At 48.1% G+C, this 72089-nt stretch overlaps 3 protein-coding genes across 3 annotated transcripts in view; all 3 read right to left on the bottom strand.

Moving 5' to 3' along the window:
- LOC135829070 (uncharacterized) overlaps positions 1–19267 on the bottom strand; it is a 44412-nt gene extending 25145 nt beyond the window's left edge. Inside the window, exons 1-3 of the mRNA XM_065341476.1 lie at positions 19173–19267; positions 15023–15095; positions 13779–14183 (exon numbers count right to left, since the gene is read on the bottom strand). Coding sequence (XP_065197548.1) covers positions 13779–14183; positions 15023–15095; positions 19173–19181 — 487 coding nt within the window. The 5' untranslated portion in view covers positions 19182–19267. The remainder of the gene's footprint in view (positions 1–13778; positions 14184–15022; positions 15096–19172) is intronic.
- A 24959-nt stretch (positions 19268–44226) lies between these two features.
- On the bottom strand, positions 44227–48627 carry LOC135829069 (mucin-2-like). Its single transcript, XM_065341474.1, has one exon. The coding sequence runs from the start codon at positions 48625–48627 to the stop codon at positions 44227–44229; it is 4401 nt and encodes a 1466-aa protein (XP_065197546.1).
- A 1738-nt stretch (positions 48628–50365) lies between these two features.
- LOC135830083 (argininosuccinate synthase-like) lies at positions 50366–70515 on the bottom strand. Its single transcript, XM_065342471.1, has 18 exons — positions 70136–70515; positions 69011–69079; positions 67647–67746; positions 66506–66594; positions 66059–66115; positions 65591–65665; positions 65276–65346; positions 65093–65123; positions 63988–64047; positions 63565–63595; positions 62953–63037; positions 62550–62614; positions 61510–61583; positions 60619–60710; positions 54681–54747; positions 52113–52168; positions 51726–51791; positions 50366–50888 (listed from the first exon to the last, which is right to left on the bottom strand). Exons 1-18 carry the CDS (start codon positions 70250–70252, stop codon positions 50828–50830), a joined length of 1266 nt encoding a protein of 421 aa, XP_065198543.1. The 5' UTR covers positions 70253–70515; the 3' UTR covers positions 50366–50827.
- Positions 70516–72089: the final 1574 nt, after the last annotated feature.

Raw genomic sequence — 72089 nt, 5'->3', positions numbered from 1 at the left:
CAAGCTCCTGAACCTTCAGAAACGCTGTTCCCATTACCTTTTTCAAGGCACTCTTCACTGTACCAACCATTCGCTCATAGAAGCCTCCATGCCATGGTGCAGCTGGAGGATTGAACATCCATGGCACACTCAGTTTGTCAGATGCCGCCTTGAACGTTGTAGCGTTGTCAGACCTGATCCGAGACGGCAAACTACGTCTCGCGACAAACTTCCGAAATGCCATCAAGAATGACTCGGTACTTAAACTATCGACCACCTCCAAGTGAACTGCTCTGGTGGTGGCACACACAAACAATGCTATCCATACCTTCGGAGATGACTCACCACGGCGCACGTACAACGGACCAGCATAGTCGATGCCGGTAGTTGCGAACGGCCTCTCGTGAACAATTTGGTCTTCTGGCAGCGGCGGACAGACTTCTGAGGCAGCCTTAGCCTTGTAGCGGCGGCATGTAACACATCGCTGAGTAATGTTGCGTAGCGCTCGTCGACCACCGATAATCCAGAATTTCTGACGGATAAACGACAAGACTCCTTCTACACCTTGGTGCATCCTTTCAACATGCATTTTCTCCAACAGCAAATCGGTCAGATGATGTTTGCCTAACAGGACTGGGTGCTTGGCTCCATACGCCAACTCGCTGTGCTGAAGTCGTCCCCCGGCTCTGAGCACTCCATGCTCATCCAGAAACGGTGCAAGCTGATACACCTTCGACCCGGGCTTCACTGGTTGACCTTGTTTGATCAGCTCAAGATCTTCAGCGAAACATGCGGCTTGAACGATGCGGTACAATACGTTGTCTGCTGCAAAATAGAGTTCAGCACGAGGCTCAGTGTGCTTCCACTGCAACATCCGAGTCACCATGCCCTGTGCCCTCGACCATTTACTGAATCGGAGCCACCATTCCTTATCAGATTCTCGACTACAGGTGGTGGCTGACACTCGTACTTCTACACTGGACTCATCTGTAGCTGCGGTTGAGGATGCGGTGGGCCAGTCATTGGGCTCCGTGATCCAGGTTGGTCCGCCCCTCCAGAACGGACTACGGATCTGCTGTGCACTACTCCCACGCGACGGTAAATCTGCTGGGTTGTGAAGGCCCGGGCAATGGTTCCACACAATGCCGACCTTCTTCGATATCTCTTGGACTTGACTGACGCGGTTAGCCACAAATGTTTTCCATTTGTACGATGGATTACTGATCCAATGAACGGTAGTGAGACTGTCAGTCCAGCCATAGACTTGCGTGACGGTAACACGCAGCTCCTTCACCACAAACTCAGCGTAGCGAGCCGCTAAACATACTGCTTGTAACTCAAGGCGGGCTAACGTGGGCGGAGACACAGGTGACACTTTGGCCTTGGCAAATACCAAGTGCGACTGTCCATTGACGACTGCATACAAACAACATCCTAACGCTTTCTCACTGGCATCGGCGAAGGCATGAAGCGCAATCGGCGTGTCAAGATTGCAGCAAATCCAACGTGGTATGTCAATGCTCACCACTTCGGCCAACTCTCCCCACCATTGCGCACATGCGGCTGCGATGCCATCAGGCAACATATCATCCCAGTCGCCTCCGACTTTCCAGGCTTGCTGTAGCAGTATCTTTCCCGGCACAACTGCCGGTGCTGCTAGACCTAGCGGATCAAACACTGATGCAACACACTTGAGGAGGGATCGCCGGGTCCAAACAGACGGCCTATCGGACTCGCCTAGCGCTGCTATGCTGAGCAAGTCATCACTGGTTTTCCATTTCAGACCGAGGACTTTATCTCCGGCCTCTGGATCGCACGGGATTTCGTTGCCTCGCCACTTGCGTAACTCCATGCCAGCATCCGTAAGCACACGCACGCTGAACTCTTGCATCTCCTTGGCTTCCGAGGCATTTGACACACTAGAGACCAAATCGTCAACGTAGAAACTCGTGAGCAAGAGATCAATACGATCTCGCTCTTTGGGTGCAGACAACGCCCGTAGCTCCTTCAAGTGATGCTGAATCACCGCAGTAAGCATGTACGGCGAGCAGTTTACGCCAAATGGCAGTTTCGTTAGCCTCCAGGTTAACAGTTCATCGCTGTCGCTTCGACCGGGCCACAAGAAACGCAGGTACGGACGGTCTTCGGGATTAACCGCGACCATGAAGAAAGCCTTGCGGATGTCCGCTTGCAGCGCGCTCTTATATTCACGGAACCGTAATAGCATACCTGCGAGACTCGGCAATAGCGACGGTCCAGGGTCAACCATGTCGTTCAACGACTTGCCATCTGGAGCCGTCGCCGAGGCATTGAACACCACTCTTAACTTCGTGGTTGCAGCGTGCTCGCGGAATACACCATGATGCGGTACATAGTACCCGGCATCGCTCTCACATGGCTCCAGCTCAATTGCTCCAAGCTCGCGGTACTCCCTGATCAGCACATCATCATAGAGCGCACGCTTCCCATTCCTCTTCAGCTTTTCAAGAAGCCGCGTTGCGATGACTCTAGCTTGAGCAAAGTTATCCATTGGGCGACGCTCATTTCGCCACAAGAGACCCACTTGGTACCCGCTGCCCTGGCGACATAGCGGGAAAGATGGCAGGTGCTGATGTTGTTCTGGAGGTTCATCCAACTGCCATAGTTGTTCAATGTGGGCTGTGACACATGACACGGTCACCGGCTGACTGTTTCGACTTGGTGCAGACGCTGGACCAGATAATACATTACCTATCTCTGTGTTCCACACCGTCTCACCATTAACTTCCTTCTTGCTGTGCAGTACCGCGTTGATATAGTCTGCACCAATCAGCATATGTATTTCGTCTGATGTCCCTTGTTGAGGCTTGTCACTCAGCTCTACTCCCCAACTGTGCCACTGCGCAATGGTCTGCGGACTTGCGCACTTCAGGTCCAGCTCTAGCGTTGGTTTCACGAACGCGCGTACCCGAATGCTAGCGGAGCTACCCTGGATCGTGATGGCGTACTTATCCATGCGCTGTTGGGTTGGTTCCGCGCCGAACGGCTTCACCTCTACATTTTCCACCCCAACGTGTTCTGCATCGATTGCTGACACCAACGCTGCAGTCACGAATGACGCCTCAGCACCCGAGTCCAGGAACACGCGAACCTTCGCGTTTCGAGTTCTTCCCTCAACTCGTGCCACTCCGGTCATCAGCCGCACACTTGGCGAGTGTAGACAGCACGATCCAACATTCTTCTCCGTTACTATCTCAGTCGGTTTCTCCCGGCTGTAACCTGCTCTATCCAACACCTCATGTATTAGCAGGTGGTGTTTCCTCTGGCATTTCGTGCATCTCGAGCCTGACCGACATTCTCTGGCCATATGGCCATACTTAAGGCAGTTCCAGCAGAGTCTCCCTCGCTGCAGAAAACCCTTTCTCCCTTCCAGTGGCAGCGACTTTAGCTGCTTCTCTGCATCTGCGACCGATATCGCCATGCACTGTGCCGACGCCGTGGGCCTTGGCACGGATCGTTCTACTGGCTTCCTGGCAGTATCACCCTGTCGTCCGTGCGCGACCTGGTAAGACGCGCCGTGCTCCTGTACCTGGCACAGTGACATCCCGTAGCACTGCCGTTCGACCAGGTACGTCTTCATCTCAGGTCCGCATTGCTCCAAGATTACCTGCTTTGCCATTGCTTGCAGCACCGGGGACATTTTTCCTATATCGGCGCTATACTTGGTGTCCACCTCGCCATCTTCTGTCATAGCGAGTGTGGCCCACACCTCTACTTCTCGGCAAACACGGACAACGTATTGGTGAAACGACTCATCTGACCGCTGCTTGCCTGTCAGCAATGTCTTCCACGCTTTATCCGGAGTCTTTCCGAGCGAGGCGAGCAACTCTCGCTTCGCTTCCTCGTAATTATTGCATCCAATACATATCCTCTCCGCTTTGCTACCCGCTAGCGCGATGCGCAGTCGCAGCAGCCATTCGCTTTCTTCGAACTCGTTCTTGGAGCAGATGTCCTCGAACAGGTCAAGATAACGCTCCAATGGCTGCGTTCCATCATATGAGGGGATTTTCATCAACGGTTGACGCCCCCCGCTGTTACTGGGAGCTTCCTCTGTACCTCCCATCGCGGCTTTACTATCACCCTCATACGCATTGGCGATGCGCTCGTTAATCTCCTTTAGTGTTTTGTCAAACTCGGTGCGGAGCGCCTCCTCTCGCCGTCTGGCACTGCGCTCCTCACGCTCCTCGTACTGTTGGAGCCTCTGCTCCACATGTTCCATCAACAACTCGCCTTCTAATCCTAACCGAACTCCATTGGCGATAAAGCTGGCTTCCAAATTGTGTAGTTGCTCTGCCATGCTCGCTCCTATCCTGGCGTGGTCGCCAAATGTTATGAACCCTCTAAGATTCTCTAAATTGTCAGGATCGTACGACCACACGGCACGAGGACAACTCTTTTCCTTTACACAGTATATTTCACTTCATCTGATAATTAACAATGAACACTAATAACAGCAGCTATTTATAGCATGCAGAAACAGCGTACATGCAAAAAACATACGCATATAAAACTGGACATAACAGCGTATACAGCAAAACGCACACAGCGCATATAGCGTATGCCATGCAGCAACATCAGCGGTACGGCGGAGTCGAAATACAACATTTCAACGAATACAATGCCATAAGCGCGAAGGCCTTTCCCAATTGAGAACTGGTGGTTTGCAACACCGATTCGCGTCCTTGTTCAGTTTGCCTGGGGATTTGCCTGTTGTGTGAATCACCTATTAGTGGAGGAAGCATTTGAAGCACCCTCCTCTACCTTATACCTGCACGCTCCACTGAGCTGTAAGCGCGACCCTGAGCCAGGACAGGCACACGGCCCTGTGTACCTGATACTCGCATGCTGCATGCGGAACACAGACAGGCGCATCGGGTGGCATAATATAGGGTGTCCCAACCAGTGCAGTGTGCGCAGACGTGCATGAGCGATTTACATGTATGTACATGCCCAAAGACATCTTGAGCTTCTCAACTTGTTTGAGAAGCTCATTCACATCGCCAATATTGTTCAACAAAGGGTTTTCTTTCCCAAATCAAAATGTTGGAGCGCCATGATGACAGTTGGGGTTGCAAAAAGTCGCTCTTCTGCTTTAAACAGTTTTCGCGGAGACGGAAATGAAATCTACGCAATAAGTAAAGCAAGTTGCACATTCAAACCCACACCATTGGCACAGATTAGATTTCCTTGAACGTTTTCGTTACCAGCTCTTTAGTTATTTATTAGTCAGCTTTTTATCTTGTTAGTTGTCTACTCTTTCCAGGCAATCCGGTGCCTTGTATTTAAAGAAACACGTGGCAAGTAACCAATGAAAGACCATGAAGACTGAGGCTCTGTCACAGTCCAGTGGCTACTGCTTGTCGCCAAGTGACGACGGGCAGTGGATTCCGTTCCTGCTCGTCGTCACTTGACGACGGGCAGTGAATCCAGTTCCATCACCTTTGAGCAGGCAGGACTGCACTTTCTAGCCTTGATCTGTTTGATCGGCCGTCCCTTGGCCAAATCGGACAATCGAAAGGTCTATCGACATTAGAATTGTCTCAGCTACTTATCGGCTCAAAAACGGAAGGCGATCCGAGGTTGCAGAGCGGAGTTATGAGACTCGAACTAACTTCGCTCAGCAGAGTCAACTTCGGCGCATGCATTTTGAACTCGTTTGGGGGGTCCTTGACTCGCGGCCGATGCAGCTACAGATAGTTCACGTCATCGCAAAGGCATGGTCCTCAGCTCTCATGTAAAAAAATTGAGCGATCTGCGATACATTTTGTTGAAATGGCAAAGAATTTGAGTTGGGCGATCGCAATGCTGGCTTTGGAGTGCTGAATCGCGCTGCGGCGCTGATTCTGTGGATTCAATGATAGATTGCTGGCTATCGCTGTGTTTCTCTGGCCAAGAGCTTTCCAGAAAGCCCACGATCACCAAAATTGGCCAAAGGACACCAAAGTTACGACCAGATAAGTAACTGGGCTCGAGTATGCAGTGCATTCCTTGAAATAATTGTGGGCCTTAATATTCACTCATAAACGTAACTCCCCCTCTACTCCACTGCACATACACACAACTGGCTATCAGGTCTAGCACATCTTGGATGCGCATTGGCCTGCATCGGGCATTCTTCTTTTTTCCTGCAGTTGCAGGGTTTGTCTGCTGGGGTAGGGTTTAGCTTGCTTTTGTTGTGGCCCTTGATAATGGTGGCGACATTGGAGAGGCAGCTATAAGATCACATCAAAGGATCAAACAACAACCATTTTCTTCAGTTCTCTTCGACAGAAGGCTTCTCCTAGCGTGGCCCAGGCCAAAAATCACACCTCGGATGAGTACAAAAATGACAACTCCCAGATTTCCTCGATTGCTGGCCATGCATGCTTCATGTTTGCTTAGCTTCCCCTCCAATTGAGCTTTAAAACTTTAGAGCCCCACAAGTTGTGTGGTATGTTGCTATGCATCCTGGGAATCGTGAGTGCGCATCCGAGATGTGCTAGAGCTGATAGCCAGCTACAGTCCGTTTCAAAACGATTTGCAATCCTGGCGATCGCCTGCGGAGTTTGGCGTCTTACCGTAGGAGCACTCGAGTGCTGCCTGGAAAAACTCACTGTGAACTCGAAGAAATATTCCGTGCGAAAGCAGGAAAAATGACAACTCACTCACGTTGATACAGTCATGTACGTCTGGTTTACAACAAACGAGTTCTTCCTAGTATCGATAATGGAGTCAGAGAGGACATGTCGAAACGAAAGTGTTGTAAATGTTGACGAGGGACATGGGTCCCAATTGGTTTTGCGACCAAAACAGTTTCTTTGAGCTGCGATGCAATTTACTCACCGTGTGACGAAAACGACATCAACACGGACTCATTCCCAAGGCCATGACTTGGCAAAGCTATCCGTGTGACTTCGACGACATTTTGAGAAAAGTAGACGCTTGTGAACGCTGATATCGATAGAAGACGGCATTGACTGCTATATTCAAATAAATTGGCGATCTTGAAATACTAGAATAAATCTCAAAAAGCTACAGCGCGATGACTTCCATATTCACTCACACCATTGCAGTGTTGTGGGTGTGTTCACATGGCGTGAGCCAGTCAAGTGTCAGTCAGTTCGGCAGGAAGCGCGAGCTCCAACAACAAGTCGTTTGGTGCAGCCATCTTCTTTGTATTGTACCAGCTTGATCACCAAAACAATGAAGAAGAAATGGATAGGTTGGGATTTGAACTCACAACTTCATGGTCAGCAGACAGCATTCATAACCACAAGGCCAAAAAGGAAAGGATAAATCGTGGGTTTTGATAAAAAAATCGATACTGGCTTCCTGGGCAAATTGTAAACCATGGGAAAAGGCTGGAAACCTGGCCGAAATTCTAACTCACTAACGGTTGGTCCAATTGTTCCGAAACCTTCACAGAACAATTTGCCGTGTCCTAACAAGCCATTCTATGTACTTTGTTGTCCAAAGTTCCCTTATCTTCATACTTTTTAAGACCCAAACCTGATTGTAAATCTTTTTGAAACAGACTATAGTTGTAGAACGTCAGTATCGCCAGCCGGTGTCTTGCAATGGTATCGCATGAGTTGATTGTCAAGTAACTGGCGGTATTAAGGAGGTTTCGCTCTACGTAATTACGTATGAAAATCCGTATGTCGTACGCGCCGGGGAGCGAGGGCAACTTTCATACATAAATCTCTCTACGGATATCTGTAGGAAAGCTCTTCCCTGCGTTGGGTCCTCCGTAGGACGTTTTGAAATATTTTTCACGTGTTCCGCATTTGTTCATGGCAACGTTCAAGCCGCGCGAAACACAAGGTACATACACCCGTACACCACGTGCAAAATAAAAGGGAAAACGCGGTTTTGGTTCGTGGTGCATGCGATGGGCGCATGCAGCCAACGCGTCTCCAAAGCAACAATGCGTGTTTTAGCAGTCGTGGAGAAATCACGTAGAGCGAAACCCAACAGCTCTAATTTTTACGTATGAAAATTACGTGCAGTTCGTACGTTATTTTCATACGTAATTCAGTAGAGCGAAACCTCACCCTGGCCAGCAATCGAGGACATCTGAGAGTTGTAAATTTTGTACTCCTCCGAGGTGTGATTTTTGGCGTGCTGGGCCAAGCACAAGGAAGCCATCTGCAAAAAAACTGCAGAAAATGGTTGTTGTTTGATCCTTTGGTGTAATCTTTGTTTCTAGTCGAAGCTAGTTGCTGTTTGGAGCAGAAACGCTGAAATTGACTATTTTCTGCATGTACTCATACATGTACTCATGTACTCAGGCATGCAGTCTTACTCGTATTTTAGCTCTTTTTCTGGAATGGATGCTGCTCTGCACCCCTTGGTGAACATTTCCTGCGCTCGTGGAGCAGCTGAAAAGGACCACTGGTATGTCTAGTTCCTGGTTTGAAAGTGGAGAGTCAACTTTTGTGCCTTGAAAAAGGAGTAGAGAGCGATAAAGGTACGTCTGTGGCTTATTTTTGAGTGCTCCTCGTACATTTTTGATCGTGATAGAAATTCTCAGACCAAAGTCAGACCGAAGTCAGCACGATGATGGCCTTACAGTTTTCTTGTGGATTTTTTAGTTGTTTCATCTCGTATCTATGTCAGTATCGTGATGGTGAAGTGGAGAGGGTGATTTTCTTCCTCTAGGCTTCGTTCGGCCGACTTTGCTTCGTCCTCGTTGAAAAGTGATCCTGAAAAAAAGGTCGATTCGCAAAATTATGTTGATTTTGAATGTACGTGATGACATACGATTGCTGGCTATGTATTAGTGGACATTATAGCATAAATTGTAGTACCCCTGGTCCTTTTCTTACTATGAATCAATCCTTGGCTCTCAATCCGAATTTCTAATTCCCTGTCCTTGGACTTGTCCGGCCTCAAATGGGGAAAGCAGTAATTGCACGGGTCACACAATGCAGAGTGTACTGTTGTTTTCCCAATATCTAACTCGGGCACTGAGCCAATAAATACAATTCAAATATCTGCAACTGTATACGTGGGAGACACCAAAATGTTAGAGTGCCACTTTCCAATGAATGGACTGTAGTTTCTGTGTGTTTCCGTTGTGTATTAGCCACACATCAAAATGCATACAAATACTCAAAATATCGCCCCTGCAGCTCGGAATGCTGGATGCGAGTCGATCAGCGCTCCATTTCTATGGATAATTAATTGGTTTGCCTATTTTAAAGTGATGTGTGCAGCAAAGAGCCCATGTTTGCAGGTTTGGATTAAGGAAATGTACCGTACTGGCAATATGTTGCCGCGTAACGCAGGGGGGTGCGGCGTAACGCGCGACCGGGCTAGTGCGACAAATTTTCGTTGCGTTCGTAACGCGCGTCCGGCGGGGTGCGGCGATCTTTTCATTGCAGTTTGCACTGCAAAGGCTGAAAACTGTGAAAGCACGTGTACCGAGTGGCAAAAAAAGGACTGCGGCAATATAGAAACCTGTGTAACGGCTCCTGTGCGACTTTGCATGTAACGCCCTGCGTGCGGTAAACATGTGCCAATGTAACGCTTCATGGCCTCACTGCGACCATATATATTGCCAGTACGGTAATAGGAGTTGGAGGGGAAGCAAGTTAACCCTTTGAGCTCTAGCACAGCATCCATGGATTCCTACAGTGTTCGGGCAGAGGTGTGCGATCGCTCGACAGTCCCAGTTTGGATTTCAAAATTATCTAATTTCACTCACCAGATTTGGAATATCTCCATCTTGGTCTCTTTGGAAAGCTACAGATCTCCTCTCCCCAGATATCGCCCCTAAATACTCAACAGGTGCAACAGAATCGCCTTCATCATGTCTTTCGAGAGCTGCCCTATTGCACCTAAGCGAGATACTGTACGCACATCCACAAATTTCATCGGTTCTGAAGTTTTACTAAACCTAGAACGGTGATTCAAAGTCCTCCGGATTCCTGAAGCTCAAGCAATTCATTTGGTCTCCAGTGCGCATGCGCTATGCAATCGTGAGTCACAGGGGAAGTCCCGTTTGAGCACTACCGTGCTCACCACGCACGCAATTTGAAACAAATTGAAGCGTATCTGTGTTTGTCTCTTCGGCGCTCAGTGATTTTTCATCACGCTATATCAAACGATTCATCGTTGGAAAGCTTCTTCTCTCAGCTTTCCAATGGGCCCTCATGCTTGGCGATCGGAGAGAGGGTAATGGAGTTACGACAATTTGAACAGTGGTGTGTATGCACTGCACAAAATGGCGCCGTTGCACATGAGTAAACTCGTGCTTCGGGCTCAAAGGGTTAATGTGTGTGTGTGTGTGTGTGTGTGTGTGTGTGTGTGTGTGTGTGTGTGTGTGTGTGTGTGTGTGTGTGTGTGTGTGTGTGTGTGTGTGTGCCAGCTAGTTCGGTTGGGTGGTACACATATGCCTGATTGTGTTGGGTCTATTGCCAACAGGCTCGGCTGCTTGAAGGTGTATTGTTGTATCTGCCACCTTTGTTGGCTTCAGGGTTCATATACTTTCTATTTGAAGTATACATACCTCTTAACCATGGACTGCTTCCGGCTAGATTTTAAAAAAAATTAAAAAATTAAAAAAAATCTGATTGGTTCGCGTACCTGCTAGATTAACTCCTGTGTAATCAATGGTGCTAGTGACGCTTAGATCAGATCCACTCTGATTTAGCCACCCATAGCAAGTATTACCTTCACTGGGGGCAGGGGTGACTGCAATTGGATCCCGGGATGGATACCCTGATGCCGTCAATCCCTTTTCTGCACCTTGTCCTCACCCACTTACTGAGGTGTGGTGAGCCCACAAGTGGGATCATTTTCAAGTCCACCCAGAGTTTTGGGGATTTCAGGGGCTGTCGGCCGTTGGGCGGTTCAATAGCCAGTTGAGTCATCTTTCCAAGATTCCTTTTGAGTCTCTCTCCCCTCTCCCGGGGAGACCCACGTGACCAGTTTTGGCAGTGAGCAACAAGTACAAGTACAAGTGTGTGTGTGTGTGTGTGTGTGTGTGTGTGTGTGTGTGTGTGTGTGTGTGTGTGTGTGTGTGTGTGTGTGTGCATGTGTGTGTGTGTGTGTGTGTGTGTGTGTGTATGTGTGTTGCGAATTTATGTTACGACTATGATTTACGCATGTCGTTGTATTTGGTTCTTGTCTGGTGGAGTCCAGTGTCTGATGTCATTATATGGTCTAGGTGTACACGCGAGTATGGTGTGATGTGTGACGTTTATGGTATGTGGTGCATGCAAGAGTACGCGTTGTCAGAGTGTGAGGATGTGCTTCCGTCTGTGTGAGAGTGACTGTCAAGTGAATGCTGTACATGCGCAGTGCTAGTTTGGTCTGGGAATGAGAGTCATGTGTGATTCGTCCGTGGTCTGGTTGTCTTGGTCTTGGTCATGTGTTCTGTACGTATTAGTCCCTGATTGGTCGTCCCGATTTGTAGTCGCAATATTACTGCTTGTTCTTGTTGTTTTCTTTGATTCTTTTCCCGGGTGTCTTTTCCCGTCGTCGTTTTCTGCCTAGTCTTTTCGTCTTTCTCCTCCTGTGCCCTTTCCGTTTGTATAAGAAGTCAGAAACTCCACCAAGTTGTTTGCGCTGTTGTGTGACAGGGGCCAGGGGGAGAAGGCAATACTATTTCCACAACATTGGCGCCCAACGTGGGGCTCGAACCCACGACCCTGAGATTAAGAGTCTCATGCTCTACCGACTGAGGGCTGGGTATGAGAGTCGTGTGTGATTCGTCCGTGGTCTGGTTGTCTTGGTCTTGGTCATATGTTCTGTACGTATTGGTCCCTGATTGGTCGTCCCGATTTGTCGTCGTAATATTACTGCTTGCTCTTTTGTTGTTTTCGTTGAGTCTTTTCCCGGGAGTCTTTCCCGTCGTTCACAAAGTTTGTCTCTCTCCTCCTGCGCCCTCGTCATTTCTTGGTATAATATAAGTATTGCAGATATTATCAAGAGTATGCGTTGTTGTGTGGCGGGGGCCAGGGGGAGAAGCCTACTTCATTGGCGCCCGACGTGATGATTGGCTCGAACCCACGATTCTCCTTCACCACCAGTAGTTTGTGCTCGCCGTTACCCTGTTTTTTTCGTTTTGTCTATTCTTATTGGGCCATGCCCTTGCACGTTTTTCTTTTCTCGTTTTGGAGACAAGATATTATGGATTGGAGGGTTGTTCGTCACGCAGCCGTCAACCAGGCTTCTCACCGGCTTCTCATTGGCGATGATGCTGGTGGTCGTTCGTCAGGCGAACAAATTCCCGGTGACTCGATCCCAGTTATGGATTTCGCTGTAGTTTATTCAGTTGCCCGCCTATTTTGTTGTATATACAATATAGTATTTTCACAATCTCGGTAGTCGGTCTTTACCTTGTGTGGGCGATTCTGTTTGTGTCGAGCGTCGTAGTACTCCACCCGCCATGGGTTATGCTTTCAGTGAACGTGGTTTTTTCGAGTCAGTGAGTGTATACTTGCGGTGGTTTGTACTGGCCAGTTTTCTTGGTTACGAGGATACACTTGGTTCATAGCTAGGGAAGTCTTTCAGTGAGCGTATTTTTTTCGTTTTGGGTCGACTTGCGGGTCTCCCCAGTTTGCCGTGGTGGGCGCCCGATCATGGTGAGCCACGGCCTACCCGGTGAGCTGGGAGGATCCCTGCATTGTAATGGTCTACCTTGCGGGTGCAGCGGAGCTGTTTCCGTGTTTCGTTTTTTGATGGGTCGCTTGATAGGTTTTGGCAGGCGGGGTCCCTGCGTTTTCAAGTCCCTGGTTATTTGCGTATTGGTGACCAGTTGTTTGTGTTGTTCATACCGTCCTCACTGTTTGTTTGACATGCCTGCTGTGTTCTGCTGTTCCGTCTGTGTGATTTGTACATGTTATACACATCTTCCACATCCAAATGGGCAGGTCGTACGACGCACCACCTCGTGGAACCACACCCAAGGTTTTCCCATCTCCACGTCTGCAGCCACTTGACGTTGTCCTGTTTCCTCAGTCTGTTCTCCTGTTATTGTGTCTGCTCATCCCGTTTGTTTTTCTCCTACTCCATTTTTTTCTCGTGGTGCATATAACTGTAATAAGCATTTTCCTACTTGCTAGAGTCGAGGTCGACTCTCGCCGGAGGGGAGGGCTATGTTGCGAATTTATGTTACGAATATGATTTACGCATGCCGTTGTATTTGGTTCTTGTCTGGTGGAGTCCAGTGTCTGATGTCATATATGGTCTAGGTGTACACGCGAATATGGTGTGATGTGTGACGTTTATGGTATGTGGTGCATGCAAGAGTACGCGTTGTCAGAGTGTGAGGATGTGCTTCCGTCTGTGTGAGTGTGACTGTCAAGTGAATGCTGTACATGTGCAGTGCTAGTTTGGTCTGGGAATGAGAGTCATGTGTGATTCGTCCGTGGTCTGGTTGTCTTGGTCTTGGTCATGTGTTCTGTACGTATTAGTCCCTGATTGGTCGTCCCGATTTGTCGTCGCAATATTACTGCTTGTTCTTTTTGTTTTCTTTGGAGTCTTTTCCCGGGTGTCTTTTCCCGTCGTCGTTTTCTGTCTAGTCTTTTCGTCTTTCTCCTCCTGTGCCCTTTCCGTTTGTATAAGAAGTCAGAAACTCCACCAAGTTGTTTGCGCTGTTGTGTGACAGGGGCCAGGGGGAGAAGGCAATACTATTTCCACAACATGTGTGTGTGTGTGTGTGTGTTTGTGTGTGTGTGTGTGTGTGTGTGTGTGTGTGTGTGTGTGTGTGTGTGTGTGTGTGTGTGTGTGTGTGCGTGCATGTGTGTGTGTTTGCACACCCACATACTTACTTGGTTGTTGACACACACTCGGGAGTTTGGCCTCGCATTCGGCATTATCCCAGAATTCACCGTTGGTATTGTGTGAAGGTGCATACCACATTGATACACACAGTTGTGTGACATGGTCAGGTGGACTTGGCTGATTCTTGGCCCATTTCGAGTACGTAATCGTTTGGTTATCATCAATTGATACAAACTTCAATGGTGGGTGAACCAAATATGATCGAAAGCCAATCCAGTTTGTAGTTCGGGCGGGTTTAGTATTGAAGATACACTGAAGCTCAGCGTCGCTACGTGGAATTGCTAAATTGCTGCCCTTCCCAAGGCTCTTGCAATAGTTCGCAGCTTCCGCAAAGTTTCTACGATGGTCGTCAAACGTATAGTCTGTCTTGAGATGACCACAAGATCTCCATTCTGTGCAAAGTCAAAAGCAACTCTCAAACTGATGTAAACGAACAACTGTATTATTCTTAAAGGAAGTCTTGAGGCTTCCTACAACCCCGGTTTCAAAAAACGTTAGGCCAGCATCTATACGACATAAAATCTGTGATCACTTTGTGTCGTGACCTGGTTCAAACTATTACTAAATTATTACTATTGGGAACTATTGCATGGGCAGCATCTGGATGCTGCAATCCGTAAGATTCTCTACAACACGCAGCTATAGCTGTGTGCTCTATGCACAGAAGTTCACTCTAAGTCAAACACTCATTGCAAACATATCCAGAATAATAATTATTACTTCCAATAACTCTGTCTCACTTCCAAACTTGTCCCAACTGGGCACAGAACAATAACTAATTCAAAAGGCAATTAAAAACAACAATATCACGCCAGCCTAAAGAAACATGATAAACTGCCGGCTGGTTCAATTCAAATGTAGCGATATGTGTACCTGAAGTAGCTGAGTACAACTTATGTATAGCATTCTAGCAGCTACCTGAAGCGTACATCATACATGCGCGTAGCCAAAGAATGCCGACAAAAGTAGCATAGGGTCAAATACAACTTAAATTCAAACATAACCAATCGCTTCACGACACTTTGCGCATAACATTTCCGAAATTGTGCGTTTGTTATCCAATCGGTTAGACATTTTTATGAGAAAATTGCGCGAGTTGCCTGAGCAATATTCCGTAGAAATTTGTCAAAAAGATCAAACCACGTTTGAATTGCATAAAAGGTTTGAATTATTCGAAAAAGTCTAGAAGTCTGTACTTTTGAAATGCATTCTAGTCATTGGGTGTACTTACCAGCATCACATGTTGTAGAAAGCATTAGTGTTAGCACCAGTAGCATCACTGCAGGGTGCAAGTACGCCGACCACTGTACATCACAATAACACAGCGAATGAAAACATCATTTGTGATATCAATTATCCCACACCGATCATGGATCTGTATGCTTGAAAGTAGGGGTGTAGTCACGTAGCAGGGTACCGATGCCAACCGTAACAAGAGCGGGTATTCGGGTAGCAGTTTGCTCATAAGAACCCGATCGGGTAGTCGGAGTGCGCTGTTTTCCAACGGTGAATCAAAATCACAGCCACGTGCTTACTGTACGTACACCTTCTATTTAGCGCAAGTGCACACTCACTGTACAAAAAAAATTCACGGTTCGCGTGAGACTCGGCCGGAAACCGAGTTTTCCGCATCCGTAGGAACCCCACCACCCTTCAAGGATCAAGGCGCAGATGCAGCTCCTAAAGCGGTGGGAGGTGAGTAGACCAGCTCACCAGCAAGTGGTCAAAGACCGAAAATCCCATTCACTGCATCCATGTTCTCCTCGTGCCAGGCCACGAGCTCCCAATTAAGGAGGCTGGCGACAGTTCCATTTTGGCCAATACCGAATACACTCCCGGCTACTAACACATCAACAAATCATGTAAACATCCCCTATTTGAGTGTATAACGTCCCAATCCTTGAAAAAGGCCAATAAACTGGCAAAATGTGTACACTTGGTGCATTCGTGCATGCTGTGCAGGTCATTTTTTGTAAGATACTGATAGTTCCCGGTTATAAGTCAAATCCCGGTTGTAAGTCGGCCCCCGCCCTTTCTCCCTCTATTTTTAGTCGTAAAGGTCGACTTACAACCGGAAAAATACTAGGGCTGAAACAATTATACCGGCAACTCGCATATCGATCGTTAAAGGGGAAGTTAAGGCAAAAATTAAAATTTCACCAGTTTTAGTCTTCGGGGTGCTCAGTCGAATGGTCGTGGTCCGAGGAAGCTGAGACGCTCCCTTCCTAATTGAATCCCAATCGAACTCGCGCACTTCCACCGAAACTGGGTGACTGCGCCCTACTAGATGGGGATTTGTATGCAAAATGTCACTAAAAGCGCCATTTCGTTCTTATAAAGGCATGGATGACCGCGATTGGCCCATATGTTGTAGTCTTTTGGACGCTGAGTCGACTGGTTTTGGTCCGAAAAGGCTGCGATGCAGCGTTCCTCCTTTATTCCCAATCGAACATGGTTGAAGAAGCGGTCACGTGCTCCTGTGTACACCAGTCACCTGGTCACCGTGCCTGCAGGGTACAACTTACTAGCCTGTTTGACCTTTTTTGGGTGCAGTCCTGTCACTCGAGTTGAACTCGAGTTGAACCTTGGTGTGAAAGTTGTCGCCTGCTGACGTGGTGACCAGGTGATTTGGGCACCCAGGAGCACGTGACCACTTGTTCAACCATGTTCGATTGGGAATAAAGGAGGAACGCTGCATCGCAGCCTTTTCGGACCAAAACCAGTCGACTCAGCGTCCAAAAGACTACAACATATGGGCCAATCGCGGTCATCCGTGCTTTTATAAGAACGAAATGGCGCTTTTAGTGACATTTTGCATACAAATCCCCATCTAGTAGGGCGCAGTCACCCAGTTTCGGTGGAAGTGCGCGAGTTCGATTGGGATTCAAGTAGGAAGGGAGCGTCTCAGCTTCCTCGGACCACGACCATTGGACCCAGCACCCCGAAGACTACAACTGGTGAAATTTTAATTTTTGCCTTAACTTCCCCTTTAAGAGTGCAATCGATAATCGTTAGTGTTCAAAACGAGTGCTAACGATTTATTATGCATGCATATCAGTGACATTATTCTAGCCCTTGCACTCCATCCGATACTGAATACGAGTACAATCATGTACTTCCAAGCGCGGTAAAATTGATTTGTGGCTTTGAAAGAGATCTGGAGGGAAGACTTTGTCTTTTTGGTTCATTTGTGTGAGAGGTTGGAGATAAGAGCAGTTGTCAGAGGGTGATGACAAGATTCTTTGCTCTAGAAACAACATGAAATTCTCTAGTTCATGTTGATAAAACCAGCCGGATTTCCACAGGTGTCAACAGTGCGGTGCCACAAATTTCTAATGTACCAACGGTATTTTGGAATTTCTTCATAAACTGGTGTGCGAGGTACACAAGTAGAGCCGACAAGAATCGATAAAACCAATATATCGATCGTTAATGATATTGGTTGATCGTTAGGAGTTATTGAATGATCGTTTCAGCCCTAAAAAATACAGTACGCCACATTAAATCATTCTGTGATCACTTTGTGCATAAAAATCTCGAAATTTGTCGTTTGTTATCTGATCTCTTAACCCTTTGTGAGTCCACTGAAGGTACGGCAATTATTTACTCACCTTCAAATAACATGCACTTTCGCTTGTATCTCTGCCAAACATTCACCGATTTTTACAAAGTCGACACCGCTGGAAAGGGATTTCCAAGACGAAGCGACTAATACCACACTCAAGCCAGCTACCTGCATGGCCTCTGCTCTGCGTGGCCTAGAATGCCTCTCAAAACAGCAGCCGCGCGCGCGCGCGAACAACTCCAGCAAAGTTCAAACAGCCGCCATTCGTCAGCATCCCAGACCACGCCACCACTCCCCTTATTCATGGCTCACACATGACGGGTTTACGTGGCTCTAGTAAAAAAAAAAAAAAAAAAAAATCAATGCTCCTTCATCACATCGACTTCAAACAAACTACAGTGAAAAGCTCGTTTCAAGCGCATAATTTTGGTGTGCAGCATGCTTGAGTATGACGTAGCACTCCGGGGAAAACCCTTGCCAAGTGCAGTGTGAATGAATTTGTCAGTTTTCCTCCGACCTCGAGTCTCACCACGGCGGCATTGTACCTCGTAGAGACTTCGGATAACTTCGACGTGATAGCCAAGGTCACGAGTCCCCTCGAAACGTAGATGCTTTGTTTATGAATATCGGCGAAGGAACACCAGAGATATACTTTTTTTAGTGTCACTGTGTACTCAACGAGCGAAATCGCTCGTTGAACGCACAAAGGGTTAAAATCCATATGAGAAAAGTTGGAGGAAGGACCTGAGGAATATTCCGAACAAACTTCTCAAAAATCTCCAGGCGAATTGGAAATATTTCTAAAATACCATGCGTCTATATTTTTGAAATGGACTGTAGGTGTCTCTTGTTGATAGTTAGAGGTTTTCTAAGCTAACTGCGCAATGACTGGTCTCTCCAGCATTTCGAAGGTGAAACAAAAGGCTCTGCAACGAGCTGGGCGAAACCTTTCAGAGTCTGATCAACCTTGAATTCCCGCTTGCCTCCGAATCTTTTCGCCTCGAAAAGAGAGCAAAGTCAGATGTCCTAAATCACAAGAAAGGATGCAACGCGTAGAATTACCTCTCACCGCCAGTGAAAGAAAAGTTATATTTTGTTGTTTTATTTTTAAGTTATAATTTGTACAAGAAAGAAAAGTTCCGCGGTTCGTTTGAGACTTGGCTGGAGACCGAATTTTCCGCATCCGCTGGGGCGCCACCACCCTCAAAGATCAAGGCGCATATGCAGCTCCTAAAGCGGTGGGAGGCAAGTTGCTCAGGCCATAAGTAAAATTTGAAAATTTCACTGCAATGCAAAACACCGAATACAGGGGGACGCAATGGCTGTTTGTATCCAGTTACTACGAAGTTGTCAGTGACCTGACGTCACACTTCGGAACCCTATTGACGGTGCCACAAAGGCAGTCCCAGAAAGTCGCAGACTTTGGCTTTTGAGACTTTTTCGTATAAATTATGATTCGAATCACATGTCTGTACGAATAACAATTACATGTTTATTGTTACCAGCTGTCTTTCATGACAAAATGGCCCTGGATGCCCCCCCCCCCCCCCCCCCCCGGTTCAAGTACTACAGTAGCTGGGGGGTTTTGCTGTGTTGTTTATTGGACTTCGTTTGGGCAGCCACTGTAACAATGAAAGCTAGAGCTCGGCTGATGAGACCGGAGAAGGTCGAAACAGCTGGAGTTGCTGAGTAGCTACCTGGAGACTGAGCGGAATTGTTTTGAAATCTAAAGAAAAAATTAATATTGTGCGAGTGCAACAACACTGCATGCATTCACCACCCCTCTCGGTTCTAGTCAATTTGAAAATAGACTTACCCGCGTCATCCTTCAACTTAGAGCAGGAACGAAAGTCCCCAGATCGTGTGCGGGATCCTTCCTCCTGGCAGGTCAAGCTACACGACTCGGGCCTCGTTGCCCACCAAAACCAACATACAACAAACTCCTCTCTCTCTACCAAAAATCACTTCTCTCTAACTCTTTTGCTTGGACCACTGGCACTGTGTGGTGATAGCAACAGGGCCTGCACTGTACGCGCTCGTACATACCTAGATCAACGACTTTGCACTATCGATCTGTAGCTGTAGTGAAGTGCGGGTTCAAAGTTCACACTTTGTACCAGGTTCAAGCTCACAGCTTGCAACCGCGCGCTGGTCTCAAAAATATGTTATTTTAGTACTCTCTCCGATCCCCGGGCCCCGGCCCCGCACCGACCGGCCGCGCCAGCCGAGCTCCTTTGCGCCACAATTTTACTTGCCTTTGGTACGCTGGTAGCGGTAATCCTGATTATATTATTACTACAATATACTCAGGTCGGCAGAGTCATCAATGCCCCACCATCACTGCTGCGTCTCGGCGCCTGCTCATTAGTTGTCACGTTTGTCCTAGTCTCCGTACCATTGTCTTTCCTTATTCTTTTCGAGCTGGTTATGTGAACATAGTAAAAAAAATAAAAATAAAAAAATACATGAAATTGGTTGCTCCAACGAGGAGCACACGCTTCTTGCCGAACTTGACACTTGACTGACTCACGACTGCCATCCGGAGCACACGAGGAGCACGTCGCACCTTCCGCTCGGCAAACCTGAAAGAAAGCACCACTCCCTGCTCAATACACAGTGTTTCGGGGAATTCACCCCTCATCAGTTGAGCTTGAGTAGGCTTATAAGCGAGTTTTTCCGTATTTTTCGATTTTGCCTCGTGAACCTGAGAGAATGTGGCCGTGGACAGTGCGTCTCTTTTATTTATTTCTTGGTATGTTTTCTTCTGGTTTTTGTCCAGTGGAAGGTCCTAGCCCATCCTTCACCTTCTCGAAAAATAAGTGACAATTGGAAAGGCAGTAGAAACCTGAGCCGGCATTTCTTGATCCAAATTTCATCAGACACGAATATTTACCACTGCGTTCATGTGCGATTTGAAAAATAAAATGCGCGCAGAACTCGCAGTCACTCACCTGAGCTCAGCCCCGTACAACCGTCATGTAAACGGTTGAAAAATAAGCCCGAGGCGAATAAGCCCGAGGCGAATAAGCCCGAGGCGAATAAGCCCGGGCTTATTTTCCTCATGTAAACGGCCCCTCAGAGTCAGAGGAAAATTAGCCTGGGCCGACCGGGTAGGCGGAACATTATTATTATACGCATTCCCGCGTTGAAGTGTAGCAGCAGTATGCTGCGTCCATAGCTTCGCTTATGCAGAATGGCTTGGGTGAGAGGAGAGGGGAGAGAAAACAAACAACAAGGCAACCAACATCTATGAAATAGGTCACAATAACATGAACATGAAGAGAACCAACGGGTTTTTCATCCTGATGCTCCGTCCTATGCCACCAAACCTCTCGACAAACTGTTGGCGGAGCATGAGAGGAAGAAGAAGCTGCAGTATGCTGAGCGCATCATCAATGTGGACCGTGGGACATTTACTCCACTAGTTTTCACCACGGCCGGTTGTTGTGCGCCAGAGTGCTCCAGATTTGTTAAGCGCCTGTGTGGCCTCATTTCGAGTGGGGACACGAAGTTGTATGCCCAGACAATGACATATGTCCGGTGTCGACTGGCGTTTGCATTGTTGCGGTCGGCGATCATGTGCATCCGCGGTGCTCGATCGTCATATCACCGTCCTGTGAATGCATTGCGAGAGTTGGCAATCTCGGAGGGCCGGCTGTGAGGTTTTGGAGACGATGGTGGGCAGGACAGTGCCCTTGTATTTTCCTGGTTTTTGTTTTTTGTTTGTTTTTGTTTTTGGTGTTTTTTTGTTTTGTTTTTTTTTTGTTTCTCGTTTTTGCGTTTTTTCACACATACAATTGTTTTCATTTTTTGGTGTTGTGTTCTAATCATTCGCCATGCCACTGTCAATTGTATTCTGTTTGCCCGTAAAAGAGGCCATAGACTCTAACTCAGCTCTGTGGTTCACACTTCGCTGACTCGAACACAGCTCAGTTTCTCACACTTCGCTCACATTACGTGATACATCATGACACGACACGACTCAGTCAGATGATGTGCTCTGAGTCTGAAGACAAAGTCAAAATTGTTGAAGAGAACCAACCTACATATGCATGATTGCACAAGAATGGAGACGACAAATGGCTATAATCATTGTGCCACAAAACCGGTACACAGGAGATCTGTCGACAATGTAACGAAACATAAAACTCAGTTACTCAATACAGATTCCACTAAATTACAAGAGAACAACGCTACAACATTAGAATTGCGGAATTGCGGAATTAGAATTGCGGAAAGGCGGAACCTTCAACCCATCGAAAACCGTTGTTATCTCATTCGCTGAGGAAGGAGCCGCAGAGACCATCCGCGGTATCCAGCCATCAACCAGTCACCGTCACCTGGGAGTGTTTTTCAGTGAAACACCTAGCTTCCAGGAGCATATTGAACAGACAATAAGCAAGTTTAGACAGCGCTGCGTTCTTCTGTGCCATATGGCTGACCGTTTAACAGGAGACATCGTCAGGAAGCTGTACATTACGTATGTCCACCCCACAGCAGAATACGCCGCCCCAGTATGGGAGTCCTCCCTCTCTGCTGCACAGCGGCTCACCCTTGAACGGCTGCAAGCCAGAGTAGCTCGCACAGTCATGCGGCTTGAGAGATGCCCTTGCCCATCAGACGAGCCCAACTCATCATTGTTTAAACAGCTGGGGTGGCCAAGTCTATCCTGGCGCAGGAAGATCGCCTGCCTTATGGAATTCTTCCATCTGGTCACCACCCAACCAGAACTTTTTGAAGCAGCGGGATACTGCCCCACGCGTAGTCGCCGCCGCCAACTCGCATTCACTCTGCCACGGGTTGGGAAACACGCCGGGAGGTCATTTCTCTTCCGCACCGCTACTGTCTGGAATGCCTTGCCCGCAGACCTGAGAGCCACAGCCTCGCAGTCCCTGTTTCACAGTCACATTTGCACGCACTTCTCTGACACCAAACACAATGCCACTCCTCACTGACATGCCTCTGTCCTCCTTCTCTGAACGTTGCGCTTATTCTTATTAATTTTTGTGTTTCTGTTTCGGTATAATTCGTATTTCAAGGCATACCCCGAGGCTATAGGTATTATTGAGTAAAGGACCATTCTGGAACATTCAGCATAATTGTATTTCTCTAGCTAGGCTTTTCATTACCAATCATTAGCCCTCCACTGTCTGCTATCTCAACCCTACAGCCTCCCATTATAATGGAACTCCCTTCAATTTAGACTACGTCTTTGGGAAATCCTCAAAATATATATAATAATAAAATAACAAATAGCGGAGTCCTCCGGATCGATAGAGTGCTCAATGCGGAAGCAGAGCAGTAACACACTAGTCACAGGAAAACCACGCGTCTTGATTGTCGTAACTTAAAGTTTCATGCCATATAGCAATCTTCAGACAACTGATTACGGTGATGCACAGCTAGTATGGTATTTATACAGCAGCATAGGAAGAGTCTGTGAAGGTTTGAGGTCTGGTGGGTGCAAAAAGTCCTGGATGGAAAATGTGCCAAACTCACATGGTCCGTGAGTGAGAAAAGAAATGTGATATGGCAGGAAGGCAAGCAAGGCGATGTAAAGGCGCCGGAACGCAACACCTTTGGCTTCAAGACCAAGAACTGCCCTCCGCAGGTGGAAGAATTAAAGGCGTTTGAGGAGGATTTGTACAAAATGATCGAAAACGTTAGCTTCAGAGCGACAACAAATGACCTCCAAGCAAAGATGAAGAAAGACCTGCAGCGTATCAGCAACTCGCCAGACGTGATAGTGCCCGCCGACAAGACGCGCAACCTGTATAGTACGACGGTCGATAACTACAAAAAACTGTTACACGACAACATCACCAAGACGTATCAGCATGCACCGGAGGGTGCGTACAGTCAAATCAACCTGGAGGCAAGGGAAATCGCGGAACGGCTTGACATAGCGGACAGGACGGAGGTACTCGCCAAGGCCGAATGCTTTATAACGCTAAAAGACCATAAAGAGAATTTCCACCGTGCCCTACCGTGCCGCCTAATAAATCCAGCAAAAAGTGAGCTAGGCGTCGTCAGCAAGAGCACCCTAGCCAACATTACAAGGCAGCTCCGTGACGCTACAGGGGCGATGCTTTGGAGAAGCACGGCCGATGTAACTAATTGGTTCAAGAGCATAGAAGAGAAAAAGCGCCATACGTTTGTAGTATTTGACATTGTCAATTTCTACCCGTCGATCACGAAGGAGCTCTTGCAGGACGCCCTGGAATTCGCTAAGCAGCATGTGCAGGTCAGCGACGACGACATGAATGTGATTATGCATGCCCGCAAGTCACTGCTATTTGCCCAGGGTCAGGCATGGTCTAAGAAAGACCGAGGTGATATGTTCGACGTTACCATGGGTGCATACGACGGTGCGGAGGCTTGTGAAGTTGTTGGAGCCTACATCCTCCACAAGCTAGCTGTGCACCTGGACTGGACGTCGGTGGGGCTCTACCGTGACGATGGACTTGCAGTGCTGAAGGATGCAAGTGGACCCATAGCGGACAGAGTGAGAAAACAAATAATCGAAGTATTCAAGTCGTGCGGCCTGAAGATAACGATAGAAAGCAACCTGCGCACAGTAAACTACCTGGATATAACCATGTGCCTGGAATCCGGTACGTACAAGCCATACCGTAAGCCAAACGACACTCCGCTTTACGTAAGCACAAAGTCCAACCACCCACCGCAGGTGTTGAAGAGCTTACCCGTTGGCATCAACAAGCGTCTGGCGATGATTTCCAGCTCAAAGGAAGTCTTTGAGGAAGCCGTGCCTGAGTACGCCGACGCGCTAGCTGCCAGTGGCCACCCCAGAGTGCTTGTGTACGACGATGTGAACACCCAGTCAAGTCGCAAGAGGAAGCGCGGGCGAGACATCATCTGGTTCAATCCTCCGTATAGCGCCAATGTCAGGACAAACATCGGAGGCCAGTTTCTCGCACTAGTAAGCAAGCATTTCCCCAAGAACGCCAAACTGCGAAAGCTCTTCAACAGAAACACCTTGAAAGTCGGCTATAGCTGCATGCCTAATATGGAAACGCGGATCAAAGGCCACAACAAGAAAATGATGCAACCAAAGCACGAGAGAGTCCCCTGCAACTGCCGAGTCGCCGCATCTTGTCCACTGAAAGGTGAATGCAAGTCGACCAATGTGGTGTATGAGGCCGACGTAACGTCGGACAGTGCCCTGAAGACATATACTGGAATGTCGGCACCGGATTTCAAGTCCAGGTATGGAAATCACATGACGTCGCTGCGCCACGAGCGATATGAAGCAAGTACGGAGCTGGCAAAGTATGTCTGGAGCCTAAAACGCCAGAACAAGGCCTATGAGATTGGCTGGTCCATCAAGGAACGTGCACGGGCTTACACCAATGTCACCAAGCGTTGCAACCTATGTATCGCAGAGAAATATCACATCAGCGTATCCGATCGCAGCACCTCCCTCAACAAGCGAACGGAGCTCGTATCAAAGTGCAGGCACTCTGCCAAGTTCCTGCTTGGTGGGTACGGAGTCACGTGACTTGCAGCTACATGACGCGCGACAGCCATTTGCAAACGTCTGCAAATGCTGCTGCTGCTGCTGCTGCTGCTGCTGCTGCTGCTGCTGCTGCTGCTGCTGCTGCTGCTGCTGCTGCTGCTGCTGCTGCTGCTGCTGCTGCTGCTGCTGCTGCTGCTGCTGCTGCTGCTGCTGCTGCTGCTGCTGCTGCTGCTGCTGCTGCTGCTGCTGCTGCTGCTGCTGCTGCTGCTGCTGCTGCTGTTGTTGTTGTTGTTGTTGTTGTTGTTGTTGTTGTTGTTGTTGTTCTCCTTAGTGTTGTTCTCGTTGTTGCTGTTGGTCTTGGTAATACTAATAGTCTTGTTCACGGACCTCATGAATTCCACAAATAAAACAGAGTTGTATTTCTTGAATCAGCTTCAGGGTTACTTTTCCTTCAATTATGAATGATTTGTGGAATGTTGCAATTGGTAACATGGAAACATAAGTTCAGTGCAGCTTCCAGTATGTTGTTCAGGTGAGGTACACCGGTTTTTGGGATCAAATGTCGGAAGTCAGCATTGCTTACCTCGGCTGTTGCGCTGGACCGTCTTGGGTTCACTCGTAGTTAATTAATTGTGCGTCCCCCCAGGGGGTTTGGGCTCTCCGGTATTAATCCTTTGTTGAACGAGAAATTGTTTACTAATTAATTATTGATGAAGGGGTTAGTGTTGTATCACGTTCTTCGTGGCGTGGGCTGAGTCTTCTGTCAGGTGGACGGAGCTATAAAACACACAGACAGGACGGCGGTTATTGGTGTATCGAAGGAGAAGAGAAGTCTCACTGGCGGGTCTCTGAGAGAGACACACGTGTTGACTTGGACTTACCGGGAGATCTCTCCAGGTTGTCCGAGGAGCTGGTAAGATGGTCGTCGACGTCGAAGGTGAACGTAGGCTGAGGAAGATATGTGGAGTGTAGTCGGACACGACGTGATGGCTTCTTGTTGTCTTCGCGAGTTGTGTTCTGGAGACGTCGATCTTGCGTGGTGTCGTAGGTCGTGCGCGGGGATCGCGCGTAGATCTGCGTGCGGTGATGCTGGCGCGCGTGGTGCTCCGGGGCGTTTGTCGTCCTCGTCGTTCCGACAATGGTGAGTCGTACTTGCGGACTTGCTTCTTTCGCGATTGTGCGTTGCATCTCCGCCGTTGGGGTCAGTATTTGACCCGGGCGTTGTCCATACCGCTTGTTCTGGATATGTTGTGCGGTCTCCGTTGATCTGGGTTTGTGGTGGTCAGGTCCGAGGACGAATCTACCACGTGAACCGTGTGTGGTGGATTAATTATTTTATTTTGGTGGAGATCGAAAAATAATGATCTCCGATCCGAGGAAAACGGCTCGATCCGGCCGGCGGTCGAGTGTGCCTGTTGTGTATAGCGAGAGCTGCAGAGTGCAGTAAATATTGGCGCCCCTATTGTAACTGTCTAGTCTCTGTCTAGGTGAATGGATGCTGTAATCTGTTCGCGTGGTACTGCCTGCTGAGCGCTGTGTTGTTCGGAAACAAGAGTCGAAGAGAAGGTTGTAGATGGATCAGAGCTGGTAACTAACTGTTGCTTGTGAGTGGTTGCAGTCATCTATAGTGCTGATACTGATACTTATACATGGAGGAATCTTTGGTTGTTGGTTCAATTATTTGATCAGTAGTGTCCTTATGGAGGGGGAAATGTGGGTGGTGAGCTGTCCTAGTGGTAGATTTACCCCTATTGTCTGTGGCCGTGGGAAGCCCTGCGTGAAGGAAACTGCAAGTGGAAATTGTTGCGAATTCTATTCAGACTTGATTTTCAGTCTATGGAAGAGGTATCTTATTAAAATTTTAATTTTTGGGAGGTTGAAATTTCCAGTCAACATAGTGACGCAATTGAATAGTTGTGATTAGGTGGTATGATTGCGTAAGGAGGAGGAAGGAATTGGATCAGTTGGAAAATACACAGGAAAAAAAGGCAGGGGGGGGGTTGGTTTGATTGAGTGCTATATACTCGTAATGTAAGAAATTTGTATGTAATTATGTGGAAAAATTATGGACGGGTAATTGCCATTGATTTATGTTATTATTATGACGGATGACCTGGACCAACGGCAATGTTACCTAATCATGTAATTATATGTAAGTGTGTGTAACGTGTACTAGAAATAGGGAATATTATAAATATGTAACTATATTATGTAGGTTATATGTAGTTTTATGTATTTATATGCGAATTATGTGTGAATTATAATTATATTTTCGTGACATATGGGGAATATGGTTTTTGTGCGGTTGGTGAGTGTATCGTTGCGAGTGTGTGTTGGTCAGGGGCCTGCCAGGCAAAGAGTGTTCTCCTTAAAAATGTCACAGCCATTCGTATGTGTACGTTACTCCAGCATCAAGGTTCATACTTGGCTGTCTTCTTTTGATCAGGAATGCCTCTGTGTACTTCCGTAATGCAAGTTGGGGTATTCGGCGAAGGATGACGGGATTTGCCCAATCAATTGCATGTCCAGTATCCAGGACGTGTTTGGCCACACCATTGTCTGCTTTCCTGTGTGGACGTCTCTTTGGTGCTCCTCCATTCGTTTTTTTAACCGTCTTCCTGTTTCTCCCACGTACTCAGCTCCACAGGTGGCGCAGTTCAGGGCATACACTACACCGTATTGGTCCTTGATGGATGGAGGCGGGGTTTTTTTCCTTGTGAGCAGGTTCTTCAGGGTGGTCGATCGCCGGTGAACCATACGGAATGGTGCGTTCTTCGTTTTTCTTTTGATTTTCTCCGATAGCCCACGGACATAGGGTAGTGAGAGCGGTCGGTATGTGTAACTGGAAGCCGGTCTCGGTTGATGTTGTTGTTGTTGTTGTTGTTGTTGTTGTTGTTGTTGTTGTTGTTGTTGTTGTTGTTGTTGCTGTTGTTGTTGCTGCTGCTGCTGCTGCTGCTGCTGTTGGTGTTGTTGTTGTTGTTGTTGTTGTTGTTGTTGTTGAGGTTGTTGTTGCGGTTGTTGTTGTTGTTGTTGTCGGTCTTGCTGTTGACGGTGTCGGCGATGAACCTGTTGGTTCTAGTAAGTTGTAGTAACTACTTGGACCCTGCAGGCGCTAGGCACCGACGGTCCGTGACCAGGTGACTGGTATACGCAGGAGCACGTGACCACTTGTTCAACCATGTTCGATTGGGAATAAAGGAGGAATGCTGCATCGCAGCCTTTTCGGACCAAAACCAATCGACTCAGCGTCCAAAAGACTACAATATATGGGCCAATCGCAGTCATCCATGCTTTTATAAGAACGAAATGGCGCTTTTAGTGACATTTTGCATACAAATCCCCATCTACTAGGGTGCAGTCACCCAGTTTCGGTGGAAGTGCGCGAGTTCAATTGGGATTAAAGTAGGAAGGGAGCGTCTCAGCTTCCTCGAACCACGACCATTCGACTCAACACACCGAAGACTACAACTGGCGAAATTTTGATTTTTGCCTTAACTTCCCCTTTAACCCGGGTTCTACTCTAGGGCTAGTTCAGCTCGGGGCGAGCTGAATAAGCCCGCCTAACCATATAAACGCGCGCTCTAAAACAGGGAGAGTAGTACTACTCCCTGCTCTAAATAATATGTTAGCCATGGTTGGCTATAAAAACCCTGCAATCGCCACGCAAAGTGGCCATTGGCTACCCCAGCCATGTATTGCTTGGAATAAAATAAATAAATAAATAAATATGACTGGGTGACAGATCAAGGCGGGCTTATGTTATCGTAAGTAAATGTCAGCCTTTGGGTAATTCTGAAATAAAGATTATTCTTTTCTCACTCACACGTCAGTACTGCACACATACTCCCACACACACCTACACACACACACACACACTCTCTCTCTCTCTCTCTCTCACATACACACACACACACACACACACACACACTCACACACACTCACACACTCATCACAGAATAACAACTGCGGGGGGACAGCCACAGCAAGGCTGGTTGCACTCTTGTGTCCAGAACACAGACAGAAAAACGTCCAGCGAAAACAACACCTCATAGAGTGACAGCATTGTGCGAGGTGAATCATACAGAAAAGCACAGCAATCGACAGAGCATCCGCACATTCCACACCTCGCACAACTTATAACCTGTATTATAGCAGCAATATTGAGAAATCTATCAGAGAGAGAGTAACGCAGCGCTCTCACAATCATGATCTGTGTGTGAAAACCGTACAAAGCTCCTCATTGGGAGGGAGGGTGGGAAACCAGCTTGCAAAGCAAGAAAACAAAAGATGAGGGACTGCGGCGTACCAGTACGCCCAAAACTGTTGGACCTCGGTCCCAGACAGGTTCGTTCGAAAAGAACAACATTTCTTGTTTATTTCGTAAAACTCAGCCAACAAGAAATGAAAACTTCTTTTCTCACTCACACGTCAGTACTGCACACATACTCCCACACACACCTACACACACACACACACACACTCTCTCTCTCTCTCTCTCACATACACACACACACACACACACACACTTGTACTTACTTGTACTTGTACTTGTTGCTCACTGCCAAAACTGGTCACGTGGGTCTCCCCGGGAGAGGGGAGAGAGACTCAAAAGGAATCTTGGAAAGATGACTCAATTGGCTATTGAACCGCCCAACGGCCGACACCCCCTGAAATCCCCAAAACTCTGGGTGGACTTGAAAATGATCCCACTTATGGGCTCACCACACCTCAGTAAGTGGGTGAGGACAAGGTGCAGAAAAAGGATTGACGGCATCAGGGTATCCGTCCTGGGATCCAACTGCAGTTACCCCTGCCCCCAGTGAAGGTAATACGTGCTACTAGTGTGGGTGACTAAATCAGAGTGGATCTGATATTAGCTTCACTAGCACCATTGATTACACAAGAGTTAATCTAGCCAGAAGCAGTCCATGGTTAACAGGTATGTATACTTCAAATAGAAAGTATATGAACCCTGGAACCAACAAAGGTGGCAGGTACAACATTACACCTTCAAGTAGCCGAGACCGTTGGCAACAGACCCAACACAATCAGGCGTAAGTGTACCTACCAACCGAACTAGCACACACACACTCACACACACTCACACACTCATCACAGAATAACAACTGCGGGGGGACAGCCACAGCAAGGACGCTAAAGCATAGCAGTAGAGTCACACAGCTAGCACTTGAGACACCTGCAGCAGATTGGGCAGGGATTCCTGAATGTAAGCCTTCATAGCATCACTTCTCCATCCTCCCTGTCGCTGAATGAGCCTATCTGGTACTCCTGCTGCAGCAGCCGTGGATGCACCTCCCGATCTCAAACTGTGTAAACCATACTCATCTGGGTTTACGCCGATACGCTTCAGAGCTTCACGCACTAACTCTCTTGCTCTGCTGTAGGATAGCGAGTGCTTGATGGCGGTCCTGCCCTTTACACGAGCTATACGCCCGAACAGCTTGACATGACCTTGGTGCCCTCCTTTTTCAATCAGATGCTCCACTAGCGATACCGGGCACAGGTCACTCTCCCACCGGCTGATGAACACCCAGCTACCTTGCCTCAGTTGGTCGTTCTTGCGAACTTGCAGGAAGACCGCCATATGTGATGACTTGATGGCTACCTCATCCACGAAGATGTTGGCCAAATCATCCCACCTCATCATACCGGCATAACCCAGTATTATGAGGGTTAGGGTCTGCAGGTCTTGCAGTGATGAGCTTGGCAGTTCCCGATGGAGGCGCTCCAGAAGTGGTTTTGATAATGGCAATTTTCTATCCTTCGGTCGAGCCAGAGAGCGCTTGGCTGCCTGCATCACATTCTTCACCACTCCGTTAGAGCATGGGTCTGAGTATCCCTGGATATCATGTTTCCATGACAAGGCGCACACGGCTGAGACCAATGGGCTGACAGTTTTGGCATCTTGCATGATGTAGACCAGATATAGGGCTACGTGAAATGGGTCTGCTGGCAGATGAGGCACCTTCTGACGCTCTGCCCATTTGCTCCATCTACAGAAAGCAGAGTCGTACTTCTTCACAGTTCTTGGTGCCCGACTCATATTCATAATGGATGGCAGACATTGTTCCAGCGCCTTCATGTCCTCTGAGAGGTTGTCCTTGGCTGGTTCTGAACAGAGAATAGAATGGTTTCTGTCAATGCTTCCTAGCTGGCTATGTCAGAGCAGTCGACTCGTCAGCTTCCTTCTTCCCCCAGGGGGATGTCGTCGCTATACCTGGCGATCTTCCACCACTCCTGCCATTCACTCGCACCCACAGCTTTCCACTGCCAGGCAGTTGCTTACGTGCTCAGAGCACAATCACCTCCCCACAGTGGGGACATCCTGCAGCAGGACCTCGCAGACACTGCATGCACGCATTCTCGCTCATCACCACATGCTCCACAAACAGACATCTTTCCGTCAGAGAAAAACCCCAGCGGCCGGCGAATTTCAGCATCCCTCTTCTAACAAACACAGTTTGTCACTGTACAAATGCGTAGTGCATACACGTCACAAGGACTCACACTGCCACCAAAGAAATTGTATGGACAAGTACCCTCCAGGAAGGTATCATGAGACTTTGGCAGGCTGATTGCCTCCTTAACGAAATCTGCCCACTTTGGGCCGCAACGCAACTTTGGCCACCATGGCGCCGATTGCCATTCTGGAACAACCAAAGTACCGTGGCATTTTGACACGATCAACATATCTACCACACGCCCTATCAAGTACATTGGTGGTACCAGCCAAACTCTTTCTCCGCTCCAATTCACAGTGAATGCATCAATACCCGAGCACCCCGGGTTCCACCACCTTGAGCAGAATCTACTCATTTGCTTTGTTCTGCTGCTTGCAAAGCAATCAATGCTGTGAGGGCCCCACATCGAATCAAGCCAATCGAACAATTTGGGATTTAACTGCCAGTCATCCGTATCAGACAGCTTTGAAAGGTAATCGGCCAGCTCATTTTCTTCGCGAGGCACCCATTCTGCCAGCAACTGAATACCATGCACGGCGCACAGCTTGTGAATCTCCAGTGCTTCGCTCTGCAAATGAGATTTTGAACTGCCTACTTGTATTATGTGCACGGCTGCCTGGTTATCGCTTCTGTGAATGCAAACGCCACCTTCAATCTCTTTCGACAGCGAACTCAGAACCAACAAAATAGCTCGCAGCTCACGCCATGTGGAGCTGGCACTAGCCTGCACAATTTCTTTGGTCCATTCCCCTTTAGCTAATTCAGTTCCTTTTGATGTAACTGAGAAACCTCCCCAGCCAGAGTCGCTCGCGTCGGACCACGAGAGCACTGTCACCCTGGGGTCTTTTTTCCAAAAAGGTTGACCGTGGCATTGACTAAACGAGCCAGACCAAAACTCCAGATCTTGAAGCGCCATTTGAGACCAGCTGAGTTTTGCATGCCACGACTCACGGTTCATAATCAGTGCATAAAATGACCTCGTCCTCAACCTGCACACGGGGCCCAATGCCAGCGACATAGATAGCAAATACCCCGTAAGCCTGGCCAATTGTCTGGCAGTTGGATATTCGACCTGTGACAGCTTTTCTACAAACGTCTTCAGCTTTTCCACCCGTCCCTTAGTGACCCGTATGATCCCTTCCCTCATGTCGACTTCCATGCCAAGCATTTCTACCGTCTGTGAGGGCTCCCAGTGGCACTTATTTTCGTTTGGAACAAATCCGGCCTGAACTAGATCTGATTTCAATCTTTTCGCTACTGCCTGTGCACCCTCAACTGTAGAGTGCCCACCCGACCCGTCATCCATGTAAAGCTGGCATCTGATGCCGTCCCTCCGCCAGTGTCTTAGTAAGACACGGGTTACCTTCGTGAAAATGTATGGGGCAGTGGATAAACCGAAGGGGAGAACACGGAAAACGAACCACCTGCGATCACCCCCCTTCCCCACCCAGGAGAAACCTAAGTACTTCCAATACGCCTTCGCAATTTCAATATGATGGTACCCACTCTTCAAATCGAACGTAACTAAATAATCTCCCTGAGAGTACACATTTGCCACGACCTTCATGTCCTCGAGCTTGAACTTAAAGTTTTGCAAATGCTTGTTTACATACCTCAAGTCCACAATGAGTCGTAGCTTCCTGCCGTTGTTCACAACGCCTAACGGACTGGTGACTACAACATCCTCCCTTTTTACTTCTTGAATGCAACCCTGGTTCAGCAGACTTTCCACCGAGTCACAAACAAACTCGGCATTCTCGCATGCACTGCGGTGGTTTGCAAATTCTCTTGCACACGGGACCTCTATGAAGGGCAGTGCGTATCCATGCAGTACTATGGTTTGAATAAACCTAGATGCCCCCATCATGCGCCAAAATTGCATACATTTAGCTAGGCTACCTACTTGAACATCTTGAACACCAACTTCACGCACATCCCACCCACCATCAGCCTCCATCAAATAAGAATCAACATCTCTTTCTTCATCGGAATGAATTGGTGCAACAACAGCAGGCTTATTTTCTAGCAGCGGGGGCAGAGATGGTCTGGGTGCAGAATCTGACGAAGTGGTCAGCGCTGCCGCAGCGGTGGCACACAGGCCTGGGGGGTCTGGGGGGAACTGCTGGGGCAGGGGTTGCTGTGACGCCCGGCGTGAAGGGGATTGGGGAATTGCCCCAGCTCCTGGACGAGGTGGCTGGGGCACTGCCACGAAAGGGCTGCCTAACGTTAACAGTGGGGGCTCTTTGCTTCGTGCTTTGAATCGCAGCGATTAGCTTTTTTGACTTTTCGGAGGACGACAGGATGTCGACCAGCTCACCCCCCTCTTGAAACCTGCTGGCCGCCTCGTGGCCATGCACATCCGCCACCACCAACCATTCTTGCCTAGCAGACAGCAACGACTCACCTCTTCTGAGCCTCTTAGAGAGACTTCGGCCACCCTTCAGCTTCCGCAGGTCCCGCCTGGTCTTCTTGAGTTGGCGTTGCAGCTGCTCATTCAGGCCGTGCTGCACTTCATAAGACCTTGTCTTCCACTTTCGCGCTGACATCGAGGTGGAGGATCTTCGCGACTTCTTCGATTTTTTGAATTTTTTGGTTTTTCTTTTCCGGCGGGAGTCATCCGACGAGTCAGACGAATCTGATGACGAGGACGATGAAGAAGATGATGACGAAGAAGATGAAGACGACGACGACACAGAAACATTACGGCGTTTACGCTTGGACGAGGACGACTCATTTCCCCGTTCCAGCTGTCCCTCGAGGAGCCTGATTCTCAGGGCGCTCTCTTCCTTCTCCGCCTCAAACTTCTCCCTCATTGCATTGAGCTCCACGGTCAGCTGCGCTGCCGAGGGGGCCTTGGATTTTTTCCTTGGAGGTACCAGCTGCGCTGCCGAGGGGGCCTTGGATTTCCTTGGAGGCATAACGGAAAGGCAGGTAGATCTACGACTGACGAAATCAAGGGAGTCCAGAAAAAGGCAACCAGCTTGCAAAGCAAGAAAACAAAAGATGAGGGACTGCGGCGTACCAGTACGCCCAAAACTGTTGGACCTCGGTCCCAGACAGGTTCGTTCGAAAAGAACAACATTTCTTGTTTATTTCGTAAAACTCAGCCAACAAGAAATGAAAACTTATTATTATATTAAATAGTAGGGTTGAAAAAGCCCGGGCTTATTTTTCTCATGTAAACGGCCTATCGTCGTTGTCTGTTATTCTTGTCTTATTTTTTGATCTTTCGAATAGATGCCGTGCATTGAGCACCTATCATCAAACATGAGTTATGTGCCTATCGCCTGCTGTCTTACATTTATTTTTTACTTTTATTTATTTTTGTTTTCCTCCCTGCCCACTCTGCCTGTCTTCGGGCACATGCGAATACGTGGACTTACTGTTGACGTAAACGCGGACGTGCGTATAATAATAATAATAAACGGCCTGCCATCCGGAGCACACAAGGAGCACGTCGCACCTTCCACTCGGCAAACCTGAAAGAAAGCACCACTCCCTGCTCAATACACGTACACAGTGTTTCGGGGAATTCCCCCCCCCCCCATCAGTTGAGCTTGAGTAGGCTGAGGAAGATTGTGCCTGAAAAGCACCACTTATTATACTGCTCTCCAGGCCAAACCATCACCAGGGATACAAACTTACAGAGGCGCTTTGTTTCCAGCGCGACAAACACCTCGTGAAGCCCCAGGCAGCCGCGTGAGTCAGAGTCGCTCATGGAGTTGTGCTAAACAGACATTGAGAGCCAATATAGCTATTCACAACGCTGCCACCTCCAACAACTAGTCGCACGTCCGCGTGAGGGACACCAATACGAACTTAGAAGTTGCGACTTCGGCGATATTAGTTGTTAAGTTGGTTGCTCCAACGAGGAGCACACGCTTCTTGCCGAACTTGACACTTGACTGACTCCGGCACGACTGCCATCCGGAGCACACAAGGAGCACGTCGCACCTTCCACTCGGCAAACCTGAAAGAAAGCACCACTCCCTGCTCAATACACAGTGTTTCGGGGAATTCCCCCCCCCCCCCCCCCCCCCAATCAGTTGAGCTTGAGTAGGCTGAGGAAGATTGTGCCTGAAAAGCACCACTTATTATACTGCTCTCCAGGCCAAACCATCACCAGGGATACTAACTTACAGAGGCGCTTTGTTTCCAGCGCGACAAACACCTCGTGAAGACCCAGGTAGCAGCGTGAGTCAGAGTCGCTCATGGAGTTGTGCTAAACAGACATTGAGAGCCAGTATAGCTATTCACAACGCTGTCACCTCCAACAACTAGTCGCACGTCCGCGTGAGGGACAACAATACGAACTTAGAAGTTGCGACTTCGGCGATATTAGTCATGAAGTTGGTTGCTCCAACGAGGAGCAGAAAGAAAGCACCACTCCCTGCTCAATACTGTTTCGGGGAATTCACCCCTTATAGACGCTGGTAGCAGGCAGCAGCGTGAGTCAGAGGGGCTGAGGTGTTTGTCGCGCTGTAAACAAAGCGTCTCCTCCGCAAGTGTATCCCTGTTGATGGTTTGGCCTGGAGAGCAGTATAATAAGTGGTGCTTTTCAGGCACAATCTTCCGCAGCCTACTCAATTCATCAAGCTCAACTGATGAGGGGTGAATTCCCCGAACCACTGTGTATTGAGCATGGAGTGGTGCCTTCTTTCAGGTTTGCCGAGTGGAAGGTGCGACGTGCTCCTCGTGTGCTCCGGATGGCAGTCGTGCCGGAGTCCGTCAAGTGTCAAGTTCGGCAAGAAGCGTGTGCTCCTCGTTGGAGCAACCAACTTCAGGACTAATACCGCCGAAGTCGCAACTTCTAAGTTTGTTCCACGAAGCAGAAAAGTAATACAGTAAAACCTGTAAGCAAGAGTACATAACCTGGTTATGTACTCTTGCTGCAACTAAAGACCACCGTCACTAGCGACCAGCCTGGTACTAAAGACCACTTCGCCAGGCATGGATGCCATCATGGTCTTACATTCATGGTTGTGCAGTGCAAACCTCTAACTAAGGACCACCTTCCACTAAAGACCGCTTTCTCTGGCCCCTAGGGGTGGTCGTTAGATACAGATTTCACTGTACTAGTATTACTAAGCTGGCAAAGGCGAGGTAGTAGTCGCGAGGGCATTGCGAATTCTCACGAAAATCCAGTATTTTGCAATAATATTATTATGTTAGTTTTTGAGTTGGGTAACTCCGCTCTTCTTCCTCGCTCACCGGAGGAATTTCTCTAGTCTCCTCGCGCAACTGGGGAGCACTCCAATGGAGAGAGAAAGATTTTTATAGGGCGGCTTGGTGTGAGAGGTGGACTGAGACTTGACGGCGCTAACGGCGAATATCAAGACCTTACGGCCACGGAGCTGCGGGACTCTGCGCTGGTCGTCTATCCGTGTGGAGGCAAAGCAAACGCGGGCAACATTCTGCTGAAGCGAGCGTGGAGCTGAAGCTGGATTGGTGACTGACGTACCTGCTTACTCCACAACACCTCCGCATAATGATGTGCATGTACAAGACTTCGTGAGTATTCAACTCAAATTCGTGTTCCGTCAGCGTCAGTATCAGCAAGTACAGTCATGTAGTACAATTTGTTCCCAAAATAACTTCGGGACAGTCTGTTCATGGTTTTCATTTGTATTGGACTCGTTCTCTACACTTGCGATAATTTAGCGGCAATTCTAACGTTGTAGCGTTGTTCTCTTGTAATTTAGTGGAACCTGTATTGAGTAACTGAGTTTTATGTTTCGTTACATTGTCGTCAGATCTCCTGTGTACCGGTTTTGTGGCACAATGATTATAGCCATTATATTTGGTCGTCTCCATTCTTGTGCAATCATGCATATGTAGGTTGGTTCTCTTCATGTTATTGTGACCAATTTCATAGATGTTGGTTGCCTTGTTGCTTTCTCTCCCCTCTCCTCTCACCCAAGCCATTCTGCATAAGCGAAGCTGTGGACGCAGCATCCTGCTGCTACTCTTCAACGCGGGAATGCGTATAATAATAATAATAATAATAGTTTTCGCAAAAATGTGCTAGTTTTCGCAAGAATATGCTAGTCTTCTGCAAAACTTGCCGGATTATGCTAGCGCAATGCTATACCGTATTTCCGCGCATATAAAGCCATGGCGTTTATACGTGAAACATCGCTGTTTTGGACCAAATGTTTGGAGAAAATAGCCTCGGTTTTAACGCCATGGCGCTAAAAGTGAGAGACGCTTACATGAAAAACATCGGCTGAGTATGAACTTCGAGTAGGAAGTGGGGATGGGTACATGTAGAGAGAATCACCGCTACTGTAGGTTCACTGAAAGAATTGAACTCACCTTTAAAGGGGCACTCCGGCTTCATTTTCGACGTCGAGTTTTCGATGCCAAGACGAAGGTAGGTGAAAGAGAAGACCCCTCGAACAAGAACGAGTCTCCAGAAGCGATCGAGTCGAGCAGGAAGACGACTTTTGAATTTCGGCCGAGCGAGCGCTGATGACGTAATGAGGGATTAGCTTGCCAGTGGAAATGCATCTGCGTACATACATTTCACACACTTTTTGGCCAATTTTCAATCGAAGAAGAGGTTGTTTGCTATGTTCTCCCAAAGCCGTGAGCGATCCCGTCTTCTATACCCTTCCAGGTACCCTGAAGGTCCTTCGGAGGAGAATTTATCTCCATCAAAGCGTTGTTGATCCGCTAAATTCGTCTCGAGACATATTCACCCAGTGCAGTGCTGATAAATGTAGAATGTTGAATCTGTGATAATTGTCGACGATGGAGAGAGAGTCTGATAGCCGCTGTCGCAGGGAGAGTGAAGCTGCTGGAAGTAACAACGGGGAGCCCGTTTGTATCACCTGAACAACCAGACTTCAAAGCAGCCTGACCAAATCGGAGGGTGCCTCGTTGCTTATCGTGAATATTACACCGACATGAATTACTACAAGTATACTGGTGAGTTTTTATCTTGTTTTGTTCTTATGCTAGTACCCTGGCCTGGAGTTCTCGTTAGCAAATTCCTATTCCCTGGCGTTTTCTAAACATTCCGTGTAGGACTGAATACGTGATCAAGTATTCCGATTTGGGTAGATGTGGAATTTGGACATGTATTTTATAAAAAAATATTTTCCAAATAGAGCGTTTGTAGAGAAATGGTTGCCCAAATACAACAAAATTTAATCTGCAGTTCTACAACTAACTTGTACTGAAATCCAGTCAAAGTAAAAATGATTCTTCATGACAGTTGGGGTCAATGAAATCTGATCCAGGCATAACGAACGGTGACACCTGCCACCCCGGGAACGAATGCCCATTTGGTGGGGGATACCAAAGTACTCGAAAGTAGTGCGTGTTTCAATGTGGCATGGAAGTTTTATATGATCTCTGGTCAATGCAACATACGATAGCCATCATGAATTGCAGGCCTCGAACGCAACTCCGCCCAGAATTGGCAGTTCCCTAAGTTAGATGCTTTATAATTCCATGGCCCCAGCTGTAGTTATAGAGGGTTTTTTGCACATTATTCTTATAGTCGATAGGTTTATACTGATGGCCACAAACAACGGCAGTTCAAACTTCACTGATGTGTTCATGAGCTGAGAGATTTCTCTCCACTATTTCTGTTGTGCACACAGGTCTGTCCAATATGCATTGACCGTATTGGGTATGGTACCTGCTCTGAGAAGGGAATCGCTGGAGCCACAATCCAACTATACAGGCTTTCAAGAAACAGAGAGGAGCCATCTTTGCAAGCTGATACCTGATGTGTACCGACAGAATTCTCACGAGATACCTTACAGACTACGCCTGGTGTATACTTCATAGTACTCCTTCGACTACTGTCTAGAATCAAGTCGACTGAAGCAAGTTCAAACAACTCTGGCTTCAAACTAGCCGTCGATTAGACAAACAAAACATTCTCTCATATACTAGAGCACTCTGACAACTCACGACCTATTCCTAACGATTGCCACCGCTTATAAATATGTAGAGTACTGATTGGAATGTGCTCACAATCTCAACAATTCAGTGCTATAATTATTTGAACTATGTGTTCCTTCCATAAATGTTGTATCCACATATAATCCACAGTGCTGCAAAGTTTCAGAGTTCTCAGGGTATCAAACAAAATTATTTCAAATACAGTGAAATTGTTCGTGTACATTTATATAGCGTAACTTGTAGTTCCCTGGTCCTTTTCTTTGCTATAAATTAATCCTTTGCTCTCTAGCCGCCGGCGAGTCCAACAGGGAAATTGTTAGTTCATATTTATGTGGGTATGTGTGTGTGGGGGGGGGGGGGGGGGGTGAACATAATTCTATATAGGGGACCTGCAACTGTAATACCACAGTACAGTAGATAGCAAATATGTAGAAAACAGAAATGCATGTTCCCATCATTGTACATGGACGGGCGCAGCAGGCCGAAGCTATCAGCAAGAACAGGATTTACAATCGCCTAGAGATACTTGAGCTATTCCAGTATTCTCCGTGAGCTGTCCCATTCCACAATGGCTCATGCCACCATTATTTCTGGTAGTATCCATGTGGCGACTGCAGCATTTCAGTCCCTATGGAGCCTCTGGAAGAGGCATCAGCACATCAGCGAGAAGTTGCGTCTGCGGCTGTACAGCACTTTTATTGTTCCAGTACTGACGTACAACTCGGGTACGTGGGGGGTCAGTGTGACCGTTCTGTCTCGCCTGGATTCCTTCCACCGCCGTCAGCTAAGGTCACTCATCGGTGTGAAATGGCCACAAATAATACCGAATGATGCTCTCTATGCCAGATGCGAAGCTGAACCCTTGAGTGTCATGGTCAAGAGATCACGCTGGAGGCTGTTTGGCCACATCCTGCGGATGGCAGATGAATCTCCAGCTGTTATGGCTATGTTCGCGTACTTCGCCAATCAGCAACAGAAATGCTGGAGGGGTAGACCGCGGACGACCCTGCCGCAGGCATTGGTGGGAGATCTGCGCCAAGCCAATGCCGGATTGCTCGGGAACTTAGACGCTCTGCAGAGCCTGCGAGCCATTGCCCATGGCCGACCCGCATGGCGAGATCTATGCCTGAAGATCTGTGCATCGTGATATTCCGACAGGTCCTGAAACAGTCAAACTCAGGAAATAGCACTATTATTATCACTCAGGCTGCAATATTCAATGACATAATTAAAGACATATTCATAAATGACATATCTTCAATACCCATGAGCTACATTGTATATGATAATTATATCATTGTATCATCGTTCTAGCTCACTTTCTTTCCCCTGTCATAGTCCTGTTTATCATGTTCAGCATAAGCGAAGTTGTGGATCATGCTTGCATGGTTGACTCCAACGCGTACATGCAAGTAATAATAATAATAATAATCCATGTGCATAATTCCAAGACCATCTCGGATTCTTCAGCAATTTGTGCCACGGCAAAAGACAACGCTTGACTCGGTCACAGGGGCTGTCAAACTTCGCATCACAAATGAACTTCAATTTCTCATCTGGTTCAAGTATATGTACTGCCATGACTTGACCATGCTTCATCCACAGCTGGGCGAAGATTGTGGCGTTGAATTCCATAGCGCACCTTCTTGCTGCCATGCAGGAGTATGTTGAGAGAAGTGAACATATTTTTACTAAAAAAACAACAGCCACTGAAGACGGGATAGCATTAGCAATAGCCTTGAGTGAATTTCCTGCAGGTACACGTTGTTGGTAGGTCTACTGGTCGGTCTCCATAATCGTCAAGTTCAGAAATCACCTGTACTACACATCTTGTAGAAGGGATCCTGATCGAAAAATTTTCTGATCATAAAATTCACTAAACTGAGGGCGAGACAAATAGTCAGTACTCCCCGATTCCGTCTAGCTGCTTTGATCAAGTGATGCTAACAAGCTCCCCGTTGTTACTTCCAGCAGCTTCACTTTCCCTGCGACAGCGGCTATCAACCTTTCTGTCCATCGTCGACAATTATCACAGATTCAACATTCTACATTTTGTCAGCACTGCACTGGGTGAATATGTCTCGAGACGAATTTAGCGGATCAACAACGCTTTCATGGAGATAAATTCTCCTCCGGAGGACCTTCAGGGTACCTGGAAGGGTATAGAAGACGGGATCGCTCACGGCTTTGGGAGAATATAGCAAACAACCTCCTCTTCGATTGAAAATTGGCCAAAAAGTATGTGAAATGTATGTGCGCAGATGCATTTCCACTGGCAAGCTAATCCCTCATTACGTCATCAGCGCTCGCTCGGCGAAATTCAAAAAGTCGTCTTCCTGCTCGACTCGATCGCTTCTGGAGACTCGTTCTTGTTCGAGGGGTCTTCTCTTTCACCAACCTTCGTCTTGGCATCGAAAACTCGGCGTCGAAAATGAAGCCGGAGTGCCCCTTTAAAAACCCTTTTATTTAGAGCCTAAATTATTTCAGGAGACGCATGAAATTCACAAACTCACATTTTCATCGATATCCTTTGGAGTATTCCAACAATCTCGGGCTCTATGGAAAGCTCTCTCCAAGACGAACACAGCCATACCCAGTTCGCAATTGATAGAGTCGTAGGAGTAACGCCGCAGCGCGATCTGAGCGCTCCAATGCCAGACCTGCGAGCGCGGTACTAAATTCTCAGCCATTTCAACAATAGACATCCTTAGCAAAAGTACGATAACGCTAACTTTTACGGTACTCACTCCCAGCCGTGACAAAAGACGTTATCGGATAACGGAAAAACGTTACAGAGCTCAAAATAACGGGCCGACGTTCGTTATGGAAATTCTGCAAAAAATGCAAAAACTCGCATTGTTTTGTAACTGGCGGGAGATAAAAAGCACGTCGTGCAGATCGAGATGAGATCGAGAGTCGAGATTGCTTCCTCTTGTGACATTTAGCTTTTTTGGCGAGTTTTGCCTTTCAGTTGACAATTTCTGCGTCCTCTGCTTCGTGCCTTTCTCCCTCTATCCCATCTGGGAAACAAAGGACCAGTTCCACGGCACTCCTGAGGAAGAAATTCATCGGCCTCTCCCAGACGTGCTGGAGCTGGAGAACCCTTACAGTCTTCGGTGCTGCGTTTAGGAAAGGGTTTCCAAGGACCTGGGAACAGCGAAAACTTATTTTCGCCGTGCTTTTGCTATTCCAGAGTAAAAGACCTCGCCAAGGTATTCTTTCGGAACGACAGCAAACTAATCCCTGGTTCAAAATTTTGAATTTCCCGCATCCGTTTCCACGAAAATTCATATCGCCATGGTTGTCACGACTACTTCGTCTCAACTATAACGTACTTTGTGCTGGGAAAAGTCAGCTTGAACGATCCGAAGTACGGAAAGGTTTGCGTTTACGTTAGCGTTTTTTTAGCTAAGGATATCTAATATCGATCGCAGAACGGTCAATTTTTTTGCAGGAGAGAGCTTCAAAATGCAGCTTGAAAATGACGTATGCCAGTCGTGCACGCGTCGCCAGCGAGTCGGGGAAAATCCCTTGCTGGCGTTTCAAATTTTACGCCGCGCGAGCCGACTCGCCCACGCGAATTTTGTTCGAGTGTCATAACTCTGCGCCATGACCTCGGATCGTCTTCGGGTTTTTTGGAGCCGACAGCTGAGGCTTTTCTGATACGATTAGACCTTTCGTTTGTTGAAATCGAACAAGGATTGACTGAATGACGAAAGTTTGAAGTCACCTCAGCATGCACTGTACAGTCTGGCGGATATATCCGCCCTATAGGCGTTATAGGGTTAAATTAATTAACGCCGGATGCAACTAAGTTACTTCCTCCACATTGAATTGTGTTCACTTATAACGCCATGGCTTTATAAGTGAGGGTGGCCTTATATTCAGATATAACGCCATGGCTTTATATGCGCGGAATTACGGTAGTTACCAGCAAAGTGCTAACTATGCTAGCGGGAGTGATTGGGAGTGATTTGTCAAGCATTATCCGCCAGTAGCTAGGACAGGCACAAGCAACGTAAACTCTTTCGCTTACAAGCTACAAGACTGCATGTTGATCTGCAAACACCCCATCAACTTTCAACATTGTTAACTTAAAACAATGTTGACCGATGCCTTTTTTGAAGGCTACACACCCTGTGTGGCTGGGACGTGTGTGATGTCCGGAAGCACGTTCACGGTGCTACAACATGCAAGCCCACCATGCAGATAATAATACAGCAGAACACACACGCATATGCACATGCACCCATCCCCCCGCCCCACGCACACGTGTAGGTGTACTTGTTGCTCACTGCCAAAACTGTTCACGTGGGTCTCCCTGGAAGAGGGGAGAGAGACTCAAAAGGAATCTTGGAAAGATGGCTCAATCGGCTATTGAACCGCCCAACGGCCGACACCCTGAAATCCCCAAAACACTGGGTGGACACACACACACACACCACACACACACACACACACACACACACACACACACACACACACACACACACACACACACACACACACACACACACACACGTATGAATGCATAACCGCACAGATTGCATTCTGAAGGGCTGCTTGTCGTCACATTTCACTTATTCGGATATCATCATTAAAACTGCAACACATTAACATTACATACAGTCCTACAGTGAGTGTTTGACTATCCAGTGTTAATACCCGAGTGATTACTCTATATCTCAGTATTGTCCACTTTTGTTGTCTTCATCGCCATTGTCGTGGTACATATCTTCTTTGGTGTCACCGTCGTCTTTGCCGTAGCCTCTGCAGTCACTGCCGTCACCGCCCTCGCTGCTGCTTCTGCTGCTGCTGTCACCGTCATGCTTGATGGTTTACCTTCCGTCAGTCTGCCGGAGCATGCCTGCACTGCTCACAATGCACGGTGCACTGGCACGTGTCGGGCCAGCGTGGCCGCCTGCCTTTTCGCAGGCGTTTCATCAGTGCCTGCAGCATCCAGCATGCAGCATTCAGCAACGTACTCGCTCGATTCACACGTAGTGGCTGAGGCGTGGCAAGGTGAGATTCTCGTGGATGTAGTCCTCGGCATCCATGCTGTTCACGCCCAGCTCGCTCCGCTCCACGCTGAGCAGCATCTGGAAAAGGCGCAGGCTCATCGAGACATGCGGCAGCAGCGACTTGATCAAGTTGTAGGCGGGCAGCAGCGCACGGCCCTCGTGCCGAATCAGGTAGTCAATGATGCACGCGGGAGCGCGCGACGCACCCTGCTCGCTGTACACGACGATGCCATACCCGGAGGCGCGGTGCTCCTGTATGAAATCGCTGCCGCACTTGAACAGGGACGGGGTGATGCACTTGTCGGAAATGTACAGATCATGGGTTACCAGGAAGAGGGGCAGCAGCGGTAGCTCACGGCCGGACAGGTTGACGACGTAGCGGATGCGCCGAAGCGCCAGCATGCTAGGCTGGCATATTGTGTTTATGTTAGCGACGTACACGTTACTCAATACCTGTATGCAGAGAGTCTCCTCCTGGAATGGCACATCCGACAAATCCACGGCATTCGCCGAAGAGTACGTTCCAGTGCTGAACCGCTGCTTGAGGAGTGCCATATCGGTCGTTGTGGGACTCTCCGATATCAGCGGGGATGTCACACTGCGAAACGACGACGTCGAATCATTGAGACTAAGCTGTGATGGTGATTTACCTCCACGAGAATGGACAGGCGTCGTTGGAGCGGAACCAGTTTGATGCGCAGCCACACCAGCAGCAGCAGCGTCTACGTCATCAGTTTCCCGGACACGTGAGCCAGTCCCCGATGACAACCGTTTCTGACCCCAGGCGGAGACACGGCGGAAGGAGCGGCGAAGCAGAGATCTATCCGTGGGCTCTTGCCCCAGGGCATCACGAGTGGCACCACCACCATACAGAACTCGATCTGGCGTACCGGTGGATTCCCTGGCAAATCCAAACACGTCATCTTCTGCTACGGACAGTGTGCCAGTGACTGTGCTGGGATGATGAGAACGTGATGTCGTGACCGGGGATTGATCTGGCATGGTCTCTGTGGGCTGCTTGTCCTTCTCAGCTAGTTCAGCCCATGCTTGCCGGTTTACACTGTCCAAACGAGCCTGGAGCAGTGTCTTGCGCGCAACCACCCTACCCCTGCTATCAACCATCGTCGTGGATACGGCTGCCGGGGCGGTCATACTGCGAGAGCGCACTGTCGACCGGGACGCGGCAGGTTTCGGAGTGCTCGTTGTCACTGGTGACGTTTCGAGTTGGGCGCCTTTCGGCGGTGACCTCACGGTGGTGGTTAACTTTCGCTTCGACGATGTACTCTTGGTTTTGCGGAGCTTGGGGGAGAGAAATCTTGGATTGGTTGTTGGCAGGCTAGCCCATCTTGGCTTGATGATCGGTTGCTTGCCGTGCTTACGCTCCGCTTCCGTTTGGCTTTCTTCTTCGGTGGTGGGTGGCTGTACAGTGATGACGGGTATGCACTTTGATGGGCTGGCTGTAGCAGCGCTGACTGTAGCAGCGCTGGCTGTAGCAGAGCTGGCTGTAGCAGCGCTGACGGTAGCAGCGCTGGCCAGCATGGTTGGCACAATGGTAGACTTCTCCGCTTTCACAGTTGCAGAATGAGAATGTCCTTCCAGATACGACTCGGTGATTGTAGACAGCTTGGGGCCGCCGACAGTCGATAGCTTGGGCCCACCGGTAGCAAGCCGGCCAGACTTGCCACTGATGCCGCCAGGAGACTTGCTAATGCTGCCGCCGCTGCTACCAGCAGACCTTCCACGAGTGCCACTTGCAGACTTGCCACTAGCACTTCCAGTAGACCTTCTACGAGTGCCACTTGCAGACTTGCTGCTGACGTTGCGGGCAGACTCTCTACGAGTGACACTTGCAGACTTGCCACTGCTGCCGCTGCTGAAAGACTTGCCACTGCTGCTGCCTGCAGACTTGCTTCCAGTCCGGCTGCTGGCAGACTTGCCACTGACGCTACTGAGGCTGGTGGCAGATATCTCACTGGTGATGGCACACTTTTCACTAGTGCCGACAGACTTGCCACTGGCGTTACTACTGCTGCTGGCAGCCGTGCCACTAATGACGCCAGCAAACTTGCTACTGGTAAGGCTGCTGGCAGACGCTTCACTGGTGATGGCAGACTTGCTAGCGGTAATGGCAGACTCTTCGCTGGTTATAGCAGACTTGCTACTGGTGATGGCAGATTCTTCAGTGGTGATGGCAGACTTTTCACTGGTGATGGCAGACTTTTCACTGGTGATGGCAGACTCCTCAGTGGTGATGGCAGATTCTTCAGTGGTGATGGCAGATTCTTCAGTGGTGATGGCAGACTTTTCACTGGTGATGGCAGACTCCTCAGTGGTGATGGCAGATTCTTCAGTGGTGATGGCAGACTTTTCACTGGTGATGGCAGACTCCTCAGTTGTGATGGCAGACTCCTCAGTGGTGATGGCAGACTTTTCACTGGTGATGGCAGATTCTTCAGTGGTGATGGCAGACTTGCTACTGGTGATGGCAGATTCTTCAGTGGTGATGGTAGACTTGCTACTGTTGATGCTGGTAGATGACCATGTGACAGCTGGAGAGTATGTACAGCTTGATTCCTGTGCCGCATGTGGTGAGTCAACAGTGGCTGTGCCAGTAGCGCTTCTTGAAGACTGTGTGGACATGTTTAGCAGCAGACTCGAGGCACTGGGCGGGCTGGAACTTGCTGGTTCCTTTTCAGAGACCGTCTTCATTGTTGTCGAGCTTGGAGTGCTATCTGCGTGTGGCGTTCTGAAATCTCCACTCTTTGTTGAAAGTGACACGGGTGGTTCGCCAACAGAACTGGGCAATAGTGATCCATGCGCGATGCCCTGCTCGCTCTGAAACTCAACAGCACTCGTGTCTGGACCAGGATCCGAGTGTGGCGTACGACTAATACTTCCAGCGGGGGCTGTCAACGTCACAGCATGCAGAGTGAGGGCAGACAGAGTGGTTGCCATGGACACCAAACCAGACTGTTCACGGCCGAGTTCGACAGAGTGCGCAGAAACGGGTGGGTTGTTGGTTCCGCTGGTGTGCAGCTCAGTGAGCGCTGTGTGTACGCCTGTGTGCCCTTGACGATGCTGGACTTCATATGCTTGTCTTGAACTGTCCGTGCTTCTGATCTGTACCTTCACATCGTCTGTGGCGAGGGTGCTTGAGGCACTCTGCGAAACCAGTTTATCTTGATGGACGTCTTCATGTTCGTCTGCTGTGGCCGCTGTCAATGCGAGTGTGTTGGAGAAGCTCACAGGGCTGTGTTTATCCGCCGAGCCAACATGTGATGTGGCGTGTACGGGGATGCGTCTTGACTCAACATGGCCATCACCGCTGCCAGGAATGGGCTTGCTCGCTGCCGCTCTTTGTCGCCGTGAAAATTCTCCGGGTGTGTACTCGCCTTCTGGCTGGTCAGCGCCAGTTCCCTCTGGCTTATCTTGTGAGGCACTCGAGGGTGAGTACTTCAGTTGGAAACCTGGTGAACTGATTTGCTGTTGGGCAGATGACGTCATATCCGTTGATGTGCCCTCATCATGTGACCCAGGTGGTGGTGGTGCTATTGAATGCCGCACCCCACTGCTGATATGGGCCGCATCAGCCTGTTGTCCCACTACACCTGGCGACGTGTCCGGGACTCTACCAGCACCTGTTTTTATGGCAAAGTCAGTCGTTGTGCTGCCCAAGGCTGGGAGGTTCTGTACTCGAGAGGTGGCGGTTCCTGATGCTAACTGTGCTGGCTGTGCTTTGTCCACAGTGCTCTCCCCTGCACACCCTGCATTGACATCAGCTTGTGCTGCAGTCGCCGCTGCAGCTAGCAAAGGTTGAACCGTGCTCCCTGCAGCTAGCCCAGGTTGAACCGTGCTCCCTGCAGCTAGCCCAGGTTGAACCGTGCTCCCTGCAGCTAGCCCAAGTTGAACCGTGCTCACTGTAGTTCTCGAGTGCCTCTTGTCAAAAACGTCATCACATTCTCCAGGCCCCAGTTGAACTCTAACCCCACCGACGACGTCCTCACTTTCGGGAACGCGTTGTCCTCCTTCTCCTACCTTGCCATGTTGCTCCAGCTGGAGCGCTGGTGGAGGTACGTCCAGAGCTTCCAGCACCGACTGGGGAATCTTCACTGACTCCGCGCACTCGCTAGCCGCGTTATGCTGCGACTTTAGAGCCGCCAACGGTTGTATTTTATCCGCCTCACCCAAGTGAGCGGTCGCAGCAGCGCTCTCAGCATCCCGCTGCCAAGCCTGCATTTCGGAGTGTTGCTGCCGAGCCAGCCCTTCCATATTCTCCTCTCTGCGTGCGGCCATGGGTGAGCCGAGGCCTGGCTGAGCTTTGAACAGCATTTCCACAGGAAACGCGTAGTACTCAGAGTCATCGTCTTTCTCCATCCTCCTTCGGCCGCTCCAGCAGCGTCTCAGGGGAAACGACTGGAGTTTGGCCACGAATCCGATGCAGACAAAATAGTTTGAGTCTTATCCATGTAGAGCTACAAGATCTAAAAACACAAAGCGGAATCGTCCCAGCGAGTTCAGTATCTTTTCCGCTCAGGCTTGCCAGTTGTGTTGTATTTCCTCGACCTCCACTGCTCCAGCGCTTCCAGCGCAAACTTTAGCAGCAGCTAGTGGCGTTGTGTACGAGTCCGCACAGCTAGAGCACTCCTGCGATCCTGGTATGGGAGCTCCCAGCAGATCGGTGGTGACATGCGTACACACTGGTACACAGTCACGCAGGCGTGCACATGTGCACAGTCCGCACCGCTGTCATTGGCGCTGGCTAGTAAACATGGTAAAAGTGCCACTCCATTCCACATTGTCGAGTCTTGTGTCACATAAGTATTGGTATGCTAACTCTTTACTGTGATCGTGTAAGGACATACTGTACAAGTACTGAGTAGGTGTGCCATCATGCCTCATGGACAGACATAGTCATCATGGTCATGCAGCTACAAAAATGACTGTAGTTCCTGTACACACGAGAGACAGTTGAAGTGTATGTCCCTATGCCTGGGTACAACAGTCAACAGCAGGGCAATGAATCTGAATGATGATGACAACAGCAATCCTGGACATGACGTCTTTCCACAACACCCAGCCAGATGCAGAGTAAATCTAGAGCCTGTACAGACGTCAGTGCACTGTCGTGGAAGGCAGACAGCCGGAACGTGCCGCCGGTTTTCAAGGAGTTAGGCATTAATTTTTACTTTTTAGTCTGTCGTGGACATTGGAAATACAGTGACAGTCAGAGGTCGAGCGGCCCAGTTGTAAGCAGGGAGTAGTAAAATACAGTATTTTACTACTCCCTGGTTGTAAGTATATAAGTAAGTCTGTTAGTTGTGGACGTACATGTAGGTAAGATGATGACAACAAAGCACAAAATCGGATGACATACTGTATGGAAACCAGTGTTCCTGCCTGCAACCCCCCCCCCCCCCCCCCATTGTTGGCGGAGTCCCGGTCTTGCAACCATATGAACCGTATTATTGGGCTCCGGTTCAGAGGGGGGGGGGGGGGGGGGGCATAGGAAATTCCCTAATCCCCTCGTTACTAGTAGTACATTCCAGTACTCGTACTTGTGAGCTGAAATCTGGTCGTAAGTGGCACAATCCCGGCTCTGAATGCGGTCGCCTGGCTTTGCTCCTTTTCTTTATTCCTGCCCATGTGCTTTTTTGGGGTGTAATTTCCGCAGTAAATCACTGACTATTGTGTAGATTAGGCCTAAGGGAGTCGTGCTTTCATGACTCCCTGATCTACACACGCAGCCTGTAACTTACTCGTAGATCAACAAAACTAAGCTAAGGCGACTAAGCTTGCTGTAGGGTAGGCCACCGGAATCTGACCACTTGCTCCTGGACGCTCCAGGGCATGCATCGAGTTGCTCATGCAGGCAAGGAGAGTGCGTGCGTTCCCTGAACAGTCTGGAACCAGAGCAGGGAGTCGTGAAGTCCCTTCACGGCCCTGACTTGATCTAACATTACATTCAACTCCCTGCAGCAGGGCTGCTGGCACGCTTTTGGATTTCAGTGATTTTAGAGCCTGCATGGAGGGTTCTTGGGTGCCCGATGTGACTGCAGCCGGCATCGCAACCCCAGGCGCCCACGGATGTACCATTACGATAGTGGCGGCTGGGTGGAGTGAGGGCATGTGCCAAAGAGCCATGCACCGAAGAAGATACGAGCAGCGAAAAGAAAAACTAAAAACTAAATGCCAACCGCACATCCCCAACTAGGACTAGAAACGATAGAAAATAGGATACCAACGAAAAAGTAGAGGAGTAATGTTGCATACAAGTTTCCACAGGGCTGCCTACCTGGAGCAAAGCCACGTGGAAAAAAACGAGAAGAAGTCGAATGCAAAGCAGCACGGTAGAAGTCTAATACGTAACATGGGACAGCAGCAATACTGTATGCAGGATGGGCAAGTATAAATAGGCTGCGGGCGGGGTCCCACAGGTATGGCATTAAGTACTACGGTATTACGGATGTCCGGCGGGAGCATGGAGAAATTGTCCAAAACAAGGCCACCTGAAATGCTGAAACTAAAGAACATAACTGGGCTGACCAGGGCATGCTTGTCTGTGAAGTTGCAGTGCTCACGACGAGGCCTTCTCCAGCAGAGACTGTGCAGTGCGAAGACGGTAGTATTCCTTCAGCCTGCACGCACCATGCGGATACGGGAGACACAACACGAACAAATCATACACGCGCGCGCGCGCGCGCACGCACACACACACACACACACACACACACACACACAGAAAGGGACAGAGGAGAAATTACCCGATGCACCAGCTAGCACAGACATATACCAAGTTTTCTAGTGCCGGAGTCACACTTGTTTCTCTGAAAAATCACCAAGGCAAGCCCCACCCATGTACCATATATACCCATCCACATTAGACTGATGCCAGCAGTGCCATCCACCCACATTAGACTGATGCCAGCAGTGCCTTCCACCCACATTAGACTGATGCCAGCAGTGCCTTCCACCCACATTAGACTGATGCCAGCAGTGCCTTCCACCCACATTAGACTGATGCCAGCAGTGCCTTCCACCCACATTAGACTGATGCCAGCAGTGCCTTCCACCCGCATTAGACTGATGCCAGCAGTGCCTTCCACCCACATTAGACTGATGCCAGCAGTGCCTTCCACCCACATTAGACTGATGCCAGCAGTGCCTTCCACCCACATTAGACTGATGCCAGCAGTGCCTTCCACCCACATTAGACTGATGCCAGCAGTGCCAGCAGTGAGCAGTGCCATCCACCCACATCTGCACTAGTACAGAGGTCACTTTATAGTACGGCAACATTTGTGCTACACGAATTCTGCTGGACTAGGGAGGGTGCTGGATTATCATATCTGATTTACTGCTGCAATGTGCATGAAGAGGACATTTTGGCTTCCGAAATTGTGCTGGATTGAAGTGGGATGACTGTAGCGACCATGATCAGACCTCGGCTCGGTACAGACAGTAAATGAGCTTACCGCAAGGCATTGATACGAATGAATCCTTCAGCGTCACTGGGGTCGTAGCCGCCAGCAATGTCCATGCTGCAAGAACATACAGAACAAACAAACACACCCATGCATGCACACATACACACAAACACATGAACACACACACACACACACACACACACACACACACACACACACACATACACGAACACACACAAAATAGTAAAGTTTTAGCCATAAAGACAGGTATTGATGATGGCGTTGATCTACATCTGGACAGCGCCCAGTGGCCGCTTGACTTCTCAACAGATTTCCATGTCCACAACAGCAGAACTTGTAAGTATGCCAATACTCTATATGATGGTGTATGTCTAGGCGTGTAAGAAAGGACATCCTTCACAATAGGGAACATACCTGACCAACTCCTGGTTATATAAAGATAATGGAGACTGCCTGGCACGGATATACACCTGAGAAGGAATGTGCACACATGTACGCGTGTGCATACGCACACAGACACAGATACAGACACACACACACACACACACACACACACACACACACACACACACACACACACACACACACACACACACACACACACACACAAGCACGCACAATTATAATTCGTGTATAGAAGTCAAGAATTGCACACATATACATCACACCCCCACCCCTCCCCTGCACACACATACACTTTATCCCCTCCCCCCCCCCCCCCCCCCCACACACACACACACACATCACTCCCTCCCTGCACACACATCACCACCACCATCACCACCACCACCACCACCACAATGGGCTGCAGAAGCAGCAGCAATAGCAACAACGGTAATGATGACATCAACAATCCTCCAGGAGCTCTTCGCACTCCGCGCGGATCGTAGGACGCGCCTGGATCTCGCCCTGGGGCTCCGTCTACGAGCTACACGAACCCGCGCCGGACGATCTCGCCCTGTCTCCCAAGGCCCTTTGGAACGTCCTACCAGATGCAGTCAGAGTACTGTCGTCTCTCAGCAGCTTCAAAGCTGCCGTCGTACCAGCTTCCTGTCTGTGATTGATTTTCACTGTTAACCATTATTATTTGCCATGGCGACCCCCGTAAGTCCGTAACTGGCAGGGCAGGGTTGGCCTTAAAAAAAATCCTCCCGATGTTAGTAGCAAGTACAGTCAGTATCGCCTATGGCATTGGTGTTTGATTTTGAGCATTTTATCACTATAAGCGATATATTACTATGACCGATACTGCATGCAATGTATGCGAGTGGGGTGTCAAACGACTCAGCGCGCCGTGCACATACGCACTACATACATGTACAATGTCATGTAGCTGGCTGTAGCTCCTGACACAGAAAATCAGCATTTCCTCACAATGGAGGCATATTTTGGCAACTTGTATGAGCAAAACTCACCAAACAACACTCACTGGACAAGTTCTTCACGAAGAAGTAACACCCTGTTCTCCTCTAACAGCGCTTGATTTTACATCAATCACTATAACCGATGCAAACATAATGTAATAAAGGTCTTTTGAAATAAGAATTTGATCACTATAGGCGATATATTACTATAGACGATTATTATTATATGCGATAACTGTGTATACTTAGTTATGGCAAATGAAATTGAATTTGAGAAATTGATCACTATATCCGGTATATTACTATAGCCGCCAACCTTATAGGCGATACGGACTGTACTCTCGTTAGCAGTTAGTACTTAGTTTTTTATTTTATTCTCTTTACCAAGCGTGGGCCATCCCCTGGACTATCAAAATGGGTGCCTTATTATTATTTTTCTGTTTCTGTTTAATGACAGTCCATTGCACGCCTGAAAAAAAGTACTTAGTCTATTAGGCGGGTTACAGAACTGGCGTTCGCTGGCAAAATTGTAGTTTTGATAACGCTTCGCTCTTCATTGAGATATCTACCATTCTCTCTTTTTTCTCCTTATTTTCTCCCCAGCCCTCCTTCCCTGTAACATAATAACATATTAGCAGGCTTGTCATTGAGCATTTGTGCTCGTTTGGATTAGCGAATTCAAATAAAGTATACAAACAAACAAACAATAGAGACGGCTGCAGACGATATTGAGAAAGTCCTATCATCTCCCAACATCCGTATTACTTGGTCCGCGTCAGCGATATTGTCGCTTATCTTTCAGCTTTGTTTATATGTTGCCAATGCTTACTTGGCAGCCCATTTCATCCAAATTTTGGTTAGCAAGTTAGTTTGCTAGTACCTGAAAGGTCTAGCTAGAGTTCGAGTAGATTTCAAGAACGACAGGTGGGCGATTCTGATTGATACAGCGCCGCATCAAAATAGATTATCTTTTTACGCTGTGCAGGCAAGAGCAGCGCAAGCCACAAGAAAGTAATCGGCTACTCGGAATCAGCTCCATTTTGCTGAACGGCCGAGATCGCTCACCTCAGGGATCGCTCATCAAGCTGAGATCGCAGCTCCCTTACCTCCAGCTCAACGCTCGAAGTATCCAGCGCATCGTGGAGATTTGCAAGTACTGTACGCGTCGTCGTCGTTCAAAATAAAATCTTGCAAAGAACGGCGTCTGATTTGAACCATACAGGCTGTCGTGCTGCCCACGCGAAGTCCTATAGAGAAGGCAACCGTCACGATCGACTTCTCTTTAGAAAATAGCCAGGCAGCGGAGAGGAAGAGAGATGAGCTTGCAAAAGCAAGAGAGTCGATTCCGAGCAAAAATATTTGTCGCCAGCGACGAGAGCAGCGACGAGGAGGACCGAAAAAAGTAGGAACCCTTCCTTGGACAATAAATTCCTCGCAGCTAGTTGTCATTCTATACCTTACCGTCCATCGTACCAAGTTTTATCACTTCAAGAGCACGCGTTCATGTGCAAAGTCTAAGTTCAAATTGTCGAAAGATAAGCGACAATATTGCTGACGCGGACCAAGTACTGCCACAGAGAATGAAGGATTCAAACACCAACAAGAATCAGAAGCATACCTGTCCACGATAGAGTGCAAGTCGTACTGTACCAGTCACTGATGACTGACTGTTGATAATACAAGATCTGATAAAGAACAAGGAAAGAAAGGATACAGGATACACAACCACAGTCATCTAACAAGCAACATAGCCCAACCCCCCCCCCCCCCCCCCCACACACACACACAGCGACACACACAGCGACACACCATGTAGCATGTGTACGCCCGTCGCAAGAGAAGCACGCAGATCTCAAAATGCACTGGACGTGCACCCACAGAATCCTGTCTTATAGTAACAAGAACGGAACTTATCGGAATGAAACAGATCAGGGCTGGTGCCAGATAACTGCTTAATCCACACAACTGGCGAAACCATGTGGATCGACCCCCAATCCACACCTGGTCTACACCACACGGAGGACAACGGAATAGGATGACCAAGACAGCACGCCCTACACATGCTGGGTAACCAGTATAGACAGCGCGGCACACACACAGCTGTCCTGTCCCGTTGACCCACTGCCGTAAAACCCTTTTGACCTTTTTGGCGCACATCGCCAGAGGCGATGATAGCGATGCTACAGCAGAAGCCATAGCAACTTGTGCTGGGATTGCACCATTCAACAGCTTGCAAGGCTGCAGAATTGACTGCCACAATTCAGCCTGGTCTACACCACACAGCTATGTGAAGTGGCTTTTTTCTGGCCAGTGAATCCCTACTTTTGGCCTTTTTCATTTTTCCCCCACACACATCACACCACATACTCCGGCATGCACTGTTTGTAGGTAACCACCCAGGAGAATGAAAGAAAAGTCAGGAGGAGTCTGAGGGCATGTTCCATTGGTAGGATCAGGATTACCCTTTTGATTGGTCGAATCCGGATCCGGATCCTTCGGATTTGGATCCGGTCAACCCACCTCGGGGAGCAGGGTTGACTGGATCCAACGGATCCAAATCTCACCTTCGTGGGTATATGGCGGGTTAACATCATTTTGTACACATTGTGGTACGCACACGTGGGGATCGAGATAGATCTGGTTGACTTTTCGAATTTTCGTACGACGCGCGCGATGAGTACAACTTTCACCCTTTTGGGTGACCTGTGAGCGCCATTTTATTACTTCGTCTACATGGCAACAGCCAAGGCCTAACATAAAGTGCTCAGTTGACTCTGGAAGGATCTGATGGATCTGAGATCTGGATCTCGATCCCTACCCTACCAATCGAACATGCCCTGAGAAAGACCTGAGTGACCATAATCATGGGGAATTGGACCCGTAACCTCACGATTGGAAATCGACTGCACATACCACTGCACCATATGGGACAACCAAGTTTGAAGAAGGGCTGAGGCTTCCTGCAGCTTCATCTCTGAAAGGAATTCGGGTGGACACACCCATTCCCATAGCGCTGCACATCCGAACCAGTTCAGTTAGTTTACGTTTCGGCACTTGGCCATCGTCAGGTAATAACAATGAATACCGTGGAAGCCACACAAGAGCAGTATATAATACTATATATATACGCCAAAAGAAAAAAACCACCACCAAGTGCCGAAACGTTGTAGACTAACTGAACTGGTTCGGATGTGCAGCGCTATGGGAATGGGTGTGTCCACCCGAATTCCTTTCACAGATGAAGCTGCAGGAAGCCTCAGCCCTTCTTCAAACTTGGTTCTCCTCTTCCCGGAGCGAGGCAGCGTGGCGGTTTGTGCAATGGTCTTGGAAGCTGCAGAGGAGCGAGTGTCAATTGTCTTTTCTCTTGGTGTATATATATGAGCCCCGGCCAGCGAAAACCAGCACTTGTGTACTTGATATCAATCATCAAAATATGACGTCAAAGTTTGGGACGCGCAGTGAGCTGGCTTTTGAAGATTCTTTTTCGATCGAGTGGGTGTCTTCGTTGTCAAAGGAGTTTCAAGTGTCTTCAAATGAGTCTGGTCAATTGATTTTAGCGCTAGGTGATAGAGCTCGTCAAACGGAGGTTGAGTTTAGACACAGCGATGGCGACAGGTGTCGCGACAAGGACTTAGGTCCAGAGTTGTCAGCGTGAGACTCCCTGTACGAAGCGGCGCTGAAAGTTAGTTCGCGATCGGAATTATTTCTTTGGTGGCGATCTCGCTGAGTTTGTCCAGCATTGGCGAGTCTCATCATGATTCATAGGAACGCAGAGCTCTCATAAAATCGACACTGGATACTGGTGGCGACGATAGTCAGTGCTGAAGTAATAGCGACTGCGAGGAGAAGCTGAATGTCGACCTGCTGAGCGATCCTTATTTCTACATCGACAACAATGATGTTGCGGACACTGATGGAGGGCTTCTCACGGCGCAAAACAGAGCGTAGTATTATCAGTACTCTACCTTGCCAGACGACGCCAAGCTGGCTGCTGCCTGTGTTGAGAAAGGGGACTCCTAAAAAGTCAAACCGGCTGAACGCTTTGGGGCAACATCTTCACGTGCTACAAAACGCGAATATTCGCTCATATCATTGAAATAAAATTATGCTGAAATCATGGTCTGAGTGAAAGTGTGCAAGGGAGTGGATGTCAGTGGTATTGGTCAGTACACCTATCAGTGTGGCAAGCTTTGGGACAACGCTCAAACTGCCAGCATAGAGTTCCCTGAACACAATTTGGAAGGCCAGCCACCAATCATCGTTTTGCACTCTGGTGTTGTAAAGAAGGTAGTGGTGTATACAGAATATCGTCACACTTCTGAACTACTGGTGCCTGCAGCACCAAGAGGGCAAGCCTGACTTGCATTCTATTTACTTACATGTACCTGTTCCACATCACAATCAGAAACTGTAGGATCAACTTGCATGGAGTCACTCCGCATGGATGCTGCGCCAACTGTATGGAATCTTGACCTGTGTGACTTCAAACTCTATTTTCCACGCTTTCGCTTATCAGATTGTCACCAAACTTGATAACTTGAATGATTAATAGTGTAGAATCAATTTCGAGCGAAAAAATAATTTTTGAAAAAATTACACATGTTCAGGTTTCTGCTGACTGGGGCTCATATATGTAGGACTCAGTATAGAGTCCATGCACTATATGATGTCCAGCACCCTATATAGAGTCCATTGGTCCAAAATCCACTATACAGAGTCCAGGAGTCCACTCAGTTTTGATCAGCTTCATCCTGCCGCGCAATCCCCTATAAGGAGTACACTTTTTCTACAAGTCCCCTATTCACGGTCCAGGAGTCCAGTTTATCCAGTCACGCCGTCCTGTATTGTGTGTTGTGCCCGAAAGAGAACAAACACCTTTTCAGTTTTGCTTGCCTCGTGGCAGCGCATTCCTTTCTTCACTTCAGCCATGGCTGTCAGTTCTGCTGTGCAGTTGCTGACAGTAATCTGTCTCGAGGTAACCAAGGAGGATAAGGAGACGTTCAAAATCAAATCTGGAAAGCGTCTTGTGGTTCTCTGAAGACGTTTCATCAGTGCGCGGGATGAAAGCAGAAATTGCAGAACGAAAAGTTCAGCACAGTTCAAATCTGACGAGTCAGGTACACTGACACTCTTTCGTTCGACGCCACAAAGATCCCCTGTTTGGCTGGCCATTGCTGCCAGTAAGACATTTGAACGGTTTCATCAGAGCGAGGGATGAAAGCAGAAAGCGGAGAACGAGAAAAGTAACAACGTTCAGCACAGTTCCAATCTGACGAGTCAGATACTGAGAGTGTCAGTGTATTACACTGACACTCTCTTTCGTTCGACGCCACAAGGATACCCTGTTCGACTGGACAAGAGCTGCCTGTACCACCGTGTCAAAAGGCTGTCCAACTACATGGCAGGACGATGACTGAGGTAAGGAAGCTTTTACTCGTTTCGATTGGTCTGCTGTTCTGTCGTTATGCTTGAATTTGTTTCCATTTTCAAGGAGCGTATCGCTTTTGACAAGTTTTGTTTGATGTTGCTTGAATGAATGCCCTAAAAGTAATCAACCACTTCGTAATAATCCTCAAGGACTGCAAGGACTTTGCATCAATCGTATACGATCGTCAGCTATCATCAATTATTTTTATTTCATGAGAAATGTATTTTTATCCCTGTGATAATTATGTAACTCCACGACACTCTTCCTCTACTAGGCTCTAGTATGATGTCAAATACAATGGGATCCACAAACGCAGTGCCAGTGTACTAGTAGTAGTAGGAGGAGGATTTCTTGTATGCCGATGACAAGAAAAAGCTTCTCAAGCTAATACATGTACTCGTATTCCATGAAGTAACCATTTTGATGTCACAAACATGGCATTGTGTCAGTGAAACTGCCTCGTGACAACAAATCATTGCATTTCCATCTTGGGGAAGACTGACTGACGGCAACGCTGTACAGATTGTTCAAATCATCTCATTTCAATTTAGTTACAGTGAAGTGAAACACTGTGTACACTACATGTATGGTGGTGTGTCTGTGCGTCTTGAGTGTGCACAAACGACCTTATTCCTCGTATTACTAATAGATTATTGTCCCCACCGTCACCTGTTCACAGGTCTTTGCGTGGATGGATTTTCATTGAGCATCACATTCGTTGAGAACTTGGTAGTTGTGTGCTCCCATGCATCATTACGGTAATAAGCGTATCCTTGTGCTATCTATTTGTTGCAGGTGTGCTGATCTTCAGAAGCTTGCGGAACTGAGTGCTGCTGAACATTTGCATGGCCATGAGCAATGGTGAAGCTTGCTATTGCACTCTCAGCATGTGCTAGTATTATGCTGACTACTGCACTATGTTACTCTCTTACACTACTACATGTATGTAAACGTGCGTGCATCCGCCCATGTATGCATTCGTTTCGTATAATTATTTGTTATCCCCCTTGACTTTACGTGTAAATAGGTGGACGTTTGCATGGCTGTTGGAGTTGCGTGTGTATTGTGTCTCTACTCTTTTCTTGGTGTTTTCTTGGCGTTGTATAAGTTTGTGTGTGTGTGTGCGCGCGCACAATAATTTGAAAAAAAATCACGGTTCGCGTGGGACTCGGCTGGAAGTCGGGCTTTCCGCATTCCGCATAATTTGAAAACAAATAATTAATCCTTGGCTCTCCATTATTCTCTTTCAATTCTTGGTTTTTTTCTAGGTATTTTCTTGGCGTTGTGTGTGTGTGTGCGTGCACAATACTTTGGCAACACTAGATGATTGAGATATTGTATTTTGCAGCGTCTGCGAAGAGACCACTTGATTTGAGGATGGTGTTTGTAGGGTTTTTCATGTAATGAAGTGGCTGCAGTGGCGCCTCACTACTTATTTTTTATCTTGAGAAGTGAATGATGTAAAGGATTAAAGGGAGAGGCCGTTTTCTGGTTAATATTCACTGCTTACAGCAGATCCTATGTCTAATTTCGAACTCTGGATAGGGGATGCCTAATTGGCTGGACTTTATACAGGGAGTGTTGTCCACATAAAGAATTGATTTCAAAGTTTGGACTCCGTACAGTTGATTTTGGACCAATGGACTCTATATAGGGGTGAAGCCAATTGGCTGGACTCTATACAGGGAGTGATGTCCATCTAAGCTTTGAGCTCACAGTTGATTCCAAGTTTGGACTCTGTACAGTGGATTTTGGACCAATGGACTCTATATAGGGGTTGGACATCATATAGGGGCTGGACGCTCTACTGAGTCCGACATATATACTGCTCTTGTGTGGCTTCCACGGTATTCATTGTTATTACCGGACGATGGCCAAGTGCCGAAACGTTGTAAACTAACTGACCTGGTTCGGATGTGCAGCGCTATGGGAATGGGTATGTCCACCCGAATTCCTTTCAGACCATATGGGACACGGTAAAAAACACACTCACACATGTGTACGTGCGCACACCCACACGTACGCCAAGGTAGTATCCAGGTTGTTTGCGGAGCCAGTCCCGCAGCAGGTGACGGGCCCCCATGCTAAGGATGATGAGTTCCCAGCAAGCGGTGAATGCAATGCTTACCGGGTAAACTCACACTCCGGCGCAAACCAGAAACCGTGATAGACCTGCTCCGAGAAACGAATTGATAGGCCTTGCTTGACCTTACGCAATTCCTGGACAGTGCAGATGGAGGAAAGAGAGAGAGAGAGAGAGAGAGAGAGAGAGAGAGAGAGAGAGAGAGAGAGAGAGAGAGAGAGAGAGAGAGAGAGAGAGAGAGAGAGAGAGAGAGAGAGAGAGAGAGAGAGAGAGAGAGAGAGAGAGAATCCGAGTCATAACAACTTCAGCAAATGTTTTCTCCCCATCTGAATAGACGGTCAACTTCACGAATGCGTGTCAATGATACCAGTGGAGATAACCCTTTAAAAAACATTCATCTGTGCTGGAGACAACTAAACCAATCGCTCAAAGAATCTTCAAGACGTGGTCCTAGTGCACAGGTGGGTGCCTTAACCAGGGTCATATGACTGGTAATACCACCCAAGTTGTAGTGGCCCTCTAGGAAAGGTGCCTGCCTTATCAGAGTGGCCGCTTTGTCAGGTTTTACTGTATAGCATAACCTGTAAGGAACGACCAGCCCCTGGGGCCAGAAACAACACGGTCTTTAGTTACAGGTTTTTACTGTGGATGTTTTAGCCTATGCATGAGGGCATCACGTCACCTAGCTTGTGCCGTGGAAGGCGGCACAGTTTACTAGGACACTGTGCGTGCCGTCGCATCAGCCAGCTTATGAAGTGGAAAGCAGTGCGATCCATCAGTGCATGATATCACACACCCAGGTAGCAAATGCAGTCACGCATCCCCTTCAAAATAACAATCAGTGGTGCGTTGAGTGTGGATTAGAAACCTCACATCATGGCGCAATAGAGCCAAGACAGTGTGAGTACGTTCAATTGTGTTATCAGTTGCCACTACCTTGTCCATGGTAAAGGTCTCAATGTCCAAATGTGCTTGCAGGAGAATGTAACCAGCGGGCGTCTCATAAATACCTTAACAGAGGGAACACATACCACAGCAAGTACTGAAGCAGCTGAAAGTACTGTATAAGCAGAAATATTCGTCTGGAATTTAATTTCGTCTTTTTCGTCCAAGGAGCTTTTGGACTAAATTGAATGCCGGACTACTATAAACGTCGATTTGTCCAGCTTTTCAATACACTCTTTTGATCCATGGACAAAACTTACAACCGGACGAACTCCCTTTCTTTGGAGTTGGGACGAAATTACAGACGACGAAATTTTCTGCCTGTACAGTATAGCAAGTCTAAAGCTAACGATTTACAATGCTATCCACTTTGTGGGCACGGAATCTAGTAATGACCCCACGCACACGTCTTTTATAGTTTAGCACAGAGGAGAGAAGCACCGATGTGTCCACTCACACGACAACCCCACAACTGTTTGGGGATTTTTGAATTCTTTATTCTCACGATGGCACCATCGCCAATAAGAGATACGTTTATGAGAAGGTGAGATGCTGTGGGTGGGGCTGTGGGTTATGTAGTTGGAAAGTAATTTACATCACTTTGAATTTTACAAGTATGGGAGAGGGTGAGCGCTGCAGGAGCAGATTGAGTTAATCAGCAGGGGGATGGCGTGCTTATTGTGTTTTCGCTCAACATGCACACACTGTGTACTGCTCGACTCTGCTCAATCCCCAGCTACAGTCAATCTTGTGAATAACGACCACGCGGTATAACAACAACTCACGAATATCCACCCAATCTTGAGACCCAGTGACCGTCCCGCTGCATACATTCAACCTCACGAATACCGACAGTTTTCTCATGCATGGTCGAGGGTCGTTATTAGCTGCAGGGTGAACTGTACAGAACCTGAGCGCACCTCTCCAGCACAAGCTGGCTGGGATCAAGAGATCACGAGAACGTTAGGATCAGGGGACAGGTAAACTGACTTGGTTTTTATACAAAGGGACTTCATTCAGGTGAGACCTACCACGTGACTTCATCCCGATGAAACGGTTTTCCACAATATCAATGCGACCAACACCATGACGACCACTGTAGGGAAGAGAGAGAGAGAGAGAGAGAGAGAGAGAGAGAGAGAGAGAGAGACCCACAGAGGCAGAAGGAGAGAGAAAAGCACAAAGCAGAAACGCTGCTATGGTGATTTTGCCAAAGGGTGGACACGGCCTGATACTGATGTGATCGCCGACAAAGTCTGTCACATTCCTAAAGAGCAGCATGCCTTTCAGAGCTGCTTTTAAATTGAGCACCTCGCCTGATTGTGTAATTTGTGGGATTTTGTCGGTCTGTCTGTCTCTCCCTCCCCCCCCCCCCCCCCCGCGCAAAACTCGATGCAATACAATGACAGCACAAGCTCGACTTCCACGACTTACCCGACTTCGTTCAAGTAGAGAAACAACTCCAGTGCTTCTTCCTTGACAGTCTTGTCAGCCAGGTTAGTTACCCGCACCGGGATACCTGAAGAAGTGAACACAAGTGACAAGATTGGACACAATGACCACGAGAAAATAGTGTGTGCTGGCGTGTGTGATCAATGTGCATCATTCTTGTCTCCATGACGATATTTTGCAAAGGCCCTCCATTTCCATTTCATGAACTCGTTGGAGATAGACAGTCATATTAGCGATTCTCATCTTTTTTTATTGTATACGCAAAGCCAAAAGTACGAAATAGTGGTTGCGACTTCGGCGATGATTTTTTAGGAATGAGTTTGCTCCCGCACTGGAGCTCGCCTATTGGACAGGACAAAGGAGCTGACAGCTCGGTTTGGCAAGAACAATCCCTACATACGCGGCATGTTTGCAAAGAATTGTTTTCAAGCCAAAAGACACTTCTATGTGTAAACGTGCACACTAGCCAGTGTTGAGTTTGACCATGTGTGCATCACGCCACGACACAGCATTCATCCGTACAGGCTGTGCCACGGTCGACACGTGTCCCGCTTCAGGAAATGCACGAGTGAACTTGTACAACAAGAGACGTACCATTTTTGAACTCGATGTCAAGCTCCTCCGGCTGGGTACACAGTAAAGCAGAAACAAAGAGAAGCCAACTATAACACAAGAGATTAAAGAGCTCAATACAATGTGAATTGCCACGTGCAATCCAGTTGCAGTAATTCACAGACTTTTAATGTTATGCTCTCCCTATAAGTCACGTGCTTTCCCAAGCGGGACAGCATGTGACGTGCGTCACAGAGTGTCAACGGCTCCGCATGTGGTGCACCGAGCAATATCGCAGCACCAGTGTCCGCCTGTATGTCTTGTGTGCATCTAAAGTATAGTGTATAGGGTATCTGTCAGTCATACCCTCGCGACAAGTCATGCAACTTTGCACTCAGGACTGAGTGAGCCGTGCATTGCCAGTTAGCTACAGATATTGGACAAACAACAAAAAGAGAGCTGTACCTCTGCTGGTGCATCTTTCGGATCAGTTGTCATCTTGTAAATGTCTTTCGGTGCAGGATGCTGTGCAGACAAACCCGAAATAGAGAGAGAGGGAGAGAGAGAGAGAGAGAGAGAGAGAGAGAGAGAGAGAGAGAGAGAGAGAGAGAGAGAGAGAGAGAGAGAGATAATTTCATATACACACACACTACCACACACACTACCACACACACTACCATACATGCATATGCCTGCTAGAGCACATACATAGTGCTCATGTACAAGCACTGCGCAGCACACACAAGTACTGATGTATCGACACATAGCTGGAAGCCAGCCCCCCCCCCCCCCCCCCACACACATGCACTAAGGAAAAGAAGTTCTGCATTACAAGGCGCACAAACACCATCAATCGGCACCAAGTACGTGTAGTCAAGAGTACATGAAAACCAGAGTGTGCAGCTTGGGGCCTTTTCTGCTATGGGTGTCTGTCACGGCGGAATTCCGTGATTACATCATATTTGGCGCAGATCCGAGGCGGGAAATGGCGTAGTGCGTACAACTGAGCTGCAGTTGTGCAGAAAGAGACCTGCTTGAATCCGGCTTATACGCACTACATCACTAAAATGAGGTAATCACGGAATTCCGCCGTGACAGCAACCCATCCGAGCTGCACACTCTGGTTTTCATGCACTCTTGGTGTAATGCAATCTTTAAAAAGAAAGCACCAAAATGTTACATGTTAATGTTATCCATAGTTTGTGTCCAACACTTACAGTTACTAACATGACACATTTTGGTCCTTTCTTTCTTTTTAAATTTAATCCTTGGCTCTCCATCCGAGTCTTAGATGCAATCTTTGGTCCGTATAATGTGTTCCTACTCCAACATGAAACAGGTACAGTAAAACCTGTCAAGGCAGCGACCACTCGGATAAGGTGACCCCACCTGTCCTAGAAGACCACTGAGACCAGGACTGAGGGATGCTATTTCCAGTCAAATGACCCTGTAAAAGGAGACCACCTGGCTACAGAGACCACGTTTTGAAGGTCCCTTGAGCGGTCGTCTTAGACAGGTTTCACTGTATGTCGGGGAAGTGACTTTTGCTCAAACAAAACTACTCCCTTACCATTGGGTCTTCAAGGATACCGGCTTCATAGCTGCAGAGGACAGGTCAGGAAAACAAGGCAAAACACAAACAAACACGAGCTATGATGGGTGCTTAGAAGCAGAATTATCATGTAGGAGGGTTTCATACAAAGTACGCACACATGCATTGGCAGCAAAAGAAATTCTACTGTCCAAAACCGACCTGACATGCATGAGGTTAGCATCCATGCTCCATGGCTTGTCTACCGTCACTGGAAGGGGAATTCCCTTTTGCTGCAAGCACACACGGGCAGAGAAAACATTACTGTAATTGCAAACTTCATCGCTACATGCACTTCAATACACATATGGAGAGAAGTGCACGAAGAGCACAATTAGGACTGACCGTTGGATAAGCAGAATGCGACTGTACCGTACATTGGCTACAACTATAAAGTACAGATGTGTGCGTCCTCTGGAGAGATGTTATACTAATGTTGTACAGTACACAAACTGCACTACACACTCGAGTACTGACCTTTGCATACTCAAACAGATCGCGGCGACCATGGAAACGATTGAAGAACTCCGGCAGTCGCCACGGTGCAATCATCTGCATGAGCGGCAAATACACACACACATGTGCACACGCACGCGCACGCGCACGCACACACACACATGTACGCACATGCACACACATGCACACACATACACACACAGAGACACACAGGTACGCACACGCACACACGCACACACACACACACACACACACACACACACACACGAATGTCACAAGAAGCTTGGGCAATCAATGCCTAAATAAATTATATAAGAAGTCAAAAGGCACAATGCAACCCTGTAACAATCTAGGTACTTGCCAAAGCAAAGACTAACTTTACAGTGAAACACACAGGGCTGAACTGGATGCCAGCTAAGCACAGTAAAAGGGTAGTGAAATACGTTTTGGTTTGTGAGCTATGTTTGTGCAGCTCAGAACACACATTACCTTGGCATCCGGGTACATTGCGTACACGGTTAGTTCAAAACGAATTTGATCATTGCCCTGCACGTAGACATGGATTGAATCACAAAGCACACGGTTGATATGATAAGAGGTGAACGTAAAGAGTACAAAGAACGCAGAAGACCAACCTCACAGCGTACATTACACGAGTCGAAGGTGCCATGGACTACTTCAGACTCAAAACTCCAGCTGCGCACTGAAGACTCCCCCTTACAAAATACGATTGTGTACAATTGTGCGCATTCTACATGTAATTGGATCACTCCAGGTTAGTACGCAATGAGATGATGACGACAGAGACCCTAAATGGGATGGCGACTGACACATTCGAGTGTGTGGGCCCTGTGGGGGAGGGGGGAGGGGTACAGTACACAAGCAGAAAGACATGGAGAAAAGAGCAAGACATGAGGCAGAGAAAGAACCCATTACCTTTCCAGTGGCACCGTGCGAGATGAATTGAGCGCCCTCTTGCTTGGCAATGGTGGCAAGACGACGCGCTATGCACGGACGTGCAAACGCTACGGACAACACCAGATAGAACAAGAACACAGGAGAGCAAGAGTACATGAAACCAAGAGTGTGCAGCTTCTGACCTTTTGCTGCATGGCCATATGGGTGTCTGTCACGGCAAATGTCCCGGATTACATCATATTTGATATTGGGTTCAGATCCGAGGCGAGAAGTGGCGTCGTGCGTACAGCGGAGCTGCAGTTGTGCAGAAAGAGACCTGCTTGAATCCTGGTTGTACGCACTACATCATTGAAATGATGTAATCACGGAATTTCGCCGTGACAGGAACCCATCAGAGCTGCACACTCTGGGTTTCTTGTACTCTTGAGGACAGAGAAATGTCGACATGGCAACCCCAGTGGTTCAAAACTTGCCGACGACATGCCCGCGACATTGATCTGATGACGTCATGGGGTCTGGTCCGCCAAGCATGTGACCGATGATGACCGGGTCTTTGTGACACTGGTGTGACGACGTCATGGGATCTGTGGCAGGTTTGCTGCATATCTTTGATGAACATACCGTATTTTACCGGTTGTAAGTCGACCCCAGTTATAGGTCGACCCCAGTTATATAGGTCGACCCCCATATCCGAGGTCTCAATTCTGCGTTTTAAACTTGTCACCCAAAGAACCACTACTAACCACCTCCTGCTACTAACACATCAACAAATCATGTGAACATTCCTTATTGGAGGGTAAAACGTCCCAATCCTTGAAAAAGGCCAATAAACTGGCAAAAATGTGTAAACATGGTGCACTCGTGCATGCAGTGCAGGCCATTTTTGTAAGATACTGATAGTTCCCGGTTGTAAGTCGACCCCCACCCTTTCTCCTTCTAGTTTAAGTTAAAGTCGTAAAAGGTCGACTTACAACCGGAAAATACGGTACCCAGAACCGAGCTTCAACCACATTAATTTATTTTACTACAGTACTTATTTAGACATCTCCTGGCACGTCAAAAGACGGCCAATTAATCACGTGAGATGATGAGTGAGAGCCAACCATGGCAGAAAGAAATATTCAAAGGAGAATGAAAAACTGAGTCTAAGCTCGCATACCTGTGCCCATCTGATAGCGGTCTTCATACAGCGCATTCGCTTGAATGGCTGGCCAGACGAACTCCGTCACAAACTCACTTCGCATGTCCTCAATGTATGTCTGCACAAAGCACAAAATTTCATCACGGAGTTGTGGCAATGTTACGTTATCTTCTTTATTTTACTTCACCATAGGTACAGGCATTGCTGCCTTCTTGCTGTGGATCGTGAATGATGCCACAGTTCCTAGCCTGGGATGGAAAAATTAAATGGTATGGAAGATTAATACCGGTATGACCAAGTAAAAACAGTAAGTAAAAAAAAGTTCGCACGTCTGCGTTACCACCGGCTATACCATTGCATTGAGAAACACAACCAGCTTAGGAAGTTTCGCATGTGCCAGGCCACCGCCACGCCTGTTATACTAGGGTGGCAGATGAAGCTCCTAACGGCGAGGGTGAGGTGGTAAGTCTCACGACCAATGCCCGACAAGGGGGCTAACCTGGTTAGCTGCATCCATGTTACCCTTACTCCGAGTAGTGATTACCCAGTTGACCGTGGGTGTTGAATGCCCGACAAGGGGGGGGGGGGGGGGGGGGGGGCGAGCCTGGTTAGCTGCATCCATGCTACCCTCACTCCGAGTAGTGATTACCCAGTTGACCGTGGGTGTCGGCGCAGTTCACTGCATGTAAAGTGGTTCACGCATGCATCACCGCATTTGCTAGCACAGTACACGCTCTCTGCTCCCAGCGCGGGACTCAAACCCGGGGACCTTGTGATTCGCAGGCAAGCCCACAACCACTCGGCCAAAGCGCTCAGTATTCAGTAAGTTTATATGGGAAATAATAAAATGTCATGACGATAAGCATACAACTGAAGCTACATGTATGCCCTGGCCCACGGGTAGCGACGTTATCAGAGCAGTCTCGTATCGAGTGGCAAACATACCCCAGCTCGCCACTCAATGCAGACTCCAAGCACATACGCTGATGGCACTAACAGTCAACCTTGCGAATAACGACCTTCGATCGTGCACTAGAAAATTGTCGTTATTTCACGAGTTGTTATTCGTGGGGCTGGCACTTGAAATTAATATTCAAATTATGCAGCTCAAAGGTTCCGACCTCATGGACAACAACTCGTGAATAACGACACTTCCGAGGTCCTTATCCATGTGGTTCATTGTATGTTATATCCAGGTAGTTGACATTAAACTGTTTTACTGTGCAGGCAATGAAATCCAATCACGTGAGTCAAGTACCGGTATGTGCCCGATGCTGCGCAACTCTAGACCTGCGAACACTGCGATGCTCACTGGCGCATGGCGCAAAGCTGATTCACTCGATCGGACTTCTTTGAGAATGAAACAATGCAGTGAGTGTTACCTTCTTAGCGCCTAGCTTAGCAGCCTTCTCTTTGGCTTCCTCCAGGTCATCCCCTTGGCCAACGTCAGCCTGTCGTCGTAGAAACACACAGACATGCGCACAAGCAGATACATGTACACAGACACACACGCACACTCAAATAAACACACGAAAAATACGCACACATACACACACACACACACACACACACACACGCACATGCATGCACACAACCACACTCACACACAACAACTCATATACACATACCCACACCCACCCACACATGCCCACACATACAATAAAACCTGGTTTTAGCGACCACCTGCTTTTGACGACCGATTTTCCATGCACGGACAGTTCTACACAGAAACTGGACCGGATACAACGACCACCTGCCTTGCGCGAACAGCGACCGACTTTTAGTGTACCAAGTGTCATATTGGACCTGCACACAGCAACCAAAACTAGCCAAAAGTGCCATCTTGGCTGGCAGAGCTGACTGTAACAGGGTTGAAGTATGCTCTGGAGGACTTTTAAGCAACTGCATGCAGTCAACAGAAGTGACCATGCAGGATGCTCTGCATGCACTTGAGTGAGGTGTAGTCTTTGCTTGCATGAAAATATTCTATGCTCCACGCCTGTCAAGACGAGTACATGGACGTGCAATTATGCACATGTACGTACATGATCCGATGTGCCACGAATGTATGGGACCTGGTTCTAAAAACCACTTGGCTTTAACGGCCGCTTTTGTTTGCACCGTGGGGTGGTCGCTTAAACATACACACGCACACACACACACACACGCGCGCGCACCGGGCGCACGAGCGCGTGCACACACATTCATGCATGCAAGCGCGTGTGCACACACACACACACACACACACACACACACACACCACACACACACACACACACACACACACACACACACACACACACACGGAGTGTTACACTTTGAAACACTCCTAAGCACACCAGATGTGCTTGTGTTATGTGAACGCAGAATGCACTCCTTTGAAATGTATGTCGTACTGTACAAACCGATACAACACGTGTGGTGGATTACTAGTATTCGAAATCTAGACACCCAAAATAAACTAAAATTTCGGATAGGATCCTAGGAGTTGTCTCAAGGATTCTCACCGTAAAGCATATAACGTCATACCCTTGTTCCATCAGCCACACCAAGATACAGCTGGTGTCCAAGCCACCGCTGTATGCCAGGACCACCGTGCCCTTCTTAGCCTCGGTTTCGCTCATTTTTGCCTTTGCTTTTACGTCCAACGTACAGGTAATTCAACAAGGACAGGGGTGCACTGTCTTCGTACTCTTGCAAATCTGTTTGGAAGTCAGATCCCCGGACAGGAGGTTTCAAACAGATAAAAGCAACTTCCAGTTGGCAATTGCGGAAACCTATGCGTGAATGAGCAACTAATGCTAGAGATGTGCTCAATCAACGGGCTGATGCTCCTTTTGAAGTGGTTTCTTTGTCCTAGGATCTTCGACTTCGTGTCAGCTGAAAGGAATTTTATGACTGTGCAATTATGTCATGCATGCGCGTATGCCGCAGTCTGCATGTACGTCACATGTGCACAGCTAGCTAGCTAGCCGGCTTCATAATTCAAGGTTTTTGAAAATGTTTGAAATTTTCACGTGCACAATGCATGTGCAAATGGTGCACGTACCGTACGTGCGCGCGTGTACGTGTGTGCATGTACAGAACTTTTTTATTTTTTATTTTTATGTACGGAACTACCGTATACGCGTACCGCGCGCCCGGTCCATCTCGCAAATCGCACCACGTATGAGTCGTGCCGCCGGCTAGGCTGGCGCCCCCCCCCCCCCGGCTTTCCCGGCCGCTAGCGCGCTGTGACTGACTACAGCGTGCCACAGCTGCTACTACGATTCGAGGTGAGTCTTGCATCTCGTTTTATTATTCTTTTATTCCACAATGGCGTGCACGCGAGGACGATTGAGAAGTGTGATAGAACTGATACTAGCCACAAACAGCTACAGTCCATTTCAAAAATAGACGCGTACCTAGGCAAAAACGATTATGCCAGCATCTATACCACATAAAATCTGTGATCACTTTGTGCATAATTTTTTCCAAATTGGGCGTCTGTTATCCAATCCTTTAGAAACTATATGAGAGTAATTGTGGAGCGATCCTGAGCAATATTCCGAAAACTATTCTCAAAAAGTTCCAGCCAAATTTGAAATATTTCAAAAACCCTACGCGTCTATAGTTTTGAAATGCACTGTAGCTACAGTGTAGATGAGATATCTTGCCGCCAAATTAGGGAGGAAGCCAGATTGGTTGAATCCAAAAGAAAATCGTAACCAGCGTGCAGGCTGGAAAGCTATAAAATGGCGATTACAGATCCTTTCATTATGCTATTTTCACCACATTATCTACACCTTTCCTTCTGTTCTCTTTGATTTCAAATTGGTATCCATTTACATGTACCTCTGGAGAATCTCTGGAGAATCCGTTTGCTTCTTTCTTCTTTTCCTTTTCTTTTTGACTTCTTACTCTTTTCCATGTTTAGCGGCATGGTTGGCTATAAAAACCCTGCAATCGCCACGCAAAGTGGTCATTGGCTACCCCAGCCATGTATTGCTTGGAATAAAATAAATAAATAAAACAAAACAAAACAGATGGAAATTACCGGGGGTCCGGGGGATAGCCATTTCCCAAAGGTGCTCTTTTAATTCGCACTTAGTGCTTTTCGCCTCCCTCAAAATAGGCTGAAAAAGTGCTCTTTTTTCAGTGAAAACAGGCAAAAAGTGCCCTTTTTCAGTGAAGCATAGCCATGACACATGTTCAGATATGAACCCAATTGGCCAAGCTGAGAAATGAATACGCACTCTTTCATTTATGGGTCCACGAAAGGCAAAACATGAAGTAAAGTTCAAAAACCCACTTTTTACAGCATCGTGTACGCGGTACAAGCTTCACCAGCGCCCCCCCCCCCCCCCCCAAAAACGGCGTGCCAAGGCCCGTCGAGCACTCGGAAACTGTGATCATGTGATCGCATGCTTGACTACGTCTTCTAAATGTAGTTATCCTTGTCCCATTGTATAAGTGTGGAGA

This window comes from Sycon ciliatum, chromosome 13 (assembly GCF_964019385.1).
Source record: "Sycon ciliatum chromosome 13, ocSycCili1.1, whole genome shotgun sequence".
Classification (NCBI taxonomy): domain Eukaryota; kingdom Metazoa; phylum Porifera; class Calcarea; order Leucosolenida; family Sycettidae; genus Sycon; species Sycon ciliatum.
Note: the sequence above shows the minus strand (reverse complement) of the source record. Positions and strands in the feature narration are given on the sequence as shown.

Excerpts from the sequence above, each read along its gene's own strand:
- LOC135829069 (XM_065341474.1), bottom strand. The coding sequence starts at position 48,627 with ATGGAGAAAGACGATGACTCTGAGTACTACGCGTTTCCTGTGGAAATG.
- LOC135830083 (XM_065342471.1), bottom strand. The coding sequence starts at position 70,252 with ATGAGCGAAACCGAGGCTAAGAAGGGCACGGTGGTCCTGGCATACAGC. Across the intron at positions 63,038-63,564 it reads TGACATCGAGTTCAAAAATG|GTATCCCGGTGCGGGTAACT; the intron begins GTACGTCTCTTG and ends TCACTTCTTCAG. Across the intron at positions 61,584-62,549 it reads CATCGGGATGAAGTCACGTG|GTATTTATGAGACGCCCGCT; the intron begins GTAGGTCTCACC and ends CCCTCTGTTAAG.